Source organism: Phyllobates terribilis, unplaced genomic scaffold, assembly GCF_046119375.1.
Source record: "Phyllobates terribilis strain yellow unplaced genomic scaffold, ASM4611937v1 Scaffold_3__8_contigs__length_932513732, whole genome shotgun sequence".
Classification (NCBI taxonomy): Eukaryota; Metazoa; Chordata; class Amphibia; order Anura; family Dendrobatidae; genus Phyllobates; species Phyllobates terribilis.
In genome coordinates this window covers 472,250,677-472,322,765 of record NW_027362763.1, presented here as the reverse complement: position 1 = coordinate 472,322,765, position 72,089 = coordinate 472,250,677, and the positions used below count along the sequence as shown (strand labels likewise).

General features: G+C 43.1%; 1 protein-coding gene across 1 annotated transcript; it reads right to left on the bottom strand.

Annotated features, from left to right (window-relative positions):
• Nucleotides 1-31,579: 31,579 nt before the first annotated feature.
• Nucleotides 31,580-71,649, bottom strand: AMD1 (adenosylmethionine decarboxylase 1). The gene is made up of 9 exons (XM_073675860.1): nt 71,160-71,649; nt 47,806-47,892; nt 45,814-45,940; nt 45,039-45,141; nt 38,107-38,149; nt 37,655-37,799; nt 34,834-34,926; nt 34,597-34,752; nt 31,580-34,471 (listed from the first exon to the last, which is right to left on the bottom strand). The coding sequence occupies exons 1-9, from the start codon at nt 71,267-71,269 to the stop codon at nt 34,334-34,336; spliced, it is 1,002 nt and encodes a 333-aa protein (XP_073531961.1). The 5' UTR covers nt 71,270-71,649; the 3' UTR covers nt 31,580-34,333.
• Between the last annotated feature and the right edge of the window lie 440 nt (nt 71,650-72,089).

Here is a 72,089-nt window from a genome sequence, read left to right as displayed (position 1 = left end):
AAGTACAACATCTGCTGTTCTGCGGAGGAGTTCTGTAGCTGCCACCACTGCTTTGAGACATGTTGGAACTGTTTGCGCCACTGGATGCAATTTACTGGAATAATATCCGATGGGTCTCATGCGGCCTCCATGCTTTTTTTTGTTTTTTTTGTGCCAGAACTCCTGGGGCATGGCCACACGCTTCAGAGACAAATAGAAAGAATATAAATTCATGGGAATCCTCAATGCAGGGACTGAAATGATGACTTCTTTCAACTGGTCCATTGCATCTTCAGCTTCTTGGTCAAAATGCAGGTCAAGCTCAGAAGAGTTGACCCGATCATATAGAGGTTGCATGAGAGCTGACGCATTAGGGATCCACTGCCTGCAGTCTGAGACCATTCCCAGGAAAACTTGGAGTTGTTTGACAGTTCTCGGGTACGGGATGTCACGGATGGCAGTTTTCCGCTATTCAGTGAGATGCTTGGTACCTTGGGATATGCAATGACCCAAAAACACAACTTTGGTACAACACCATTGTAGCTTTCGCAGAGTAACTTTGCATCTGATGGTGGCCAGAAATTGGAGCAAAGAATTGCTGAATCTGTGGCAAGTTTGGTCGTCGGGACAACACAGGAGTAGATCATTGACATATTGTATCAATGTGACTTCAGGGTTCTCACTTTTCCAGGGTTGGAGACAGGTAGTTTAGGCCAGTGTGAAGTGATGAGGAGAGTTCTGAGCTCCTTGAGGCATAACGGTCCAGGTGTACTGTACTCCTCTGTGCGTAAAAGCAAAAAGAGACTGACAGTCTGGATGCAGAGGCACACTGAAGAAGGCATTTGCCAAGTCGATTACTGTTAAACGCGTTGCCTCAGGGGGAATGTCACTGAGCAATGTATGTGGATTTGGCACCACTGGGGTCTCCAGGATTGTAACTGCAAAAATAATTTTTTTTTTTTTTTTTCTGATACTGCTTGTTTAATAGTGATGTTGAGACACTGATTGCTAGGCTATGTAATGCCGTTTGTCGATTTTTGCACCTGATTCCATTTTTTGTGTTACTGGTTGCCTGGCTGCATATCTGATTTCATCCTGTGTGATACTGACTGCTGAATTGCGGCTTCCATTAGTTGCCATTATGTGAATTGTTAATGCAATTATATTTGTCCATTTAGAATATTATTGCCATGTTGGGTATGCTTTATGAATTATTTATTTTTCATTGCACTGCATTTATTATTTCATGCTCGTCACCTGTATTGTTTGCAACTTCCTCTGCAGCATTGATTTGAGCTCCACCTATTGTTTTTGCTCATTTATTGCAAGTTTGGTATAAAGTCTGGTCTGTTACATGTTGCCTCAGTCGTCCTAAGAATAAGGGTGTTGTATACACCAGAAACGCGTCAGGTTTCTGAGGTTTCATTTTAGCATGTTTTAGTTTTTTCTTCAATAAAGAACAATTTTTAATTATTTCCTGTTGGATGTGCCGGTGGATTTCCCTTTTCTTTTTTATTTGCTTGTGATCACCAATGGGTGCGGCACCCTCAGGATGGCTTTCGGCTGACATATGATTTTGAAATCGACAACGTAGTAAGCTTTCTACAATTCCTCTCCCCTCCTCCCTCCTACGCCATTCTCTGTGATCCAAGGAAGCTCCGTTGATATATATCATGTTATACTGCTTGACATTTATTTTGTGACATTTTCTGGAAGATATGCTGGTGTCCATTACCATATGCTGGTTTGAATCTATGTGCAGTTGTTGCATCTAAGTGTGGTGCTATCAGATATTTTGTGCGAGCTTACACATTATACCAGCATGGTGGTGGATTTACGTATGGCCAAACTGGCTGCAATGTTTGATGGCATGGACAGTTCTTGTGACCCACATTCAGAGAGTAAAGATCTCTTTAATAAATTGGAAAAATTATCTAAGCAAAAACTACGGACATGGTGGGATCATAATACCATCAGAAAATATATTGAAAAAAATATCCCCAGGGGATTACGTATCAAAAAATCACCCACATATATTTTTTCAGATCAATTCCTGACTGAATGGAATTTGATACTTTCTGAATGTTCTCTAAAATTGATGGGTCTCATCACCTCATATGAAGAAACTAGGTTGCAAACTCTAAAAATGGACATTGATTTAATTAATGTTGAGCTCAACAAAATTTCCGAAACCTCAGAATATCACCAATTAAAGAAAAAGATGTCTGATTATCTCAATGCCTTGGAGGACAATATCATCAAAATAAAACAATCCAAGTTCAATAGAGATATATCAGATTACAATAATGATAAGATCTATACATGGAACAGAGACCCCTCCAAAAGGCCATTCAGGTCTTTTTTGAAAAATCGCTCTGGTGACTATTCACACCAGGAGCCAAATAGAAGGTCCGTTTCTTATTCATCATCGGACTTTAACTCATGTGACAGTGGTTCTGATACCTCTGCATCCGGCACAAGTATCAGACAGGAACGTGGCCAACAGTTTCCAAAAAACGTCACAGGAGGAGGGGAGGCAGGAGAGCTAGGAACAGAAGATTGGAGACGCTACCCCATGAGCGTCAAAAAACACAGACATCATTGCTAGATAAAAATCTCCAGAGCGTTATTGTTTTGACTCAGTTTGTGTTGTCATCTGCACAAATTGATGTCCTAGCTAAAGGATTAAACTTTGTTCCGTCACAAAATTTCAATTACAAACCATCAGGGATGTTAATCGTTTTACACGTCTACTTATGGTCAAGAGACATTTTTTCAATGAGCAACATTATTTTTCACCTACTGATGAGACTGTTACTGTTCATGAACAAACTCTTGATGCATCTCTTACAGTTTCGGAACAAATTGCCCTATTAACCTTATCTTAATTACAGGACACTAACCGGCTTTTGGATAAACCAGCAGATGATGATATTTGCGTCACTTTGTCTAATCTATCGTATTATCCTTTACAATCGAGAGTTCCTTCCTTGGACCTTTTTCAATCTTTGGTTGAAAGAGATCTTAGGAAGTTATATGCTGATACTCATGAAATCCACTTTAATAGTAATTTTGATAAATCCCAGTCTGATTCTGTCAAAGATCTACAACACAATCCACACCTGACCATACGCCAGTCTGACAAGGGAGGATGTGTTATTGTGCTGGATACGGATCTATATTGTACAATGGTTTTATCTATTCTAAATGACACTGACACTTATTTGAGGTTAACGTCTGATCCCACAATTGCCTTTAAATCTGCATTGTCTGAGTGTTTAAATGAGGGCATCAGGCTTGGTATTCTTAATTCTAAGCTATTTAAATGGCTAATCCCTGAATTTCCTATTATTCATGGTTTGCCCAAGATTCATAAAGGGGTTTTTCCACCCCCTTTAAGACCCATAATAGTGGGCATAGGGTCACTAAATGAAAATCTTAGTGAATGGATTGATAGCTATCTCCAGCCCCTTATAGCCAGGACTCCGGGTTATTTGAAAGATACCTCCACAGTTTAAGATTTTTGACAATTTTGCTTGGCATTCAGTTTATTCCTTTGCAACATGTGATGTAATAAACTTGTATTCTTCTATTCCTCACACCACAGCCATGGTAGCCGTGAAATATCATTTGGACAATTATAGTGCTTATTCATTACCTCTCAAGCAGTTCATTTTATTGTCACTTGATTATTTACTTCAGCATAATTTTTTTATATTTCAGTCAAAATTTTTTCTTCAGAAGTTGGGAGCCCCAATGGGTTCGAAATTCTCACCTTCATTAGCTATTCTCTTCATGGCTTGGTGGGAGGAAATATATATTTTTTCTACTAACAATCCTTTCATTTCATCTTTGGTATGGTTTGGTAGATATGTGGATGACGTACTCCTGGTTTGGAAGGGGAGCGAGTCCACTTATTAGGATTTTGTTCTATATTTGAATTCTAACAACTGCAATGTTCGATTCACATGTAGTCATCTAACTACTAATACTCCTTTTTTGGATTTTATGTTACATGGTAACCTTACCACCAATAGAGTTGATTCATCTGTATATAGGAAAGACACTGCTGGAAATACCATTCTTTTAGCCTCCAGTTCACACCCTAGGCATGTCACGAATGCTATCCCTAAGGGGGAATTTATTAGAGCTGGAAGGATTTGTTCTAGAGAAGTTTTTGTTAAGGAAAGTAAAACTATCAAGAACAGGCTGAAAGATAGGGGATACAATAGGTCCAGAGTGAATCAAGCATTTGAAAAAGTGCACAATATTTCACGTGATAATTTTTTATATGGTACAGGGAAAACACCAAGATCGGCTTCTTCCCGCACCATTGTTTCTTCTACTGCCTTTAGCAATCAGTTTCATACTATTAAGGGCATTATCCAGAAATATTTACCAGTGGTAAATGAAGACAGCCGCCTTCGTACAATTCTAGATGGTGGTTGTCAGGTGGTAGCTAAAAGAGGCAGATCACTTGGTCACATGCTATCGCCCAGCCTGACACGTAATGTTAAATCCCCCTCATCTTGGCTTTCAGCTACAGGTTTTTACAAATGTGCATTGAGCTGATGCAATGTATGTCAGTATGCGGATAATAAGAAACACACTTTCAGTTCCTCTGAGGGTGTGTCATATTCTATTAAAACATTCATTAATTGTGAAACCAGTCATGTAATCTACTGCATACATTGCAAAATCTGCAATTTACGATATGTAGGTTACACCACACGTAAACTCAAAAAAAGAATAGCTGAGCACATTGGTAACATCAGCAGTGGTAACTCTGGTCATTCTGGGCAGCTAAACATTTTAGCACATTGCATAGAGGAGACCTTTCCTGTTTGTATTTTTTTGAGATTGAAAAAGTTGATCATTCCATTCGGGGGGCAGCTGGCAGAAACAATTAGCTATAAGAGAAGCCTACTGGATATTGACCATGGACACTAAATATCCTCGGGGCATGAATTACAAAAATGACTTATTTTTTATTTATTAGTGATTGTGATTATTATTAATTTTTTTTTCATTATTTTTATTTATTTATTTTTTTTTTCTCTGATACTGCTTGTTTAATAGTGATGTTGAGACACTGATTGCTAGGCTGTGTAATGCCGTTTGTCGATTTTTGCACCTGATTCCAATCTTTGTGTTACTGGTTGCTTGGCTGCATATCTGATTTCATCCTGTGTGATACTGACTAGTGTTGAGCGAGCACTAAAATGCTCGGGTGCTCGAAGCTTGGGCCGAGCTCGCCGTGATACTCGGGTGCTCGACCCGAGCAACGAGCCCAATGTTAGTCTATGGGAGACCCGAGCATTTTTGCGGCGTCACCCCCGGCAGTCTTTTAAAAGCCTAACAAGTGCCCAAAACGATAGTGACAGTGCTCAAATGACATGTGGACAGCATGGGGATCGCCCCAGGAAGCATTTCGGACCCCCAGGTCACTGCTTTCAACAACGTGGTCAGAGGTATTAAGCCACTTTTACAGGCTCACAATAAAACGTTCAAAAACGAAACTGAAACGGCTTTCCTGTGAAATATGTTAAGGAAGTTCCTTTCCAGGGTAAAGACTTGTGTATAAGGTAAAATAAATAACCCCCAAAAAAATTCTCCTCCACACCTTCGGCTATGTTCACAAGTAGCATTTTTTATGCGTTTTTGCACTTTTGTATTGCTTTCAACCGTGACAAATGCTTTCACTGGGAAATGTCATTTTAACATTTTACAACCTTATCTGGCCATGTCCTGTGTGACACATGCATACAGTGCTGAAAAGACATGGAAACAGCATGGGGAAGACACCTGGAAGCATCTCTGACACCCAGGTCACTGCCTAAAAGTGTGCCCATCAGAAGTCATCCTTGCCGCATCAGAAGATGCAGACTTGCAACTATCCCCATGCAAGTTCTTGTCCCAGGGCACTGTTCAATTGTACCTCCCCATTCCTTGCAATGCAAGCGCAAATATGCAGCCAACCACCCACCCACCCCCAGGCTGCAATACCATACTGCTTGCTTGCACTTGAAATTGGGCCTTTTAAGCATGTGGAGGCGGAATCTGGCCACCACGTCATGGCTGCGTTGGTGGCCTGGAATCCATACTCGGTCCCCAGCCACCCCGCGGCCGGGTGTCCACACACGTTCCCCAGCCGCCTGGGGGCAGCCGGGTGTCCATAAACGGTCCCCAGCCGCCCCTATTTCTCCCCCCACACTTTTCTTAGCCCGGCCTGCTTTAGGGCAGCATTGGACGAGCCCACCAGAGAACCAGACTCATTTGGTGGGCCCTGGTTTCTCCATCAGGGGAGTTGAGAGTGCCAAGGTGAGGAGCACGATGATGATGAAAGTTAGCATCTGCTTTGTTTTCTTGGAATGCAAGCGTAAGTGTGCAGCCTGCCACCCACCCACCCCTAGGCTGCAATGCCATACTGCTAGCTTGCACTTGAAATGGGGCCTTTTAGTTTGGAGGAGGCCGAAGCTGGCCACTACCTCATGTCTGCTTCGGCAGCGAGGTATCCATACGCAGTCCCCAGCCGCCCCTATTTGTCCCGGTGTGCCTTATACATAAGATTAACCACGCATACCAAAACATTACCTGTGCCCTCCCCAGTGCATTTAGTGGGAAGGACAGCCTATTCCGCTGTAGTGTGTGCATGCCAAACCCCTGTTCATGGTACATGCGAAGATGCCTCCCACCCTGCACCTGTCGTTGCAGACTTGCAACTATCCCCGTTCAAGTCCTTGTCCCAGGGCAGTGTTCAATTGTACCTCTCCCATTCCTTGCAATGCAAGCGCAAGTATGCAGCCTGTTATAGGGCATACAGTGAGTGCAATGCCTACCAAAAATTTTGAGGCACTCCAATGCCCCTTGGAAATGACATGGAGGTCAGAGGTCCTTAACTAAACCATTTTTTCCATTTATAGCAACTGGGTCTCCTGTACACTGTTGGCCTAAGCAGTGAATGGAAGGCTTTCCAAAAATTATGAGGAACTGCAATGCCCCTTGAAACAGACGTTGATTACAGCGTACTAAAAACCTTCTACCCATTATTGGGGAGTGGGTCTCCCTTAGTTTTCGCCTTTTCATTGAAAAGCAAAAGCTAACTAAAATTAGGAGGAAATGCAATGCCCGTTGGAAGAGTCGTGGAGGTTAGAGGTAGTTAAAAACAACATTTCAATGCCCCTTAGAAGAGCTGTGGAGTTCAGAGTGGCTTAAGAAGATGCTTTTAATGCCCCTTTCAAGAGACGTGGAGGTTCCAATAGCTTAACAAGACATTTTTAATGCGCCTCAGAAGGGACGTGGAGGTCCCAGTAGCTTAACAAGATGGTTTTAATGCCCCTCGGAAAAGTGGTGGAGGTCCCAGTTGCTTAACAAGACGCTTTTAATGCCCCTCAGAAGAGACGTGGAGGTCCCAGTAGCTTAACAAGAAGCTTTTAATGCCCCTCGGAAAAGTGGTGGAGGTCCCAGTAGCTTAACAAGGCGCTTTTAAATGCCCCTCAGAAGAGATGTGGAGGTCACAGTAACTTAACAAGACGCTTTTAATGCCCCTCAGAAGAGAAGTGGAGGTCCCAGTAGCTTAACAAGATGCTTTTAATGCCCCTCAGAAAAGACGTGGAGGTTCCAGTAGCTTAACAAGACGCTTTTAATGCCCCTCGGAAAAGTGGTGGAGGTCGCAGTAGCTTAACAAGACACTTTTAATGCCGCTTACAAGAGCCATACAGTACAGCATCTTAAAAACATTATTCCCATTATTGGGGAGTGTGTCTCCCATAGTATTTGCTTATGCCTTCCAAGCAAAAGCTGCCAAAAATTAGGACGGAGGAAAGTGCAATGCCCCTTACAAGAGCCATACAGTACAGCATCTTAAAAACATTATTCCCATTATTAGGGAGTGTGTCTCCCATAGTATTTGCTTATGCCTTCCAAGCAAAAGCTGACAAAAATAAGGACGCAGGAACTTTCAATAATGGCAACACGGACCACGGTCACCCTGGTGGTATAGTGGTGGTAGAGGCTGAGGATAAGGAGAAGAACATAAAACAGCCGAAATGTGTGGGTGTGAAGCGGTGCATGTGAATACACCTCCCGAAATAACACAGTGGATTTGACTTTATGTTACTCTGCTGTCATTTGGTGGTGATGAGAAGTCTGGCCCAATCCAGCCCTTGTTCATTTTGATAAGGGTCAGCTTGTCAGCATTGTCAGTTGACAGGCGAGTGCGCTTATCAGTTATAATTCCTCCAGCGGCACCAAAAACACGCTCTGATAACACGCTAGCGGCAGGGCAGGCCTGGACCTCCAAGGCATACAGAGCGAGTTCATTCCAAGTGTCCAGCTTGGATACCCAATAATTAAAAGGCACAGAGGAATCACGGAGGACGCTGGTACGGTCGGCAAGGTACTCCCTCACCATCTTTTGAAACTTTCCACTCCGTGTGAGAGTACCCCGCGCCTCAGGGCCTGTAAGCTGGGCGGGTCTCAGAAAACTGTCCCAGAACGTTGACAGTGTTCCCCTGCCTCTGCTGGATTGGAGTTGCCTCTCTCTCGCTTGTACGCCTTGGTTGGTCAACGAACTGTGACCTCTGCCGCTAGCGTGTTCAGATGGGAACTTTTTTAACAGTTCTGCAGCAAGGGCCTTCTGGTACTGCCCCATTTTTGTAGACCTCTCCACCTCAGGAATAAGAGAGTGAAAGTTCTCCTTGTAGCGGGGGTCTAAAAGTGTCACCAACCAGTAATGACTGTCACCCAACATTTTGACAATGCGAGGGTCACGGTTAAGGCAGCGTAGCAAAGTCAGCCATGCGAGCCAGACTGGTAACGGGCAAGACTTCCGTGTCCTCACCAAGATGACGACTGACCATGCTCTCCTCCTCCTCCCCCCTGTCCTCAGGCCACCCACGCTGAACCGACGGTATGACAGTTGTACAGGTACTACTGTCTACAGCGCATGATACAAGCTCCTGTTCTTCCTCCTCCTCCTCCTCCTCTCCCTCATTGTCCCCCAATGCACATTGGGATGAGATGAGGCTGGGCTGTGTGTAATCGACCGCTACATCTTCTTGATCCATCTCATCATACTCTGGCTACAATGCCTCCTCTTTAATTCTCTGCAGAGAGCGTTGCAAAAGACAGACAAGTGGAATGCTGACGCTAATGATGGCATCATCGCCACTCACCATCTGGGTGGACTCCTCAAAGTTTGTCAAGATGGTACAGATGTCAGACATCCAGGTCCACTCCTGAGGTCTTATGTGTGGAGTCTGACCTGAATATCGACGGCCTTGTTGCAGCTGGTACTCCACAACTGCTCTCTTCTGCTCACAAATCCTTTGCAACATGTGGAGGGTAGAGTTCCAACATGTGGGGACATCACACACCAGTCTGTGTGATGGAAGTGCAAACACTGATGCAACACAGCAAGGGCGGCGGAAGCTGTAGCCGACTTGCGAAAATGAGCTGACAGGCGGCGTACTTTCACGAGCAGATCTGGCAACTCTGGGTACGATTTAAGAAACCGCTGAAGCACATGAGCCAGGCATGGTACGTGTGTGATCTCGCCTCGCCTCAGAGCCGTCACCAGGTTATGGCCATTGTCACACACGACCATGCCTGGATGTAGGTTCAGCGGTCTCAGCCACAGATCTGCCTGCTCTTTCACAGCTGTCCACAACTCACAAGCAGTGTGAGGTTTCTCACCTAAGCTTAGGAGTTTCAGCACAGCCTGTTGCCGCTTGGTGGAGGCAGTACTGCAGTGCTTCCAGCTTGTAACTGATGTGGTGATACCTGAGATGGAGGCTGGACATGAGGAGGAGGAGGAGGATGATGATGCGCTGGAGCTGTACACTGTGGGGGCAACTCTGACTGACATATGGCCCGCAATCCTCGGTGTGGGGAGGATGTGTTCCGTCCCAAGGTCCGACTGGGTCCCGGTTTCCACTATGTTTACCCAGTGTGCCGTCAGGGAGATGTACCGTCCCTGGCCACAAGCACTTGTCCACGTGTCTGTTGTAAGGTGGACTCTCCCAGTAACTGCATTGTTGAGGGCACAGCAGATGTTTTTGGACACGTGCTTGTGTAGTGCGGGGATGGCACATCGGGCAAAATAGTGTCGGCTGGGGACCGAGTACTGAGGGATGGCCACCGCCATAAGGTTGCGGAAGGATTCCGTCTCCACCAGCCTAAAAGGCAGCATTTCCAACGCAAGCTGTCGTGAAATGTGCGAATTTAGGACTGTGGCCTGTGGGGCGTTAGCTACGAATTTCCGCTTTCGTTCAAAGGTCTGGGATATGGACAATTGAACGCTGCGGTGGGACGTGGACGTGGATGCTGTTTCTTGAGAAACTGCCATAACAAGTGAAGACTGAGAGGAGGGGGCATCTTTGCATGCAGTATGGACAGGGGATTGCCTTGCACACACAACAGGGGGTTCTATTGCATGCACAACAGTGGAAGAAGCAGTGGTGACACCCGCTGACACTGGTCGTGGACCCTGGGGTTCGCCCCACAAAGTCGGGTGCTTTGCTGCCATGTGCCTGATCATGCTGGTGGTGGTCAGGCTGGTAGTTTTGTCACCCCTGCTGATGCTGGCATGGCAGGTGGTACAAATGGCCTTTTTTGGGTTATCAGCAGAGTCTTTAAAAAAATTACAGACTCTGGAAGACCTACCAGGGCAACGTCCCTCGTGTTTGTGTTACGGGGAACGGTTGCCCGCCTTCTGTCTGCGGCCACCACACTGCTTTTCCTGCCTGTTGGGGTACTCTTCCTCCCATCCCCTGTGTGCTGCTGGCCTCACTCTGCATGTCCTCCTGCCACGTTGGGTCAGTTACTAGATCATCCACCACCTCCTCCTCCTCTTCCACTTGCGCACCACGATCCTCCTTCTCACTTCCTGGCAATTGTGTTTCGTCATCGTCCACCTCTTGTGACAAATTGCCAGCGTCGACTTCCTGTGGCAGTGGCTGTTCAAATATTTGGGCATCGCTGCATGGGATCTCCTCTTCCACCACTTCAAGCGGAGCAGGCGAGGGGCACAAATCTGGAAATGGACCAGTGAACAGCTCTTCAGAGTGTCCAAGTGTGGGATCAGTTGCTGTCCGACAACGCTCGGCATGGTGGGAGGAAGGAGCATCAGTGTGAGGAGGAGTATGCGGTCGAGACTCACGGCTACTAAGAGTCGACCGTGTGGAAGACAGGCCGGAGGTGGTGGTGCCCAGGTAACTGGAAGTATTATCTGCTATCCAATTAATAACCTGTTCACACTGATCAGTTCGCAATACTGGTGTTGTTCTGTGCTTCCCTAGTAATTCGGTCAAGAAGTGGGAGCGAGAAGATGTGGCTGTTGGTTGTGGCACATTTTCACCTTGGCCACGGCCCCGTCCTCTGCACGCACCATCACCAGAACGTCCACTTCCACGTCCCTTGCCACGCGCCTTGCCCATTGTAAAGTAAGTAAAATAGCACTATCAATGGAAAAAGGGTAATGAAAAGTAGATTAGAACCGTGGAAGAGGAAAACCACAGTTCTATTTCTCTGGCCTACACCCGACTCTTTTAAACAATCAGGGAGAAAATATTACTGTTTTTCTTTACGGAAAAAATACCAAAAGCTGAATAATAGAGATTTCTTACCGTGGAACAGCAAAACCACAGTTATAATTTACTGGTGTATGTATACCATACTTTTTTAAATATATATATTTGCGGCTGAACAGTGAGCGACACACTCAAACTGTTTTTTTTTTAGATACAAATGGCCCAAAAGTGGATAATACAGAGGTTTGAACTGTGGAACTGCAAAACCACACTTGTATTTCTCGGGCCTACACCAGACTATTTTCAACAGATATATTTGTGTCTGAAAAATCAGAGACACACTTTTTTTGGGGGGAGGGGACACCAAAAGGTTAGTAAGACGGGTATTTGTACAGTGTGAAGGAGGAAAAAAAAAAAAAGAGGATCTAGATGAAAAAAAAAGGATTTTTCCTGCCCCCCAAGACTTGGAGCCAAGTCCAGCAATTTCAGTAACAGGAGCACACAGGACTGTAATGCAGTATTTGCTGGTATAACCACTGCGTCTCCTATACAGCCTGCCTGCCTGCCTGATATCTGGGATGGATATTAGTCCTGAGAAGGACTGTTTGTTTGATCTGGCAGCCTTTACAGACCCTACACTAACTATTTCGCAGGATATATCTCTCCCTAAATCAGCAGCGCTGTCCCTACACTGTCTGATCCGGAGCAACTGTGTCCAAGATGGCGGCGCCCGGTTTTAAATACTCGAGGTGACGCTGTGCGGCCAGCCAATCACTGTAATGCCCACAAACAACATGGCTGCGGCATTACAGTGACTGGCTGGCAATCCCTGCATGTTCATTGGCTCTGTAAAGAGCGCCAAACATGCAGGGCGGAGACCCGAGCTCCCACCCGAGTAACCCGGAAATGCTCGGTGCTCGCTGAACATCCCGAGTAGCGTGATGCTCGGGCGAGTACCGAGCAGTGTCGAGCATGCTCGCTCAACACTAATACTGACTGCTGAATTGCGGCTTCCATTAGTTACCATTATGTGAATTGTTATTGCAATTATATTTGTCCATTTAGAATATTATTGCCATGTTGGGTATGCTTTATGAATTATTTATTTTTCATTGCACTGCATTTATTATTTCATGCTCGTCACCTGTATTGTTTGCAACTTCCTCTGCAGCATTGATTTGAGCTCCACCTATTGTTTTTGCTTGTTTATTGCAAGTTTGGTATGAAGTCTGGTCTGTTACATGTTGCCTCAGTCGTCCTGTGAATAAGGGTGTTGTAAACACCAGAAACGCGTCAGGTTTCTGAGGTTTCATTTTAGTATGTTTTAGTTTTTTCTTCAATAAAGAACAAATTTTAAATTATTTCCTGTTGGATGTGCCGGTGGATTTCACTTTTCTTTTTTACTGTAAAATGCGTTGCCTCAGGGGGAATGTCACTGAGTAATGTATGTGGATTTGGCACCACTGGGGTCTCCAGGATTGTAACTGCATTCACAGCTCTCAGATCTTGCACCATCCTAAATGTATCCGGTTCTCCTCTTGCAGTCTTCTTCACTGGAAACAATGGAGAATTAGCAGGAGACACACAGGGAATTAATGCTCCTTTCTTGAGTAATTCTTGGATCTGGGCATCTAATGACACTTCTTGGGCTGCTTTCAGTGGGTACTGTGGGAGTCTGGGAATCCGTGCACCTTCTTTCAGGAAAACTTGGACTGGCGGGACAGGCAGCCGGCCTATATCATCAGGACCTTGAGACCAGAGTTCAGGTGGTATGCCGTCAAGATAATGCTGTGGTATGGCGGTTGTCGCAAATTAGGTGACACACAATGGGAGGGCATGTACCTTTGTTTGTTCCTCTAATGATAACGGAGTAGAGACATCTAGATGCATTCCATTCTCATCATATATCTGAGCATTTAACTTCTGGAGTAGATCTGCTCCCAATAAATTAAGCGGGCAGGTGTCTGAAACGAGCAATCTGGCCAGCAGCTTCTGTTCTTTCCCAGTAGACAATGGAAATGTTAGTCGGGATGAGTGTGATTTTCCATCCACTCCCACACATGAAAGGAAATCATCAGATATAAGCGATTCAAAGAGAAAATCTCTTGACTGTATTACTGATCTGGCTGCACCCGTGTCTACTAGGAAAGGTAAAGTTCTGTCCTTTACATCAATTTTGACAGTAGAAATCAGTCCAGATTTAGTGGGCGTGTTTTCAACTGAGGTCAAGGTGAGCATGGGTTTGCTACTGTCCTATGCGGGGTAATTCTGATCTTCCCCCGCAAACCGGCGTGGTGGGTCCCTGTTATTTTGGTACATCTGTTGCGGTGGCTGGTCTCTGTAATTCTGCACAGGTTCTCTTGGCGTTGTCTCATACTCTCTCTCTCTGTGGTGGCTGCTGTGATGGATGACTATACTCTTGGCGGGAGTACCGTGGATTCCCTTGGTAGCGTGGAGAATCTCTTCTTTCAAATTGCAGGTTGTAGGAGAGTGGCATTGAGCCATAGAAAGGATCCCCTCTATTCTCTGAACATCATCTTCTGAAATGCCCTGGTTGATTACAGCGGTGACAGATTGGTTCCCTTAGTCTTAAATTCGGTCCTCTGTACATTTGTGGAGTGCGTGGTATAGTTGTTGTGGGTATCCTGGGGGATATGGCATCTGTTCTTGTTGATTATCTGCAGGTTGATAGACTGCTAGAGCAGCTGGAGCAGGAACAGGAGTCGGTGCAGGTGCTGGAGTAGGCTCTGGAGCAGGCCTTGGTACAGCATCCAATTGTTTCTCTATAGCTTTAGCAATGAGGAGTACCTTTTGCGGGGACATGTCCACGTATTCTGGCCTGGAGTCTGTAAGCTTCGCTGAGATTTCCTCTCTGAGTCCCCTAACAAATGAACTGACTAGCAGATTCTGTTGGATCCTCTGACCTTCATCGAACCCTTGATCCTTGAACAGAGTATAGATTCTGGTGTAAAAACTTTTTTGACTTTCTTCCCTGATTCTTGAGTACAGTCCGATACACTGGTAGATGAGCCTGTGAGCTGCTCCTTGGCCCATTGCTGAAGTTGTTGACAAAAAGCTCCTCCTGATTGGCAAGTCTCCTTGTCTGTCACTTGGCTGTCATTCAGAGCTACTTGAATTATTGGCCAGAAGGCATCTCCCGCTTTAATGCTAGTGATGTCATGAAGATCTTTCCAAGTGGCTGAATAAGTTTGTTGAATTTGTCTGATTCTTCTGTAGAACACCATAGGGTGTCTGTCTAAGTCAGGTAGTTGTCTAATCACTGGATAAACTTGCGAAGGTGTGAATGCCACATATCTATTATGGTAATCTGGCACTGGAGATTCTGACTGAGAAGATGTTGAGGGAGATACTGGCAACACAGCAACAGGAGGTGGGCTTGTTTGTCTAGGAAATAGATCATTTGGGTTATCTTCTGAGGTCATCTGGCGGCTAAGTGGGTCTGATCTAGCTGTGACACTTTCCACAGCTCGGGTGAGAATTTGAGATTTATGATAGTCATTGCTGATTAGTCTTATCTCCTCCAACTTAGTTAGTCCTCTATACTCCTGTATAGCTTGGACTATTGCTTGGGCACAGGCTTGCATAGGAAATCCATACATTCCCAAACGTATAGCAGGAAGAGTAATAGAAGTAAGGTTCCTTGTTCCAACATAGTTCAGAATATTGTTGAATGTAGCTCGAAGTTGTGACACACACTGATCATGATGATCTTCATCATACACATTCTGGATGTAGTGTGTATTGCGGCCTGCATTCCGGGTGCGCCAAGATGGCCGCCACCGGAAGGAAGCACACTACATGAAGGGTGCGCCAAGATGGCCGCCACCGAAAGGGACATCTGATCAGAGGCCGGAGGTGATGCAATGGGTGTAGTAACATGGCCGCTGCAGGATGAGGATGGGGCACTAGGAGTGGCTTGGGTAGTAGCGAGGGGTGGGCCTCTTGGACGGGGCGCGTGACATGCAACACAATAATCTGACAATGGATTCTGCTGGCCACAATTAGAACACACCCAACAACAATTCATTGCGCCGCCATTATAGGGCGGTGGCGGAGGCATGGTGGGGAAGGGAGGAATAGTGTGAGGTCTGGGACGTGGTGCCCCGCATGCAAGAGAAGTATCTCTATTATCAGGATTCTGCTGACTGCCATTTGTATAGGTCCATCCCCCCAGTCTGCCATTATCGGGCGGTGGCTGGAGAGCAGTATCTTTGTAATACACATAACATGGCGTCTTTCCCTTATTGTCTGTATTTTCTTCCTTCACCCACCCTTCTTTTGACAAATTCTCTGCTGTTCTATACAAAGCTAAGGCTGTTTGTAACAATCCTTTATCTTCTAGCTTGCCCTTTTTCTTTTGCCATTCTAGCGTCTGTAACCGGCCCTTATCTGGTAGCTCGCATATTTTAGTTAACTGTTTAAGTTTCTGCACATACTTTTTCCCTTCTTTCGATAAACTCAGCGCAGCCTTTTTTCCACATGTATGCACTTTGCAACGACCAATTATCTTCCAGTTTTTTCCTGTTTTCACAAATTGCAGCATTCCACATCTCGCACTGTAATCTACCCCCCCGGGTACAACCCACACAATGACATTACTTTTTTGGTCTTATCTACATATTTCTTTCCTTCTCTTCTAGCAACTATATCTTTGGGGTCCTGTAGTTCCTGATCGAGCGACCCCTGTGACACAAACAATGTCTTTAGTTTTTTCATGATTTTGGCTCCAGGCGTACCATCCCCTTAGACTTATGATCAGACCAGGCAGCTGATACTCAAGTAGAATTGTAACAAGTCCCTACACTCCCTACCAAGCACTGAATTGATTCTTTTACGACTTAATGAAGCACTGAACACCCCACGGACCCGCGTCCTAGTGACGTCTTAATATACGACTTAACGATGCAGTTGGCTCCCCGCGTATTCCACGTCTTAATAGAGGATTGGTTAATGCTGCGTGCCCGCGTCCTAATGACGTCTTAAAACACGACTTACCAGTAACTTCACTACCCGCGTGTCCCACGACTTAATAGAGGATTGGTCTGCCCCGCGCGCCCGCGTCCTAATGACGACTTAATACACGACTTATCAGCAACGACGACACTCCCCGCGTTATAAACAAAGAAATTTTCCTAAATTCTCAAGTGTATATGTGTACGCCCCTGCGTACAAAGATCGTTCTAATGGGAGGGGAGGGGAGGGGACCCCTGATATACCACAGAGCAACAGTTAGCCAGGAGCGACTACACACCAGAGTTCTTGGAATCACACAGCGGGGACCCGCGCAGTTGCACGGGCTGTCCCTAAGGGCCAATCTAGACACCACAAACTCACCAGAGACCACTCAAAAGACGAGTAAGCACTAAGGATTAATTAAATCTGCAGACTGTATTCAGTGATGAGAGTTGATCAGACTCTCGCTTTGAGCAGTGCCGGCTCGTCCGTAGGTGGTCCGGTGATGGGCAGCCCGAGACCTAGAGTTCCCCTCCAGTGTGATCCGAGTCACGGCACCATTCGTGAAGGTTTCACCAATTTAAGATACACTAGGTAACTGCTCTCCTCCAAATTAAAGATCTCCGAGTGCATGCAAAGAAGCTAATTAACCAAATCTGCTAATCTGGTTGAAAAACTTCACTCACAGACTCAACCACGCAAATGGCATACTTTATTACGTAGACATGGGGTTATATAGTATTCTCATAGAATGGTAGAGTTGGAGCCACCTCTTACATTCCAAATCATAAAAGGGTCAAATTCTGCAGCAGGATGGTGCTCCATCTCATGCATCCATCTCTACAACAAAGTTCCTCCAGGCAAAAAAGATCAAGGTGCTCAAGGACTGGCCAGCCCAGTCACCAGACATGAACATCATTAAACATGTTTGGGGTAGGATGAAAGAGGAAGCTTGGAAGAGAAACCAAAGAATCTAGATGAACTCTGGGAGGCATGTAAGACTGCATTCTTTGCTATTCCTGATGACTTCATTAATAAATAGTTTGAATCATTGTTGAACCGCATGGATGCAGTCCTTCAAGCTCATGGAAGTCACACAAAATATTAAAATATGACTCTAATCGCACCACAACTTCATTCACCAATGTTATGCAACATATATTTGTATTTTAAGATAATTATTTGTTTGAATATCACATTACTTCCTGTGGGCGACAAAACTTTTGTCTTGCCAAAATCTGACCATTCTGAGTTCATTAAATGATCAATATTTCAGCATTGATGCCAATTTATTTTCTTAACCGAAACCAAATTTGGGAGGGTTTCAGCTTTCAAAAGAGTAATTTATAAAACCAACGGATGAATTTAACGTCAGGTTATAAGCTTTTATTTACATAATATGGATAAGCGACAGAACTTCTGTCAGGGAGTGTATATTCTAGATTCTTCAAAGTAGCCACCTTTTGCTTTGATGACTGCTTTGCACACTCTTGGCATTCTCTTGATGAGCTTCAAGAGGTAGTCACCGGAAATGGTCTTCCGACAATCTTGAAGGAGTTCCCAGAGATGCTTAGCACTTGTTGGCCCTTTTGCCTTCACTCTGCGGCCCAGCTCACCCCAAACCATCTCGATTGGGTTCAGGTCTGGTGACTGTGGAGGCCAGGTCATCTGGCATAGCACCCCATCACTCTCCTTCTTGGTCAAATAGCCCTTACACAGTCTGGAGGTGTGTTTGGGGTCATTGTCCTGTTGAAAAATAAATGATGGTCCAACTAAAACGCAAACCGGATGGAATAGCATGCCGCTGCAAGATGCTGTGGTAGGTATGCTGGTTCAGTATGCCTTCAATTTTGAATAAATCCCCAAGTGTCACCAGCAAAGCACCCCCACACCATCACACCTCCTCCTTCATGCTTCATGGTGGGAACCAGGCATGTAGAGTCCATGTGTTCACCTTTTCTGTGTCGCACAAAGACACGGTGGTTGGAACCAAAGATCTCAAATTTGGACTCATTAGACCAAAGCACAGATTTCCACTGGTCTAATGTCCATTCCTTGTGTTCTTTAGCCCAAACAAGTCTCTTCTGCTTGTTGACTGTCCTTAGCAGTGGTTTCCTAGCCGCTATTTTACCATGAAGGCCTGCTGCACAAAGTCTCCTCTTAACAGTTGTTTAAGAGATGTGTCTGCTGCTAGAACTCTGTGTGGCATTGACCTGGTCTCTAATCTGAGCTGCTGTTAACCTGCGATTTTTGAGGCTGATGACTCAGATAAACTTATCCTCAGAAGCAGAGGTGACTCTTGGTCTTCCTTTCCTGGGGCGGTCCTCATTTGAGCCAGTTTCTTTGTAGCGCTAGATGGTTTTTGCAACTGCACTTGGGGACACTTTCAAAGTTTGCCCAATTTTTCGCACTAACTAACCTTCATTTCTTAAAGTAATGATGGCCACTCGTTTTTCTTCACTTAGAATTTGTATTATGGCAAGAAAAAAGCAGCTAACAGTCTATTCAGTACGACTATCAGCTGTGTATCCACCAGACTTCTGCACAACACAACTGATGGTCCCAACCCCATTTATAAGGCAAGAAATCCCACTTATTAAACCTGACAGGGCACACCTGTGAAGTGAAAACCATTTCCGGTGGCTACCTCTTGAAGCTCATCAAGAGAATGCCAAGAGTGTGCAAAGCAGTCATCAAAGCAAAAGGTGGCTACTTTGAAGAACCTAGAATATAAGACATATTTTCAGTTCTTTCACACTTTTTTGTTAAGTATATAATTCCACATGTGTTAATTCATAGTTTTGATGCCTTCAGTGTGAATGTACAGTTTTCATAGTCAGGAAAATACAGAAAAATCTTTAAATAAGAAGGTGTGTCCAAACTTTTGGTGTCTACTGATATATATATACATACATATACATATATATACACACACACACACACACACTAGATGGTGGCCCGATTCTAACGCATCGGGTATTTTAGAATATGTATGCGGCCGAAAGGGCGCAATTAGCAGAACGTTGTTTAAATTTGGCGGCAAAATTGCTGATTGGTCACGGCCACTTGCGAATCGTATTAGTGAGGACCAGGGAGCGGCGCTGCCTGTGCGGGTACTTCCGCTGCGAGCAGGCGGGAGATGAGCTGCTGCTCGCAGCAGAAGTATCCCGACCGGCGGCGCCGCTCCCCCCTTCACACTTGCCGTCGGGAGATTAGAGGGCCTATCCGCTGATCTCCCGACAGTAGCCGCATGGAGGTCAGCGGCGCCGCCGGTCAGGGTAGTTCTGCTGCGAGCAGCCGGGAGACGACCGGCGCTAGCCGGTCGTCTCCCGGCTGCATCGCCGCTGGCCTCCGTGCGGCAGATGAGCGGCTAACGGCCGCCATCTTTTTCTGAAATCCCGCGTCACTGATTGGTCCGGCCGCGGCCAATCAGCGACGCAGGATTTCCTGGACAGAAGGACAGACAGACTGGATAAGACGATTATATATATTAGATGTACACACACATATACAGTTCGGTCCATATATATTTGGACAGAGACAACATTTTTCTAATTTTGGTTCTAGACATTACCACAATGAATTTTAAACAAAACAATTCCGATGCAGTTGAAGTTCAGACTTTCAGCTTTCATTTGAGGGTATCCACATTAAAATTGGATGAAGGGTTTAGGAGTTTCCGCTCCTTAACATGTGCCACCCTGTTTTTAAAGGGACCAAAAGTAATTGGACAATTGACTCCAAGGCTATTTCATGGACAGGTGTGGGCAATCCCTTCATTATGTCATTCTCAATTAAGCAGATAAAAGGCCTAAAGTTGATTTGAGGTGTGGTGCTTGCATTTGGAAGGTTTTGCTGTGAAGTAAACATGCGGTCAAAGGAGCTCTCCATGCAGGTGAAACAAGCCATCCTTAAGCTGCAAAAACAGAAAAAAAACATCTGAGAAATTGCTACAATATTAGGAGTGGCAAAATCTACAGTTTGGTACATCCTGAGAAAGAAAGAAAGCACTGGTGAACTCATCAATGCAAAAAGACCTGGGCGCCCACGGAAGACAACAGTGGTGGATGATCACAGAATGATCTTCATGGTGAAGAGAAACCCCTTCACAACAGCCAACCAAGAGAACAACACTCTCCAGGAGGTAGCCATATCAATATCCAAATCTACCATAAAGAGAAGACTGCATGAAAGTAAATACAGAGGGTTCACTGCACGGTGCAAGCCACTCATAAGCATCAAGAATAAAAAGGCTAGACTGGACTTTGCTAAAAAACATCTAAAAAAAGCCAGCACAGTTCTGGAAGAACATTCTTTGGACAGATGAAACCAAGATCAACCTCTACCAGAATGATGGAAAGAGAAAAGTATGGTGAAGGCGTGGTACAGCTCATGATCCAAAGCATACCACATCATCTGTAAAACACGGCGGAGTCAGTGTGATGGCTTCGGCATGCATGGCTGCCAGTGGCACTGGGTCACTAGTGTTTATTGATGATGTGACACAGGACAGAAGCAGCCGAATGAATTCGGATGTATTCAGAGCCATACTGTGTGCTCAGATCCAGCCAAACTGATTGGTTGTCGTTTCATACTACAGATGGACAGTGACCCAAAACATAAAGCCAAAGCAACCCAGGAGTTTATTAAAGCTAAGAAGTGGAATATTCTTGAATGGCCAAGTCAGTGACCTGATCTCAACCCAATTGAGCATGCATTTCACTTGTTAAAGACTAAACTTCAGACAGAAAGGCCCACAAACAAACAGCAACTGAAAACCACCACAGTGAAGGCCTGGCAGAGCATCAAAAAGGAGGAAACACAGCGTCTGGTGATGTCCATGAGTTCAAGACATCAGGCAGTCATTGCCAACAAAGGGTTTTCAACCAAGTACTAGAAATGAACATTTTATTTACAATTATTTAATCTGTCCAATTACTTTTGGTCCCTTTAAAAACAGGGTGGCACATGTGAAGGAGCTGAAACTCCTAAACCCTTCATCCAATTTTAATGTGAATACCCTCAAATGAAAGCTGAAAGTCTGAACTTCAACTGCATCTGAATTGTTTTGTTTAAAATTCATTGTGGTAATGTCTAGAACCAAAATTAGAAAAATGTTGTCTCTGTCCAAATATATATGGACCTAACTGTATACAGTACAGACCAAAAGTCTCCTCTTAACAGTTGTTGAAGAGATGTGTCTGCTGATAGAACTCTACGGTTTGACAGCTTTAATACATGTGAGAAATGTGTAAGAAGCAGACATTCCTCACATGTATTAAAGCTGTCAAAAAGTCGCAAATCATGCACACGGGAGTGATTCAAACATATCACCGAGCACACTGTAAATACTCGGTGCTCGCCTGAGTATACTCGGCGAAAGGGTTAACAAAACATTCTGGCTCATCACTAACGACTAGTGTTGAGTGAAAGTGCTCGCTACTCGAGTTTGAATCAGGTTCTTGGGTATGCACAGCGTATTGCGGGTGCTTGAGTGACATGCTCGAGGCTCCGCCCCATGTGTTTCACAGCTGTTATATAGCCAAAAAAAACCGCGAGGATTGCCTGCCATAAACGAGCAATCCCTGCATTTTTTTTTTTTTGGAGGGGGGGGGGGGGGGGGGTGTCTAACCACCATGAAACACGCAGGGCAGGGACTCGAGCACCTGCAATACATGGTGCATACCCGAGTACCTGATGCAAACTCAAGTAGCAAGCACTTGCGCTCAAGACTAATGACAACATTCAATATGATGACCTAATGTTATCAAATTTTGCGTCATCCCTCTTGCGTCAAAATGTTCACAATACTCCTTGAGGTGTCTAGTTTCCAAAATAGGGTCACTTGTGGGGGGGTTCCAGTTTAGGTACATCAGGGGCTCTCCAAATGCGACATGGTGTCCACTCTCGATTCCAGTCAGTTTTGCGTTCAACACGTCACACAGTGCTCCTTCCCTTCCAAACCCTGCCGTGCGCCCAAACAGTGGGTTTTCCCCACATATGGGGCATCTATTTACTCAGAAGAAATTGCACAACAAATGGTATGGTGCAATTTCTCCTGTTACCCTTATGAAAATGCAAAATTGGGGGATGAAACATTTTTGTGGGAAAAGTGAAGATTTTATTTTTACGACTCAAATGTTATAAACTTCTGTGAAGCATCTAGATAAGTTCCCTGAGGGGTCTAGTTTCCAAAAAGGTGTCATTTGTGGGGGGTTTCCACTGTTTAGGCACATCAGGGGCTCTCCAAAGGCAACATGGCGTCTAATTATTCAAGCAAATTTTACATTCAAAATGTCAAATGGTGCTCCTTCCCTATAGTGTGCCCAAACAGTGGTTTTCCCCATCATATGGGGTATCGGCATGCTCAGGAGAAATTGCACAACAAATTTTGTGGTCCACGTTTTCCTGTTACCATTGCGAAAATAAAAAAAATTGGGTCTAAAGTAACATTTTTGTGAACAAAGGTTAAATGTTCATTGTTTTCTTCCACATTCCAAAAATTCCTGTGAAGCACCTGAAGGGTTAATAAACTTTTTATGTGGTTTTGAGCAGCTTGAGGAGTGCAATTTTTAGAATGGTGTCACTTTTGCTTGCTGTCATAAAGGCCCCTCAAATGTGATGTGGTCCCTAAAAAAATGGTTTTGTAAATTTTGTTTGAAAATGTAGAAATCGCTGGTCAACTTTTAACCCTTAGGCTGTGTGCCCACTATGCGTTTAAGCTTTTCCGCAGCGTCAATTCCACTGCAGAAACGCTTAAAAAACACTTGGTAGGTGGTCTGCCATGTTCCCCAATGATAATCCGCATGTGCTGTGCACATGCTGCAGAAATTTCCGCTGTGGATCATTGCGCAAAAATCCACAGCACTACCATTTTGCGGAATCGCGGCTTTTCGCCACCATTGACTTGCATTGAATCGCATAATATCCGCATCACTACATGTGCACATGCGGATATCATGCGGTTCAATGTGCGGATGGTACCCGGGTTTGGAGAAGAGGACTCTCCTCCAGACCCCGGGAACTATAGTACCTATAAAAAAAAATAAATAAAATAATATACATTATACTTACCTTCCGATGGCCCCCGGTGTTCTTAACCGATCCATCCAGTGTCTAGTGGTGGTCTAAAAGGACCTGCCATGACGTCATTTAGTCATGAGACGGGTCACGCGACCGTCAGTGGTCGCGTGACCCGTCACATGACTAAATGACGTCATGGCAGGTCCTTTTAGACCACCACTAGACACTGGACGGATCGGTTAAGAACACCGGGGGCCATCAGAAGGTAACTATATTTATTTTTTACCATTCTTTTAAGGTAATACTATATAAATCCATGCCAGTTGCATGGATTTATATAGTGTGACCAAGTTGTCAAGCACTTTCCAAGTGATGCTAAAAATCGCTTGGAAAGCGCTTCACAACCCGCATGCGGAAATGCATGCAAAAAAACGCTTCACTTACGCTTGTCCCTAGCAAGAAAAATGCATGTAAAATCCGCATGCGTTTTTTCTGCCAGGGAGATGCAGAAACGCTCAGGAAAAATCCAGAGCATTTCTGCATTGTGGGCACTTAGCCTTATAACTTCTTAACAAAAAAAAAAAATAAATTGGTTCCAAAATTGTGCTGATGTAAAGTAGACATGTGGGAAGTGTTAACTATTTTATGTGACATATCTCAATGATTTAAGGGCATAAAAATTTAAAGTTTGGAAATTTCTAAATTTTCACCAAATTTCCGATTTTTTTTTCACAAAGTAACGCAAGTCATATCAAAGAAATTTTACCACCATCATGAAGTAAAATAGATTACAAAAAAAAAAATCTCTGAATCAGTGGGATCCATTGAAGCGTTCCAGAGTTATTACCTCATAAAGTGACAGTGGTCAGAATTGGAAAAATTGGCCTGGTCATTAACGTGCATACCACCTTTGGGGGTAAAGGGAATCTGTTAGGTCCCCCCAGCAGTTGTGCCTGCATATGTAAATACCCTGCCTAACAATCCCTGTATTACATTACACACAATCAGATCATTAAAAAAAAAAGTATTTCTAATGTCCATTTATATGTAGATGAGGCCTGTGACTAGCCGATGGGGTGTTCGTGTCCCCAGACTAGTCGGTTCACTTGGCATGTTATCACGCCTGATGCGTGATAACGTAAAAGCACTGGGGTCGTCGCTAGCGCTATACTTGCCACACGCATGTGCATGGCTTCTTCCCCGCTCATCATTGATCCTGTGAAGCCAGGTGTACGCGAGCCAGCTTCAGAGAGTGGAGACTTCCGATCATGCCCAGCGCGTCTCTGAAGCTGGCACACATATACCCGGCTTCACAGGATCAATGATGAGAGGGGGGGGGGGGGGGGAGAAGCTACAGGCATGCCTGTGGCAAGTATAGCGCTCGCAATGATGCTTGTTAATTATGTTATGCCCACAGGGGCGAGATAACATGCCAAGAGGACCGACTAGTCTGGGGACACTAACCCCACATGGACTAGTCAAAACCCACATTTACATATAGGGGGGGGGGGTAAGATTGGCGTGCACTCTGTCACAGGTTGAGGTGCAGATGTAATGGGCCAGTAAGCCCAAGTTGAGTATAGTAGAGTTAATACATCGCACTCTCGTATAGATGCAAAGTGTGGTTTATTAAAACAGCATAAGTAGAAATACTTAAACCAGACCAGTGGTAGAAGGCGACAATACAAAGAATATAGCGAACAGTGAAGATGTTTCGGCCCACTCAGCCTTATTCAATTCAGTCGCTACTAAAAGACAAAAAAAGGGTGTATCAATACAGGTTGGTATATACAAGTATATTCATGGAATGGTGCATACAGAATATATACGAAAATTATATACAAAGAGAAAATTTCATATTAGAAGGGGGGGGAGCAATGAATACCAGGAAGAAGGAAAGAAGGGTAGGGGATGGTATGGGGGAGAAGGGAAGAGGAGAGGTTAAAGGAAGGTGGGAGACATAGGTTGGTAATCATCAATTCACAATATAGACTTGGTATAAGTCACATGTCTGGTAGAGATAAGGAAACAAAAAAAGGGGAGAGACTTACTTTCTACTGGTTAGTATATGTATAGAAATGATAGCTGTGTATTCAGGTAGGTAGGGTTCTTTAGAAGCTAGACTGTAGAGTAGAGATATTGTAATAATCAGTAGTCTGTTACTCAATATATGCAGGGGAAAGAGAGAGAGGGAAGGTCCAGGTACCTCTTAGTCCAGGTAAGCATGTAGGGACTGGTAAAACATCCGGTTATAGGCTGTCAGGTAATGCTGGCTAGCAGTGCTGCCAGCACCTTGCTCTGTGGATCAGCTGTGATCTCCTAATGAAAAGGGCGCCTTTTTAAGCATCTGAGTAGGGGCTGAACTGGAAGGGGGCGTGCCTAAAATTAAGGTCCTGAAGTCATCTTAGTGAATGTGTTGGTGTGTGTATAGTATTTTGAGGACCTTGGGAGCGGTCATGTGATCGGAAGGGGCGGGCCAATGGGTCCAACCGTTGCTTAGGGGATTAGAATAACAGTCTAGCGTTCACATTATAGGATCGTATGGGGTTATAAAAAATCTAGGCATAATATTAGGTACAAAAGATAATCTAGGGACATACATTAGTTTGGAAGGGGCGGGCCACCTAGTGTGTATAGTGTTACTTTGAGGACCTTAAGAGCGGTCATGTTATCGGAAGGGGCGGGGCAACGGGTCCGATCGTTGCTATGGGGATAGGAGTAACAGTGGTAATTGCATTAAGACTAGCGTACACATTTAAGTTATAGCATTGTGTGGGGTTATAGGAGATCTAGGTATATATGATAATCAGGGGATGTACATTAATTTGGAAGGGGCGAGCCGCCAGGTCTGGCTGTTGCTATGGGGACTGGATCAACAATGGCTTTGTATTAATACAGCATCATGTGGAGTAGGGCTAGTGGGGGTATGTCAGAATGACTAGGTATGTGGCAGTATGTGGGTTGGTATTTAAATGGATAGGCTACTTACCCCTATGGAGGGGTTGGATCATTGTGTCTGAAAGGGAGAAAACGTATACTGTTATTTATTAGTCATATACTGGATCATTATGTAGGTAGGATAGGCACAAGTTAATTGATCCAATTTAATTCCCTATTAAGACCTTTTGGGGAAAGTGTTTGTAGGGTATAGATCCAGAAAGTTTCCCGATCCTTAAGCAACTTAATGTGGTTGCCTCCCCTTCTTGGTCTTGGGACTTGTTCTATGACCTGGAATCGTAATTGAGCTACATTGTGTTTGTGTTTGGTGAAATGATCCGGTAGGGGGAGCCAGTTTTTTCCACAGCGAATGGTAGATTTGTGGCTGGCGATGCGGTCCCTCACGTGTTGGGTTGTTTCTCCTAGAGTAGGCCACATGGACATTTAATGACATATATCACAAAATTAGAGTCACAGGTGAAGAACCCCTTAATTGGGTAGCTTTTACCCGTCCTAGGGTGCGTGACAGTATCAGACTTGGTTACATTTGAGCAGGCCGCACAGTTGAGACAGGGAAAGGTACCGTGTCTCCTTGTGCTGAGGAGGCGCTGTGTGGCAGTGATGCAGGGACTACCCAAGTCAGCCTTAATTATTCTATCCTTGATATTGGGGGCTCTTCTAGTGCACATAAGAGCAGGGTTGTAAAATGCTGGGATTTCCGGGTAGGCCCTGGATAGTAATGGCCAATGCTTCCTGATAGTGGTATGAATTTTAGACATTAGAGGATGGTAAGTATGTACAAATGGGACCCGTTCCCTTTTGGGGGAGGGGGATCGTTGTTGTTTAGGTTGTAGTGCCCTTGATTTCTCTTCATTGAGGAGTTTGATAGGATAATGTCGGTCTTGGAATTTTTGGGACATAGTTTGCAGTCGTTCCGGTAGAAGGTCTGGGTTGCTGACAAGTGTGACTCGATGAAATTGGGAACGGGGTAGGCTATTTTTGGTGGTCCTGGGATGACTACTGGAAAAGTTTGAGACTGTTACAGTCTGTGGGTTTAGAGTATAGGTCTGTGGAAAGGTGACCATCAGAGTCCTTTAGGACTACCGTGTCCAGAAAGCAAATGTGTGTAGGATCGTGACTCAATGTAAACGAGTTCCGATCGGACAGAGTTGAGTGAGGAAAAGAATGTAGTCAACGTGTTTACAGGTCCTTGCCAGATGAGGAAGATGTCATCTATGTAGCGATGATATGTGATGAAGTATTGTTTGAACAGTTCATTGGGATAGACAAAGTCCACCTCAAATTTGTGCATATATGCGTTTGCATAAGCCGGTGCCACATTAGAGCGCATCGCGGTGCCACGCTTCTATAGATAGAAGTCATCTCTGAACATGAAGTAGTTTTCATGTAATACCAGGGAGAGTAATTCTAGACATAGCTGGATTGAGTTAGGTGATAGATTAGATTGAGATAATAGGTAGGAGGTAGCTTCTAGCCCTTTGTTGTGGGAAATAGAGGTGTATAAGCTGTTGACATCCAATGTGACCAATACGCTGTCAGGGGGAACACTATGGGTATTCCTGATGATGTCTAGAAATTGGTTGGTGTCGAGTAGAAAGGCCTTTGTTTTATGGACCATGGGTGTGAGAATCTTCTCCAGATATTTGGCCAAAGGTGATAGGATAGAATCAGTGGAGGCCACAATGGGGCGGCCAGATGGGTTGGTAGGTGACTTGTGAATTTTGGGTAATATGTAAAAAACCGGAATAACGGGGTGTAGATTGGTCAAAAAAGTGACAGTTTTGGAGTCAATAGTGTTGAGAGTGTGGTATCTTTTGAGTACATCTTGTATTTTGGAGTGAATTGCAGAAGTGGGGTCGTTTTGGATTCTGACATACGTGTTTGTATCTGATAGTTGCCGATTGATTTCACCCACATAATATGATTGGTCCATGATGACCGTTGCCCCTCCCTTATCTGCCGGTTTAATTACTATTTGTTTATTGTTTTGAAGGGTTTTTAAGGCCTGTTTTTCATCATTAGAGAGATTCTGGTGTGTACCATAGAAACCTAGGCGTTGTTCATGTAATAGGCCTTTGATGTCTTTATCAATGAGAGAAATAGTGGTCTCAGCTGCGTGGTTGGTGTGTGGTGGGATAAATGAGCTTACATTCCGTAGCCCTAAAGATGTGATCGAGAGTTCCGGTACAGTTGTACCCCCTGTTGGAGGTACTCTGTGGACGGATGTCTCAACAGCAAGTCCAAAATGAGTCTTAAGGCGTATAGAGCGGTAAAACCGCTGTAGGTCATTCTCCAGCTGGAAAGCATCCCAGTTGGGTGTGGGGCTAAAGGAAAGGCCTTTCTGTAGAACTTGTAACTCTGTGGGAGTAAGGGTGTGACTCGAAATGTTCCTCACCAGGTTGGTTGTCTTACCTGGGACCGGGTGGTCATCCTTTGTCCTCAGAGATCTTCTGGTGGGTCTATGCGTTGCCGGCCCCCTCGTCTGCCTTTCCATAAAAAACGTTGTCCTTTGTGGCCAGTGGATGAGTCGCTTCCGGAACTGAAGGAGCCAAGGTTGCACTGTGTATGTTGCCGATGGGAGTAGTTGGCGGACGAGGTGTTCCAGCGGTAGACTCGGTCGTGGGCGTAGTCGTCGTTATCGCGCTGAAACTTTTGACGTTTTCGTTCCTGTAATGCTTTCTGGTGTTCCAGAATAACTTTGTCAGTTTTAGATTTGAGGTTATTCCTGTCCAATAGAGACAGGTTCGCTGCAAGTTGTGTTTCCGTTGCCGCAATACTTTTTTCTGTATCCTTAATAGCTCGCTGTAGGTGCTCAATGGTTAAGATGATTATGTCAAGTGAACATTTATTCAAAATTCTTTTAAATGTGTCACAGTATTCGGTATTATCTGAGAACAGAGTGGGGCGGAGGTGACTCCGTAAGCCCCTGGGGATTTTTCCTTGTCTGTGATATTCTGCAAGGGTGGTAAGGTGTAGGTCATAGGAGACCAACCTTCATCTTTCCTTTTCGTAATCTCTAGTACGGATTTCTTCAGAAGGGATTCTGAGGAAATCATTAGATGTAGTAACAAGTGATAGTATACTGTTACTGGTGGCGTTATCATATGCGAAGGTATTAGATGTCATTGGTGGACTGGCGCAAGCGCCCAATAAATCATCAATGGGGGAATAACATTGGCGTGCACTCTGTCACAGGTTGAGCTGCAGATGTAATGGGCCAGTAAGCCCAAGTTGAGTATAGTAGAGTTAATACATCGCACTCTCGTATAGATGCAAAGTGTGGTTTATTAAAACAGCATAAGTAGAAATACTTAAACCAGACCAGTGGTAGAAGGCGACAATACAAAGAATATAGCGAAAGAGTGAAGACGTTTCGGCCCACTCGGCCTTATTCAATTCAGTCGCTACTAAAAGACAAAAAAAGGGTGTATCAATACAGGTTGGTATATACAAGTATATTCATGGAATTCTTTCCCCTGCATATATTGAGTAACAGACTACTGATTATTACAATATCTCTACTCTACAGTCTAGCTTCTAAAGAACCCTACCTACCTGAATACACAGCTATCATTTCTATACATATACTAACCAGTAGAAAGTAAGTCTCTCCCCTTTTTTTGTTTCCTTATCTCTACCAGACATGTGACTTATACCAAGTCTATATTGTGAATTGATGATTACCAACCTATGTCTCCCACCTTCCTTTAACCTCTCCTCTTCCCTTCTGCCCCATACCATCCCCTACCCTTCTTTCCTTCTTCCTGGTATTCATTGCTCCCCCCCCCCCCCCTTCTAATATGGAATTTTCTCTTTGTATATTTGTATATAATTTTCGTATATATTCCGTATGCACCATTCCATGAATATACTTGTATATACCAACCTGTATTGATACACCCTTTTTTTGTCTTTTAGTAGCGACTGAATTGAATAAGGCCGAGTGGGCCGAAACATCTTCACTGTTCGCTATATTCTTTGTATTGTCGCCTTCTACCACTGGTCTGGTTTAAGTATTTCTACTTATGCTGTTTTAATAAACCACACTTTGCATCTATACGAGAGTGCGATGTATTAACTCTACTACACATTTACATATAATCGGACATTAGAAATACTTTTTCTAAAGATCAGTTTGTGTGTAATGTAATACAGGGGCTGTTAGGAAGGATATTTACATATTTTACATATACAAACAACTGCTGTGGGGCATGGGGGACCTGACAGGTTCCCTTTAATTCCTGTGAAGCACCTAAGGGTCAATAAGCATCTTGAATGTGCTTTTGAACACTGAGGTGTGCAGTTTTTAAAATGGTGTCACTTTTGGATATTTTCTGTCAGATAGGCCCCTCAAAGTTACTATTTGTTTTGCAAGTTTTGTTGGAAAATTGAAAAATTGCTGATTAACTTTTAAATCTTCTAACTTCCTAAGAAAAATTATGTTTAAAAAATGATGCTGATGTAGAAATGTAACATGCGGTAAATATTTAGTAACAATTTTGTGTAGTCTATCCATCTGGTTTAAGGGCATAAAAATTCAAAGTTCAAAAATTGTGAAACTGATATTTTCATAAACGCAAATCCTATCAACCGAAATTTATCACTAACATGTAGTAAGTACAATGTGTCACCAAAAAAATCTCAATCACTGGGATATGTTGAAACATTCCAGAGTTATTACCACAAAGTGACACTGGTCAGAATAAAAAAAAAATGCCCTCATCATGAAGGTGAAAATAGGCTTGGGAGTGAAGGGGTTAGACATTGAAATCGATGGTAAATAGATAATAATGGATACTCATGTTCTCTTATACGAGAATGATTTTATTAGCACTTCACATGTCCAGGACACTATGTAAGCAGAGACTTTGTTAAAACAGATGCAAAATGGAAATCTAAGTGAACATTGTTTTTTGCGCCATTTGTAATGGATCCAGTTTCTTTTAATACCGAATCTACTACATACAAATGTCAACCGTAGATGTAAACAGAGCCTTATGCCACATCTCAAGTTGGCAGTGGAGATATGGGTTATGTATCAGACTTACAAGATAGAGGACTGTTGTAAAGGAAATATTGTGTGATCTATTGACACTGGTAAATGACAAGACAAGTCATGATTTATGCATATTTATTGAAGCATTTAGGTCTGAGGTACAGATATTTTCAGTACAGTTCAATTAAGCAAAATCTAACAACGTAGAGAAAAATAGGAAACTATTTTTTTCCTCATCACATTGAACTAGAGAACCTAAAAATGCAATTAACTCTCCCAACGTTTTTAAACAGGTCATCCATATATATTACTATGTACTTATTGTAAGGTATTTTCTAGGTATAATTTAGACATAATTAGCCTACAATTGACCAACATAACCTGTTTCTCCCAATCACATTCAAATAAGATGGCCCCTTAAAATGTCAAATACCCCCCCATCCCCATCCAGCCAAGCTTAATATAAAAACTGAAGCCTGGACAGAGACTTTCACAGGTCAGGTTATATTAAAAACAAGAGTGGACAGCCATTGTTTCATGGATTGGTCCTCACAAGATGAGCACCAATTGTAGATCAGGCGCTCAAACACTATTCACTGTTGACTCCTTGAGCGAAGCTTCACATTTACAGATGTATAAAGCGGAGATTTGCTGCCTGACCTATAATCTTCTGAATGTTGCTCCTCAGCGACATATTTTCTCAGTTTCTGTAATTTAACAAAATACCATTTAATTTGCTGCTTTGCCATTTCCTTTCAGAAACACCCCCGTCCTTCTGGCATGTTCTGATGCCTCCTCACCAGCTGATTGTGTAGTGACCATGCAGCCTAAATTTTTTCATACTAAGGGGAAAATTTAGTGATGTATTTATGGTAGTTTTTAATGTATTTAAAAATATGACATTTGGGCCAAACATTATCCACCATATCTAACGTGTACAAATGTAATGGGGAAAAAAATGAGTTTCTACCAAGATATGGGCTGGAACACCCTTATATAACCCAATAACTGCTCATCTGTGTATTATGACCAGCACAGGCTTCCCCTGTAGACTAGTAGCTGTAGACCTCACGAGATCTGTAGAACAGAGCAGGTCGCAGAGGCCAAATTTCATGGAAAAGCTCCAATAATTCTGGCCAAAAATTGAGGCTGCAATTTGTCATCAGATGCCGAGGATCAACTGACATTTTGCCAATTCTGCACAACAGTAATTAAGCTCTAAAGAACATGAATGTCCCAATGCATGGATTTCAAACCAAGCATAGTTTAACACTATAAAAGTAATGTATATAAATCTGTAAGGTACAATGATGCAACATATTCAAAAAGGATGGTACATAGACAGCTAAATGGAAACAATTGGTATTTTAGAGCTCCACATTTCTGAATGTCTGCTCTGTACATCATGACTGACCATTAGTAATTCCCATATTCTCACCAACTCTCCATGTTGTAACTGATATATAGTAAAGAACCAGCACTACACATGTACTCAAGGAAGAGCAGAGGAGGTCACTGCACTGTTATATACAGAAGAGTAGTCACATGCAGAGTGTCACAGGGATACACCATGAACAGATAAGGATTATGCCTGATGGGAGATCTGGCAAGTTTTGTAGCATGTTAACGCACAATGCAAATTGGCAGTTACTGTGACATTTACAGAGAAAGATGAAGGTCAGTACTGGTAAAGAAATGGCAGTATGCTCTGACTACATGGCTTCAAGTCACCTGCAACCAATGCAAATATACAGTACAAATCAAATCAGCACGTGAATAGGAAAATTTAAAGGGAGCCTGTCAGTAACATTTGCCCTAGACGAGCAGAGGAAGTAGATAACATGTCATCACTCTCTCGCCTCTATGTGGTGTACTGCAATACGCATATTAATGTGCAAATTAACTTGGCAAGTGCACTGGTGGGCGTATTGGCTGACTGGCATACCTCAGGTCTGCTTCACTTTTCTTTATCAGTGCCGCCCTCCTCTTGATTGACAAAGAGCAGAGGTGACATTTTGCAGTAGAGCCTTTGTCTTCGCTGTCAATCAAGAGGAAACCAGCGCTGCCAGAGAAGAGTGAAGACGACTTGAGAATTGCAAGTTAACAGATACCCCCATCAGTGCACTTGCAAACCTAATTTTTGCATGGATAAAATACAAATTTTGATGCAAGTGAGCACCAGTTAGTGGTGAAATAGATATTCATGGACATGTTTTACACCACCGTATCCTGTACTACCTTGGCTTGCCTAAGAGAAATGTATTGATATATTCCCTTTATCAGAACGTGTTTTAAAAAGGTCCCAAATTAGAGAATTAAAAAAAAATTCAGAGTAAATGTCAATCATCGACATAACTGGAAACTAAACTATGCACAATATAAATTTTATTTGTGAAAAACAACTTCCATAGAGCCAGAAAATATGGTCCAGTGATGAATCGGCACACGTGATCCTGTAATTCACAAAACATGGTATTGATCCTACAAACATGAGCTAGTGTGGACGAAAACCTTGTCTGTGTGGAATTTTTGGTGACACCTGTAGAAAAACTATGCTGTGGGTTGACCTAGGTGCATTTTTACAATTATAGAATCTAGCACAGTATGTGTTTAACTTTTCTACATGCACTTCAATTTCACAGCAAGAGTGGCATTGAATATCTACACACAGGAGAGAGCATTCATGCAAGTTATCTAACTCCTTGATATAATAATGGATACAATTCAAACTCATACTAGGATTATATTCAGGGCTTCCTGTAACTAGAAGGTGATGGTATTGGAAACCATTGGCCCTGGCGACATTAGCTAGCAAGCACCCACCACCTTTTTCATTCGATTTCTTTTTGCGTTTTTTTCTCATTTTTGTTAATCAACTCTGCTGCGGTTGGATCTTTGCAAAACTGGTGAAAACAAAATTGTAATCGTTGAACTGAGCGAACTGGCGATCAAGTTGCTTGAAGCCTTCAATCTTCTGAGCACAAGTAAATGTTGTGCGACATTTGGAACTCTAAAGACAAAGCATAGACCGTTTGTTAGAAACGCTCACAGCTGTATATACTATTTGTTACTAGGAGAATGCAATGTGACAAGCTCAAATATGCCCCCCACCTTTACCCAGGGAAGAATCTTTACCTGATTAACAAAAAGGGTGGTCACAAATTTCCTTGGCTTAAAAACATCTACAACTTTACTAATGAGGTCATCATAAGTAGTTTGCGATACATTAGTTTCAAAGCTAACATAGGAAAATTCTGGCTCTGGAGTGATGTGAATGGTCCAGTAAGTTCCCTAAGATCAAAAAATAAAATTAGACACTGCACCTTTCAAGTTGGAAATAAAACAAACTGCTGGTAAATGACAGACACTTACATCTGATTTCATCCCATTCATTGAGTAACCACAAGGACTGAACATTGTAGCATCAATGACAGAACCTGGTATCAGGTCACGAATTCCACTCATCTAAAAGAAAGAAAAAAAAAGTACAGTAAAAGATGAAAAGGAATCTATATGTATTGTAGTCAGAATATTGCAATATCATCATGCACACTCACTACAGGTATCAGTAAGGATGTATTCACACGTCTGGCTCAAATTGCATTTTCTGCTGCTATATTTACAAAGTCAAAATGAGTCTTTGTAAAAGTTATGACAATTCAATTGCACAGTGTGAATGCACAACAGACAACTGTTCTCACCTGTCCACCACTTAAGTGATAGCATATTGATCAGTGGGGTTTAACTGCTAGAGAGCCCCACTGATCGGCAGAATGGAGAGTCCAATAGAATGGAGTGTCAGTACATGAACCTTAGCACTGCTCCATTCATTAGCCTTTTTCTGGCAGCCCTAAAGGGAATGAATGGAATAGCAGTCCAGCTCGTGCACTGCTGTGCCATTTTAAAGAAGATAAAAGTGCCCCTTTTCTGCTGATCAGTGGGGGTCCACAGATTTGAAAGTTATCACCAGATAAGGATTGTTTACATGTGCCGACGAGCGGCATAATGACTGCTAATCAGTAATTTTTTCGCGATGGCAAGTTGTTTAAATGCCTGTTTAGGCTAAAGCCCCCGTCTCACATAGCGAGATCGCTGCTGTGTCACGGTTTTGGTGACGCAACAGCGACCTCACCAGCGACGTCGCTATGTGTGACACTTTGCAGCGATCAGGCCCCTGCTGTGAGGTCGTTGATCGCTGCAGTGTCCTGGACCATTTTTTGGTCGTTGCCCTACCGCTTGTCAGCACACATCGCTGTGTGTGACCAGCGGGAGCAGCGATCAGGCTGGTAACCATGATAAACATTGGGTTACTAGGGGCACACGCGCACCTAGTAACCCGTTGTTTATCAAGGTTACGAGCCTGCTACGGTGAGCGGTAACCTCCCGCTCACTGTAGCAGAGTGGTAACCATGATAAACAACGGGTTACTAGGTGCATGTGTGCCCCTAGTAACCCGATGTTTACCATGGTTACCAGCCTGCTCCTGCTTCAGCAGCAGGCTGGTAACCAGGAGCAGGACATCGTGGAAAGATTCTTTCCACGATGTCGCTGCTCCCCTGATCGTTGGTGAGCCTGCCTGTTTGACAGCTCACCAGCGACCACATAGCGACGCAGCAACGATCCCTGACAGGTCGTATCGTTGTTGGGATCGTTGCAGCGTCGCTAAGTGTGACGGGGCCTTTAGTGCCCATGTAGCGTTTTTCAAGCGTAGATGCTGCGGAATTGCTTGTTAATCGCTAGGTAATCCGCCCCCCATGGTCCCCAAGGGGATTCTGCAAGTTCTATGCACATGCTGCGGATTTTTCCGCAGCGTTTATGCTGCGCTCAAAAATCTGCAGCATGTCCATTAATTTTGCGGAAGCGCGGCGTAATCGCCGCCATAGACTTGCATTGAGACGCATATAATCCGTGTCAGTACATTTGTACTCATGGATTATATGCGTTTCAATGTGTGGATGGTACCCAGTTCTGGAGGAGAGGAGACTCTCATCCAGACCTGGGTACCATTGTACCTGTAAAAAAAAAGAATAAAATAAAAAATAAAGTTTATATTCACCTTCCGCCGGCCCCCGGTCTCCTTCCCTTTGCTTGCGGGCAGGACTGTAGGACCTGCGGTGACGTCACAGTCATGTGATCGCAGGCCCTTCAGTGCAGTGTCCCGCGATCAGCTGGCAGACAGGAGCGAGCGCAACAACGCATGCCGAGCCATCGGAGGGTAAGTATAGGTTTTTTTATTTTTAAACATTCTTACGGTCACACTATATAAATCCATGCTGTTTGCATGGATTTATATAGTGTGACCTAGTTGCCTAACACTTTCCAAGTGATGCTAAAATCGACTGGAAAGCGCTTGTCAATCCGCATGCAGAAACGCATGTGAAAACGCTTCAAATCCGCATGTATTTGGCAGGAAAAATGCATGCACAATCTGCATGCGTTTTTTCTGCCAGGGAGATGCAGAAATGATGCAGAAATTTTCTGCTTCATTTCTGCATCGTGGGCACATAGCCTTACACAGCAAAACTAAAATAGCCTGCCATAATTCTCAAAAGTTCTGTACAGACAGGACGATGCACCACCGAGAACGATTAATTTTAAGCCTGCTTAAAGGGAACCTGTTTTTACTTTACTGAGTCAATTAAAAATTGACACAAAGTTGTCAATACAAGCAAGTATAAATACCAGTGGAATGTGTACCAGGTCCCGCACGCACATTTTGGCGCTTGCCTTCTTTGCACTCCCACCCCGAATTGTATTTGTACTTACCTTACTTGATTTCCCTGTTAATACTGTCTTCGATTAGGAAATGTGTATGTATATATGTTCTTATCGTGAGTAATTTTACCCAATTATTATATTCTAAACACAAAAAGACTATTTTCCTCATGATCTGGATCTTTATGTAACCCCTTAGCACATTTTTCTCTAGAGCTACATAACTAATTTCTATTTAATCGTTTGCTGGGGTTGTTGCCTTTTTAACTTTTGATCCAACTATGTCAATTTTTAATGTGACTCAAAGTAATATATTTTTACCATTTTGTGCTTTTTCCTTTTTTTCGATCCCTCTTCTTATATGTTGCCCTTATCAATTTATTGGCAGCCATAAGGACGTTTGACACCAGTTCACAATGAGCTGATAGGGGTCAGGTTTAATATACAATTATATTACATTGTAAATAATGTAACTTACACGAGTGACATCATTTGCAGTAACACCATCTTTCATGTAGAACTGGTCCATGATCTCAGGGTTAAGCTCACTCATTAAAATTTCCAGTGTCTGATCTGGCTGGTTGATGACAAACCCATCTGGAACATCCAGAGTATACAAGTACCTACAAACACACAAAATAATGTAAAATAATTGTAATATGGGGCAAAATGATAATGTTCCTTGTTCACTTAGAAAGGGTTATCTATTGAATAAGTAACAATTTAATAATTGGTGGCCCTGACTGCTCAGTGATAGTCTAGTACAGCGTTGAGCTTTCTCCAGCAGTCTCATTGACCATGAATGGAGCGTTAACACACATGCATGGCCACTCCATTCTGACAGGGCATTTTAGAGCTCTGCTCTTTGCCAGTGGCGGTCACAGCAGTAGGATTGGTGATCACTGTCAATGTTGGGAATTACATACTTACCAGCAATCAGAATTCATGCGCCCCATGCAATAAGCTGCACCATCTGAAAAGAGAAAAACAATTTCACATACTGCGCTTTGTTAACAAGCAACAAATTAATGATGTTGAAGGCAACCCATGATGAGGATAAAGGTATGCATCCTACCTAAAAATAAATAATTTACTAAATATCATGAATTAAAAAACATGCATTGTAGTTAGGTAAACAGGTGCCCGATCCGAACTTCCTGTCTAGCAGTTCGTTATACCCACCTGTGCTGCAGTACTTCCATCCAAGTGGCATACATCGTGCAAAGCCATGAGAGCTCCCGGCTCACAGCAGTTATGCAGACGCTATCAATTTAGACAGTTTATGATGCATATTCATTTTTGTGGAGATTAACATATCACACGGAGAAGGGCAAGTTTTTTTGAAGTAGGAATCTGAAAATCATTTTTATATAACACTGTGGTAGATTTATCAAGCTAAATGTGTCAAAAAAGTAAATAACCCTTTCATGGACTGCACCATATTGATCCGTTTTAGAAACCTCGTGCCTTGCTTGGCAAGGTGTGACATGGAAAAAAGGAGCATGGAATAACATACCACACTATGGCCAAAGGGTGCACCAGATTGTCAACCAACTAACAGGTGGTGTAGACAGTCTAAATACACCATGAAACACAAATAGCCTTAAAATGCATTACAGTTATCTAGTTTGTACTGTTTAAGAATTAGTATTGATATATCTGCCCCAGCGCTTCACAGAAATCGGAGAAAGAAAATGCACTTCATCTAAAAGGTCAGCAAGGCACAGGCCATTTCCAAATTTGATGGCAAGTATCTAAAACGGACAATTGGTGACAGGAAGACCCAGATTGGGAACTTTTTTAGATAAATCAATAGTATACATGAAAATAAGATATATTACAACGTTTCTTATCAGAGAAATCTACTTTATTCTCCTCCTGGACTGATCATTCTCAATACACAGGTAAAATCTGTCTTTAGGGAACACGGGTTTTCACATTTCTCAGGTAGGAGATGGCAAAGTTCTAAGGAGAGGAGGAAGGAGACAGACATGCTGCTGCAAGTTCACATGCATTGACGCTTACACAAGAAATCAGTATGCCACTTAAAAAGGAATCTGTCACCCCCTGGCACTTATCTGACCTCTAATATGGACATACAGGTCATAGAAATGTAAATCTATACCTACCTGTATGCCTCATATTAGAGGTCTTGTTGCTGTGAAATGTGTTTTTATTCAATCAAGTTTCTGATGCTTGCGGGCCTGGGGCCCTGAAGAAATCCCAGCCTACTGTGTGAATTATAATGATTCCCCCCTCTCCTGCATGTCACAGTGCCCGGATTTGGCTTCTCCAACTGCACGTCACAGGGGAATCATTATAATTCATACAGGAGGCAGGATTTCTTCAGGGCCCCGGGCCTGCAAACATCAGAAACTTGACTGAATAAAAAGACATTTCACAGCAGTAAGACCTCTAATGAGGCATACAGGTAGGTATGGATTTACATTTCTATCACCTGTATTCCCATATTAGAGGTCAGATACAGTACAGACCAAAAGTTTGGACACACCTTCTCATTTAAAGATTTTTCTGTATTTTCATGACTTTGAAAATTGTACATTCACACTGAAGGCATCGAAACTATGAATTAACACATGTGGAATTATATACTTAACAAAAAAGTGTGAAACAACTGAAAATATGTCTTATATTCTAGGTTCTTCAAAGTAGCCACCTTTTGCTTTGATGACTGCTTTGCAGACTCTTGGCATTCTCTTGATGAGCTTCAAGAGGTAGTCACCGGAAATGGTTTTCACTTCACAGGTGTGCCCTGTCAGGTTTAATAAGTGGGATTTCTTGCCTTATAAATGGGGTTGGGACCATCAGTTGTGTTGCGCAGAAGTCAGGTGGATACACAGCTGATAGTCCTACTGAATAGACTGTTAGAATTTGTATTATGGCAAGAAAAAAGCAGCTAAGTAAAGAAAAACGAGTGGCCACCATTACTTTAAGAAATGAAGGTCAGTCAGTCCGAAAAATTGGGCAAACTTTGAAAGTGTCCCCAAGTGCAGTTGCAAAAACCATCAAGCGCTACAAAGAAACTGGCTCACATGAGGACCGCCCCAGGAAAGGAAGACCAAGAGTCACCTCTACTTCTGAGGATAAGTTTATCCGAGTCACCAGCCTCAGAAATCACAGGTTAACAGCAGCTCAGATTAGAGACCAGGTCAATGCCACACAGAGTTCTCGCAGCAGACACATCTCTACAACTGTTAAAAGGAGACTTTGTGCAGCAGGCCTTCATGGTAAAATAGCTGCTAGGAAACCACTGCTAAGGACAGGCAACAAGCAGAAGAGACTTGTTTGGGCTATTCCATACGGTTTGCGTTTAGTTGGACCATCATTTATTTTTCAACAGGACAATGACCCCAAACACACCTCCAGGCTGTGTAAGGGCTATTTGACCAAGAAGGAGAGTGATGGGGTGCGATGCCAGATGACCTGGCCTTCACAGTCACCAGACCTGAACCCAATCGAGATGGTTTGGGGTGAGCTGGACCGCAGAGTGAAGGCAAAAGGGCCAACAAATGCTAAGCATCTCTGGGAACTCCTTCAAGATTGTTGGAAGACCATTTCCAGTGACTACCTCTTGAAGGGATCCAATGGCTGGATGTCCTTAAGGACAAAAATGTCCAGGAAGGATGGGAAATTTTTAAAAATGAGATTCTCAAAGCACAATCGTTAACAATCCCGAAAAGTAGGAAGAATGGGAAGCATTTAAGGAAACCAGGATGGATGAACACAGAACTTAAACACATGCTAAAAAGAAAAAGAAATGTTTATTAAATGGAAAGAGGGAGGCATATCTAAAGAAGATTATAATGCAGTCTGCAGATCCTGCAGGGCACGTATCAGGTTAGCTAAAGCTGACAATGAATTAAGGCTTGCAAGAGATGTCAAAAGCAATAAAAAAGGATTTTGGGGGTATGTCAAAAGTAAAAGAAAAGTCAAAGATGCTATAGGATTTTTACAGGATGAAAATGGAGAAATGGTAAGAGAGGATGTTGCGAAGGCCGAACTTTTTAATTCCTATTTTGCATCTGTTTTCTCTCAGAAAGAAAATGTAACATCAACTGATCTTCACTGTCCTTTTAAAGGAATAGAGGAATCCAAGTTATCTGTAAACAGAAAGATTGTGAGGGAATATTTAGCTAACATAAATGAGTTCAAGTCTCCAGGTCCAGATGAATTACACCCCAGAGTACTGAAGGAGATCGTAGAAGAAATTTTAGAACCAATCTCCATAATCTTTGAAAATTCTTGGAGAACAGGAGAAGTCCCAGAAGACTGGAGAAGAGCAAATGTTGTTCCTATCTTCAAAAAGGGGAAGAAGGTGGACCCAGGGAACTATAGGCCGGTGAGTCTGACTTCTATACCAGGAAAGATCTTTGAACAAATTATTAAACAACATGTATGTAAGTACATGGATAAGAATGAAGTGATTAACCAGAGTCAGCATGGGTTTGTAACTAACAAGTCATGTCAGACTAACTTAATTTCCTTCTATGACAGAATCACTGACTGGGTGGATCAGGGAAATGCTGTAGATATAGTATATCTTGACTTCAGCAAAGCATTTGACAAAGTATCTCACACCATCCTTATTGAAAAAATGACCAAGTATGCAATGGACCAGGCAACTGTTAGGTGGATTCATAACTGGCTTAGTGATCGGACTCAAAGGGTGGTTGTAAATGGCTTCACATCCAGCTGGATGAATGTCTCAAGTGGGGTACCACAGGGCTCCGTCCTGGGACCTGTATTGTTCAACATCTTTATCAATGATTTAGATGAAGGAATTGAGGGTAAACTGATTAAATTTGCTGATGACACAAAGCTAGGAGGGATAGCTAATACTAGAGAAGAGAGAGAGAGGATTCAAAAAGACCTAAATAAACTGGAGCAGTGGGCAGCAACCAACAGAATGGTTTTTAACAGGGAAAAATGCAAAGTACTACATCTGGGCAATAAAAATGAAAAAAGCATATACAGAATGGGAGGAATAGAGCTAAGCAACAGTACATGTGAAAAAGACTTAGGTATACTAATAGATCATAGACTGAACAGGAGTCAACAGTGTGATGCAGCAGCAAAAAAGGCAAATACAATTCTGGGATGTATTAACAGAAGCATACAGTCTAGATCACGTGAAGTCATTATCGGTCTTTACTCCTCTTTGGTCAGACCTCATCTGGAATACTGTGTACAGTTTTGGGCACCACATTTTAAAAAAGACAGACAAACTGGAGCAAGTTCAGAGAAGAGCGACCAGAATGGTGACTGGTCTGCAAACCATGTCCTATGAGGAACGGTTGCAGGATTTGGGAATGTTTAGCTTGCAAAAAAGAAGACTGAGAGGAGACTTAATAGCTGTCTACAAATATGTCAAGGGCTGTCACATTGTAGAAGGATCATCTTTATTCTCATTTGCACAAGGAAAGACTAGAAGCAATGGGATGAAACTAAATGGGAGGAGACACAGATTAGATATTAGAAAAAACTTTTTGACAGTTAGGGTGATTAATGAGTGGAACAGGCTGCCACGAGAGGTGGTGAGTTCCCCTTCAATGGACGTCTTCAAACAGAGGCTGGACAGACATCTGTCTGAGATGATCTAGTGAATCCTGCTTTGAGCAGGGGGTTGGACCAGATGACCCAGGAGGTCCCTTCCAACTCTACCATTCTATGATTCTATGATTCTATGAAGCTCATCAAGATAATGCCAATAGTGTGCAAGGCAGTCATCAAAGCAAAAGGTGGCTACTTTGAAGAACCTAGAATATCAGACATATTTTCAGTTGTTTCACACTTTTTTGTTAAGTATATAATTCCACATGTGTTAATTCATAGATTTGATGCCTTCAGTGTGAATGTACAATTTTCATAGTCATGAAAATACAGAAAAATCTTTAAATGAGAAGGTGTGTCCAAACTTTTGGTCTGTACTGTACATGCCAAGGGGACAGATTATCTTTAACTGCATCTCCAAGGAATGACTTGAGGGATTTTTTTTTTTTTTTTTTTTTAACTCCTGAAGAGTATCTTCACAGACAAATGGAGTTTTTTGTGGTGTTTTTTAAATTTTTTATGGTGTGTTTTCCACTACTATTGATTCAATGGCCAAATTTTTTCAAGACAAAATGCTTTAAGAATTGTTAAATACATTTTCCATTATGGAGGGAAAAAAAATATAGAAAAAAAAAACAAATGAAAACCATTTTTTTTTTTTTTTTTTAGCAGAATCTACTCAAATCCACATCAAAATTGATTGAATGCATCAAAGAGATACTCAACATATTGGATACATGGAATTCATAATCTGGCAAAAAGCCCTCACCAGATTAACAAGGAAAACAATACTCAAATCAATCAGGTTTCAATATAGCTAATGCGGTGATTAATAAAAAGGAAAAAATGGTAACCTGATAGGTGTATATCAAGTGCCCTGGAGGTCAATAAGCATAAAAGTGACCCTTCTATAGTAGAGATCACATCTGAGTCAGCCTTATATATAGGTTATGCAAACCTGCAAGGGATAGTAAATGCAGAGTCCTGACAGGTATGAGTCCGTGATACAACTCACTGTTCGGCTGGTACAGTGTTCAGCAGAGTGTTCTGGATGATACAGGCTTGGACGCGGTGAGTCTACAGGGAGTCCCGGCCAGTGACTCACTTGCAGGACCACGTGTGGGACCAGACGGTGTGTGACGTCACACTGGTGCAAATGTACGGAAGCCTCAAGGTTTGCGTAACCTATATATAAGGCTGACTCAGCTGTGAACTATACTATATAGGGGTCACTTTTATGCTTATTGACCTCCAGGGCACTTGATGTACATCAATCAGATTACCATTTTTTCCTTTTTATTAATCATCCCATTGGCTATATTGAAACCTGATTGATTTGAGTATTGTTTTCCTTGTTAGCCCGGTGGAGGCTTTTTGCCAATTTTGTGTGCTTGTACTCTTTTGCACTTGTTGGAAGTACTACTTGTACGAGCATTCACTTTTCTGTAATTTTTGTACCTTTATTTTCAATTGCTGTTCCTACAGGTTTTTCCTCCACAGTCTTTATCACTGGTTCTTATCAGTGGTGTGTATTCATCTACCTTTCAGTGGTTATTGCTATTTTTACGCTCTTGTATTAAGTAGTCACATAAACAGGGGTGTGACTTCCACTTGCTGCTCTGTTTTGTCTATAGGAGTGTTAGTAAGTGCGGATGTTTTTGTATTTGTTTTTGTGCTTGAATTCATAATCTGTTTTAGCACAGTCCCTATTTTTATTTGGGAATCTACAAGATTCTCTAGCAACACTACTTCACCAGAACCCCAAAAAAAAAAACCCTTCTACTTTCCCCACAAGTTGGTGACCGGGTGGTCGTCATGAAGTGCATGTGTGCAAAACACAGCTATCCTCCCTCACTGTGGTATATGACAACCGTGAGAGGTAATCATGCTGGGGAATCCAATACCTAATGTTCTACATATAGACCTGGTATACATTTAGTAATGTCAGCTTTTGCTCCTGTAGCATTTCTGTTCATACCTCATATCAAAAGTTACAATGAATGAATTGCCAGGGGTCAGCAAATTTAGGCACAGTTGTGAAACTACAGCTCCAAACATGTCTTCAGCTGTCAGGACATGCTGGGAGTTGTACTTTCGCAACAGCTGAAGTGTCAAAGTTTGCTGACCCCTATGCTAAGCAATGTCACATTTATTAATGGGGGGAAATTGTGTGACGTTTTATAAATAGCCATTTAAACAAGTGGTGCATATTCTGGGGAGAGAAAAGAAAAGAAAAAAAAAGGATCAAACATGTATATGAAAGATGCATTTTTGTTGAATAATCCACATACTTGGAAAAATTTCATTTAGGAATTCAACTTCTTCCTGGAAATTTCTATGTGGGTATTCCTGATGGTCTGGTTTCATAAAATTTTTTCGTGAATAAAAGAAGTTCTGTAACAAGCAGGGACAAAAAAAAAAAAAAAAGTCTCGGATAAGAACAGACATTTTTTCAGTTACACAATTTGGATAAATGAGGCCCATTAGATCTACATGGGCACATAATATCGCTGTTCTAATAAACAATCTGGGAAGAGGAGGGTCAGTAACATGAATTTATTTGCGCAACCCTTTTGCTCTCTGGAAAGATAGGCTGTCTCCACTCCATTCAGCCAAGCCGAACATTAGCTTGTAGAGAAGTTGAGACATGGTTAGACAAGCTTAATTCTTGAATGACTTCACTGGGTAGAAATGTGTCTGTAGTTTCTGCTTTTAAGTAGTTTTACAATCTCATTAGTGGAAGTGACCTTTGGAATATTTATTTAAAAAAAAATGTTTAAAGTCTAAGTAACTCGTTGCAGTGGTCGAGCATGTCAAGTACAGTGTTTAGATATTGCTGTCAGGCGCAAAGACTTTGAGCATGTGTCCTGCCACAGTTTCATTTAAATGGGGTATTCGGGACTACCATTGTCATGATCTGCAAGGATCCCATAGGTGGGAGCCCCACCATCAAAAACATATCTCCTATCCTGTGGTTATAGGATATAGGTGGTGCTCCACAATCACAACGTTAATAAATGGTATGAGATTTACCTGAGGCTTTGTTCTGATGGCTGTCATGCTTACCTGGATGTCATCAAACCCACAGTACTCCCTAGCGAGCTCCAACAGGGGAACCAGTGCTTGCAGTAAGAGGGTGGTACCACATGTCTTCAAAATGAAACGTCTCTTGGAGACAAACATGCTACTCTCACTGTGAAAATAAAACACCAAGACATTTAGGACAGAATGGTTACATTAGCTGAAATTCCTAGTCTGAGATATTAGACTACTTCCACAAAAAACATGTAAGCTTTAGGCTATAGAAACACGAAGTGCACCATTGTCTGCTGTTTTCCACCTCCCACCCTCCTATAGCCTGCACAGAGTTACATCTAAACTATGACTGGATGAAATGGGAATTACCTAAAACCATGGAATGTTTAGGCTGGGGCTAAACAGCAACAAGCTGTATGACCAAGAACATGTCTGAAATTTTCTGACTATTTTAGAGCTCTGATTTTTCTGTAAATAAAACAGCCAAGTTGTTTGCAAATCGCATGTGACAAGCATGCCGTGTGTGACTTGCAACAGGCAATTCAACATATTTAGAAACACCCCACCATTGGAAATTATTACATGCAATGTTACAATGTGTCCCTGTGATTTCAGTGTCTTGCAACAAGTTGTTGTGTTGCTCTAGCCTAATACTTAAAGAAGTTGTGCACTACTTTAGATTATCCCCCTGGGGCCCCCAAGCCTTCTTGTAAATACCTTCTGTTGCTGATGATGCCTGTGAGTGGCGCTATCGGTGGCCGCTCACAGGCAGCACGTGACCCTACGCTGACGTCATGTCAAGTGAGGCGTGACTCAGCGCTGGGGTCCCCGCGGTGGCTGCTGTGTTACCCCCGCGTCACACCCAGCATCCCCATCTTCCCCGCGCGCTCTGCCTCTCCCCATTCATTGGGACAGCGCGCAGTAAATGCCGGGTGTGATGCCGGGGTAACCCCGCCCACAGCCTGTCATCCACCATGGAACCAGGAAGATTGTGACCCCCGACTGCTGCCAGCACTTGCAGTGACATCAGCGGATGTCAGCGCTGGCTGCAGCCAGGGGTCACGTGATGCCTGTGAGCGGCCACCGATAGCGCCACTCACAGGCATCATCAGCAACAGAAGGTATTTACAAGAAGTCTTAGGGGCCCCGGGGGGATACATGAGGGGGGTATAAAGTAGTGGACAACCCCTTTAACTTTTGCATTATGGTGTATCAACACCACTTGCTTTTGTTTAAAGGGCAAGATCACACAGAATATTAGGTCTTATACTGGGCAGTCATTCTATGCCCACATTATATATATATATATATATATATATATATATATATATATATATATATATATATATATATATATATATATATATATATATATATATGAATTATACATACGAATATATGACTATATGAATTGAAAAGCTCACAAAAGTGACTACTTTGGGACACTAGTTTCCTACAGTAGGTTCTTCAACTGTTGCAAAAGTACAAGCTGCAGCATGCTGGGAATCGCATCCTTGCAAAAATAATAAGTGAGCCAAAGGCTATTGGACACTGACATAGTCAAGAATGGTCATTACCATGTGGCACATGCTACTTCTGGAGACCATTCAGCACAGATAGGGCCCTAACAAATTAAAGAGATTAAAGAGCAGATTCACACAGTGGATCTGTAGGTTTACATTCACAGCTTATCAACTCCTTTTTGTTTGTTTTTTTTGCACTAAATGGGGTTTGTAATATGAACAACTTTAGAGTATGGTGTCTCTTAGATTTGTATTAGGGCATATGACTGAAAAAGAACTGCCACTGATAGCAATGGCACCAGATATCCAAGTGATTTCAGTGGGTGATGTGGTTGAGCTTTTAGTGCTCTGAAAGAGTAATGATGCCTTAGACTTGCAGTGTGCCACATCTGGCAATAACAGCTGACCTCAGGGAGAACCAGGCAGCAATAAACCAGCTATATGAAAAGTGTACAGTGAAGTGTAACAGATTGAAGTGTTCAGAAAAAAGTTACAATACCTGAGTACATAAGCTTCCTGCTTGTCAGTTTTTGTCACACTTATGATCAAACAATGAACATTCTCCAAAAGTTTGTCCCACTCAAACCTGAAACAAGAAAAGCGTAAAAATAATACAAAATGTTAACAGCTGCAAGAGAAAAATCAGAAAATGCAATGGTAGACAAAAAATAGCTCACAAGATAAGAATCCTGAGCCCTATATGATATAGACATTTATTAGCATTTGTCATCACCATGGGAACTAAAATGTATTTATGGCAATGTGAATACCGGGACTGCAGCTGGTATGGGAACCAGAGTTTTGTATGCCTCTAACAAAAAATAAAAAAGTGGCTTGTATGGAAGTATCCTACTAAAAGCAATGCTCCATACATTCTATATGGCAGCACTTAAAGATTACGCAACACCACGTTGAAGAGGATAGGTTCTCCAGGGATGAAGTAGGTGGTTCCACTGCTGTAATTTTGTAGATAATGTGAAAGTTCTATAAATTATCTCCAGGTCAGAGCACCTGCCCAGCAAACAGATAACACATGGTATGGTGGGCAGCCTCTTAACCTCACCACCCCTGGTATGTACTATATTAAATCAGACTATCCACTTGGGGCACATCTTCAAACACATGGAGGATTCTCATCCTAGGACAGGTGCCAGTGTAACAAGGCGGAGGTTATGTTAATTCTACAGAGATTGCTTCCCTAAACAAAATGAGTGATTTGCTAATTAAAAGGTATTTAGGAATTTATTTTGAAAGACATTTTTCTATTCCAGCAGTACGCCTCATAAGGGATTCATCAATATACATTTAAATATAAGTTATTCATTCACCCCATTTCCATTCAACTCATGCGCTTAGGAGCGATATGAACGCTGATTAGTCCATAAAACAGTATCCATAGATCATGTGACCACATGGTTCATGAAGAAACACACATTCACATGATCTCTTATATCAGCACTACCTCCACCTGTCCTGCACATGCTCTTTTCTCACAGCACAGGCTCAGCAGAAGTCTGGGTTGACAAGAAAATCATGTGACTGCCAGTGACTGTATTCATGTTCATTACACAAAGATTTACCCTCCTACAACAGCTGTTCAGTTATGTGTTCAATAAAATATAGTCACTGTATGATCTTAGCAAGGTATGCGACTCTGAAACGCTGTGGGTTGGACAGATGGCACACGTCTTATCCCTACCCGCCACCCTGGATTGAAAGGTCTCTGCTTAAATGAGCATATAGCCTGAGAATTGTCAATCCAGGGTAGAAGGAGAAAAGCCGCCAGGGACTTCCCTTTCCTACTAGTCACTAGCGCAGCTCGGTCCCCAGTGGCTTTTAGGCTATGTTCACACATCTGCAGCAAAACCTAATCTCTGGCAGGAAATCAGCTGCGACGAAAACGCATGTTTGCGTTTTTTAATGTGCTTTTGTGCGTTTTTCCACTGTCCTTCTGCCTCTATTTATGCATGTACATAAAGTTCTGTGAAAAAAAAAAGAACCCAGTTCTATTTTGCCATCAAAAACGCTGAAAAAAACGCTGATGCAAATTTTGGTGCGTTTTTTTCAGCATTTTTTTCACCACCCATTGCTTCCTATGGGTGAAAAAGGGCTGAAAGTGACATGCTTAATTTTCCAAAAACCCAACCAAGGCACAAAATACGCAAAAAAAACAAAAAATGTGTGAACAGGGAATTCTGGTTTCTCAGACTTTGCTGGTACTGCAAAACGCAGCTGAAAATCTACAGCAAAGAACACTGAAAACCCCAACATGTGTGAACATAGCCTAAAAGTATGTTTTTCTCAGAAACTCTGCAGTATTTCAGAGTCACACATACCTGGCTGATATTATACAGCTGTCAGGTTCACTTTAAATACTGTATATTGAGGAAATGCTTGCATTATGTACTACTATTTCAAGAATAGATAAATGGCCAACACCTTTAAGGGGCACACACCACACATTACTTACAAGCCCCTACATTTTGCCATGCAGGCTGTTTAGGAGCATAAAGCAATATGATAATTTGCCTCTTCTTTAGGGCTCATTTAGACCAAACTTAAAAGGGAAACTTTCCCATTATCGGCCAGTCTAAACAGGTTGGCAATCACCCAAAATGCTCATTTGTTGGGAGAGATTTAGCTTAAACATTGGCTTTCCCGGTAACACATAGTCCTGTGTAAACATGAGATGCTCTGCCAATAACATGATACACAAAAGTCATACACAATCATGTTGCGTATATAGAAGTGTGGGCAGTCTATCTAAACCTCCGCTGATTGGCAAATGTAGGAAATAGACGGTCATTTAATATTCATGATTGGCCAGTTTAAGTAGGCCATTACCCATACACCAGGCTTTCTGGTAAACCTCACAAATCAAAAAACTTATAAACTGCATTTTGTACATGTGGGTGTTAGAGAACTACAGGATCGCTATTTACACAATCTCAGCCAAGTCAGGTCTGACAGTGTGGTAGGAAATACTGGCATAACCACTGCAGGGTCATGTTACACAGAGCCGCAGACACTAAACAGAAGGCCCAAGTAATGAGGCTACGCAGTATTGAGCTTGTCAATTGGACAATGCTATTCTCTTACCTTATGCTACATTTATTTATTATTTTTACAAAACATGCTAAGGCTGTGTGCCCACGATACGTTTTTTAAGCATTTCCGCAGCGGCAAAAACGGTTAAAAAACGCATGGTAGAAGACCTGCCATGTTCCCCAATGATAATCCGCATGTGCTGTGCACATGCTGCGGAAATTTCTGCTGCGGATTATTATTGCGGAAAAAAACGCAGCACTGCCAATTATTTTGCGGAAGTGCTGTGTTTTCGCCGCCATGGACTTGCATTGCAACGCATGGATTCCGCATCACTGTATATGTAGATGCGTATTCCATGCGTTCCAATGTGCGGATGGTACCCGGGTGTGGAGGACAGGAGACTCTCCTCCGGACCCGGGTACCATAGAACCTGTGAAAAAAAGAATAAAATAAAAAATAAATGTTATATTTACCTTCTGGCGGCCCCCAGTCTCCTTGTCTTCACTTGCCGGCAGCTCGCGATGGACTGAAGGACCTGCGCTGACGTCATAGTCATGTGACGGGTCACATGATGCTGACGTTGGCAGGTACTTCAGTGTACCGCGATCTGCTGGCAGTCAGCATCGAGCGAAGCAAGACACCGGGGGCCATCGGAAGGCAAGTATAGATTTATTTTTTTATTTTTTACCATTCTTTAAGGTCACACTATATAAACCAATGCCTTTTGCATGGATTTATATAGTATGACCAAGTTGTCAAGCACTTTCCAAGTGATGCTAAAATCGCTTGGAAAGCGCTTGTCAACCCGCATGCGGAAATGCATGTGAAGAACGCTTCACATCCGCTTGTCCCTGGCAGGAAAAACGCATGTACAATCCGCATGTACAATCCGCATGCGTTTTTTCTGCCAGGGGAGATGCAGAAACGCTCAGGAAAAATCCGGAGCATTTCTGCATCGTGGGCACATAGCCTAAAACTAATTTAAGGTCCCCATTTACATGGACTGATTGGCAGCAGAAAACAACCACTCATCAGTAAATCTTTACTGATCGGAGGTTGATATGTCCGTGAAAGCAGAGGCACACCAAAGTAAACAATGCGCAGTGATCTGTAATTAATTGCTCAGTTCACAAAGGCTGTTATTGTTCTGAACAGCACAGGTCCTTATTTCACAGGATGATGCACTGATGAGAAAGATTATCTTTTGCACTTCACAAAAGATCATTTCGTCAATGAACGAGTGCTTTTCTCACTCATCGGGTTATTGGGAGCCTATTTACACTGCAAGTTCATTCTGAAACAAATCTGTTCTTGAAGAAGTTTTCTACTACACATCCGCCTCCAATTGAATGGACGGCTAGACTGCCAAGCACTGCAAGTAAGCCCTTCCGGCCAGCAGTCACTGCGGTCAGCACCGATAACAGCTGATCGGCAGGGGTGCCAGGTGTGGGACCCCAGCCGATCAGACATTGATGCCCTTTCCTACGGATGGGGCATCAATGTAAAAGTAGTGGAATACTTATTTAATAATGCTTGTTCATCATCTTGCAGTGTAAATGCAGCATAATAAAACCCAATATTTCTTGAAATCAGGAGTGCACAATCTGTGGCATGTGATTTCATTCTTATCTACCTCCAACCATCTGGTCATAGACCTGCATGTCTGATAGTGAACCTACATGGGAGCAGCAGCACACAGGGAGAAGAATGGAACACTACTTAGGAGCAGGGACAGTGAAAGTAATAGTGCACTGTGCAGACATCACTGGATCCCCCATACGACAGGAGACTAAAGCCACTTAGCACTCCAAAAAGGAGTATATGAATAATCAAAGGCAGCCATCTATGCATGCAGCTCTCACCACTGTGGTTTATGGGAATTGTGAAATGCTAGGCCCTTAGCACAACACTCAAATGCATCCCTGCCATCCTCCACTTTACAGCAAGCTGGAGATCACAACCTCCATTCTCTGGAAAATGAAACCAGCACCGATTAGACATTTATGGCATTACACGTTTAATAGGCCATAATGGTCTCAGATAGTAATATCCCCATTTGCATTCCTTGGACCAGAAAGGGTTGTGCACCCCTGCTCTAAAAAGGAACTGTTACCAGGTGATTGCTGCCTTATGTGAGCAGCATAAGCCAAAGAACCCATCCACCCACTTTATTAATTTTTAAACGCAACATTGATTCCATGGTGCTATACTTGCGTGAAAGGGTTTACATGCAAAATACATAAAATTACAAGGAACAAACTAACAGTAAGACTGATACAGAGGGGAGAGGACCCAGCCCTACTGGGTAACGAGGAAGGAGATAATAGGTTGGTGGGTTGCTGCAGCTCCAATGGTAGTGAGATAACAGCGGGGTTATTGTAGGCTTTCCTGTAGAGATGAATTTTCAGGTTACATCTAAAGATTCCAAATGTGGGAGACAAATCAGACACGCTAAGGTCTCAAATTCCAGAGAATAAGGGGGATGCTTGGGAGAAGTCTTGGAGGCAATTGGGTGTGGAACTTACAACAATGGAAGAAAGAAGATCTTGTGAGGACTGGACAGTACATGTGGGGGCAGTATCGAAAGATTGGCTTGGAGTTATGTGGAGGAGATAGATTATGGAGGGCCTAGTAAATTCCAGCACTAGGTCACCTACAGAGCTAATTGCTGTAATTTTGATAAAAGTACATCTCCTGCAGATCTACCAGTTCTCTAAAAGCCACACTATTATCCCACCCCCACCACTGATAGTCACCTGTGTACATTGCATAGGCAGAAAGCTACCAATTGGTAAGAGGCGGGATAGCCAGTGCTCATGAATATCCAGGACTATGTTGTTGCAGGTTTACTAGTCCTCAGGGAATCTCCTGCTGATAAAACGTTTATCAAAACTACAGAAAGGAGCCCAACAAGTCATCCAGTGCTGGAATCGCAATCTCTGCTTCTACATTATGCTGCAATCAGGTAGCAAAATCCTACTGACAGTCTCTTTAAATGGTTTTCGGATATACAATCTTCATGAGGATAGACAATTTCATATATACATGAACTTCATGAACTGCAGAATCCTCAACAGCAGTCTTTCTGGTTATAAATACAATGGCGTTCATTTCATACAATGCTTGCATTATGAGGAAGTAGTGACAATCACTGCAGTCACAACTGCACCTCAGCACGGATTGGAAGAGTGCCTGCCAAAACCTCAGGTAAATTCTGCTTTCAGTGGTATCTGCATTCTCACATACAGTTGAAACAGTGGCTGAGCGCCTCAGGTTTTTTTTTATTGAAGCAAACAGCATTCAAACATTATATAGAAGCAAAAGTGCGGACATCCCACCCCATCTCTAGGCACAAATGGAGCATCACTGTACAGTATATCTAAGCACAATACTATTGCATTTCTGTATCAAATACAGATCCAACAGCAAAATCACTAGCTCATGCAGTTAAATGGTAGTGTGAAGAAAAGCTGTTAGTATCAAAATTCCAATCTTTATTTCATCCTCACTAATAAGTGCATGATACAGAGACTAGTAAGGATCATGTTTATGTGTTTCGACCATGTACCAAGACTGGTACATGGTTGAAACACGTAAACATGAAATTTACGAAACATGAAAACATTTGCACTGTTTCGGGTCATGGTGAAAAAAAAAATGGGTTTTGCACAGTTGGCTAGCTGCTCTGTGAAGCAATCCATGCTCAAAATGGTTCCATTCTTTAAGAGATTGTTCAATTTCCTTACCCACAATATCCCTTGTGTCCAGAATCAACAAATCTTCACTTGAATCTGAAAATAGGTTTCCCATTTCTCTCACTGTCGCTGCAAAGTTATAAACTCTTTCTAAGATCTGCCTTTGTTTTGCAGAAGCTTCATCATGATGGTGTTCAAGGTTCTCTAAAGCATTTCTTTGATTTACAAACTCTTCAACAGTCCATGCCACTTCTGGTCCACAAACCATCCATTGAAGTAAAGCATCTCTGTTTGGAGTCAAACCTATAGCGCATCCAGAGCCTTTGATTAGCATTATTCTGCTCATGTACTTCATCAATGGGCATATTGGAAAATTATCAACTTGCCTTGTTAATAAATTTGGTTGCATCTCCCCCAGAAGCATCATATTCCGGATGTGCACTGCAACATACATTGTATTGTTGTGGTGACATTGTATGAAACAGCCACTGCAGTTTATTCAAATCTGTTATATACAGTGGTGTGAAGAAGTGTTTACCACTTTCCTGATTTCTTGCATGCTTTTCACACTTAAATGTTTCATATCACAAAACAAATTTAAATATATTAAACAAAGATAACACAAGTAAATAAAAAAATGCAGTTTTTAAATGGAAATCTTTATTAAGGGAAAAAAGAAATCCAAATCTACTGGGCCCTGTGTGAAAAAGTGATCCCCCTTAAAACATAAATTAACTTTGCTTTATCACATCTTTGGAAAGCGGAGCTCAATTTCCCTAGCCACACACAGGCCTGATTACTGCCACACCTGTTCTCAATCAAGAGATCACTTAAATAGGACCTGCCTGACAAAATCCCAAAAGATCTTCAAAAGCTAGACATCATGCTGCGATCCAAAGAAAATCAGGAACAAATGAGAAACAAAGTAATTGAGATTATCAGTCTGGAAAAGGTTATAAGGCCATTTCTAAACCTTTGGGACTCCAGCAAACCAGTGAGACATTATCCACAAATTACAAAAATACTAAACAGTGGTGAACCTTCCCAGGACTGGCCGGTCGACCAAAAGTACCCCAAGAGCGCAGCGAACACTAATCCAATCGGTCAAAAAAAACAAAACACAACATCCAAAGAACTGCAGGCCTCACTTGCCTCAGTTAAGGTCAGTGTTCATGACTCCACCATAAAAAGACTAGGCAAAAATGGCATGCATGGCAGAGTTCCAAGACAAAAAACACTGCTGTGCAAAAACAACAAAGGCTTGTCTCAGTTTTGCCAGAAAACATCTTGACAATTGCCAAGACTTTTGGGAGAATTTTCTGAGAACAAGACAAAAGTTGAACTTTTTGGAAGGTGTATGTCCATTACATCTGGCGTAGAAGTAACAGCATTTAAAAAAAAAAAAAGAGCATCATACCAACAGTAAAATATGGTGGTGGTAGTGTGATGGTCTGGGGTCGTTTTGCTGCTGCAGGAACTGTAAGATTTGCTGTGGTAAATGGAACCATGAATTCTGTTGTCTACCAAAAAATCCCGAAGGAGAATGTCTGGCCATCTGTTCTTGACCTCAAGCTGAAGCGCACTTTGGTTATGCAGCAGGACAATGATCCAAAACACCAGCAAGTTCACCTCTGAATGGCTTAAGAAAAACAAAAATTAAGACTTTGGAGTGGCCTAGTCAAAGTCCTGACCTTAATCCAATTGCGATGCTGTGGCATAACCTTAAAAAGGCTGTTCATGCTCTGAAACCCTCCAATGTGGCCGAATTACAACAATTTTGCAAAGATGAGTGGGCCTAAGTTCCTCCAGAGCGTTGTAACAGACTCATTGCCAGTTATCGCAAACGCTTGATTGCAGTTGTTGCTGCTAAGGGTGGCCCAACCAGTTATTAGTTTAGGGGGCAATCACTTTCACACAGGGCACTGTAGGCAGGGCTGTGGAGTCTGTCTATTTTGGTGGAGTCGTAATAAAATGGAACGACTCCAACTCCTAAAATATATAATAAAATTGGGTGCAGCAGTTCAATGCAGTTTGTGGGGAATATTTTTTCATAAGAATTTGGGAAAGTTATGAAATGTCCTATAAATGCCTGTCCTATTCCTATTCTAAGGGTCTAGACTTTTTTGCTGAGATGAATCTGTGCTACAGTAAATTTATCACTTAAACATGAGCCATGTATGAGGGAGTTGGAGTCGTAGTCAATGTCATGGAAATTGTGGAGTTTCCCTTACCGACTCCACAGCCCTGACTGTAGGTTTAGATTTCTTTTTCCCTTAATAAAGTTCTTCATTTTAAAAATGAATTTTGTGTTGACTTATGTTATCTTTGTCTAATATTTGCAATTTGTGATCTGAAACATTTAAGTGTGACAAACATGCAAAAGAATAAGAAATCCAGAATGGGCAAACACACAACTGTAGGCCAACATAGCCAGCTGTGTTTGGAGAATGAGGTTCAAAAAATTAAATTGAGGATGGTTTTCTTGATACAAAACACCAATCTCGTTCAGTAACATCAGTCTCATGGTTTTCTTCACAAAATTCTTTGTATGCTTTCTGCCTAAGCTTGAACAGAGCACATGCTATTATATGGTGAGCTTGCAAGGTCTTCTTTACAAGGATAGCACTCACAAATGAAACTGCAGTCCCTATGGTTGCCACTTTGGCTTCTTCAAAGCCTGCAGTCCAGCCACTGTTCTCTAAAACTTCCTAAGCATTTTAGGAGAGACCTCTTCATGTGCAATCCTCCAAGGAGGATGACAAATTTGTCTTCACCATATCTATCAGGCCAGGTCCACTGTATTTGTTTCATTATTTTAAATAGTGGCTGGTCACATGTTATAACAGATGTCTGTCCTGTATTGGTAATGGTGGTTGCTTCCTTAAAGAGGTTCATGGTGTGCTGTAACAAAGAAACAGACCTGGAGTCATCTTTGAAGAGGGGGAAAAGCAGTTGCTGCTGGTGATTTATTTCCATTGTCCTTTTGGCTGTGAAATGCAGCCCAGGTTGCATTATTGCTCCTTTCTTCTTCAGTTCCCTTGATATGCAAGTCTGGCTACATGATCACACCAAGAGTATTCAGTGTCACTATTTGTAGACACAGTCAGTTGAGATGCCTTCAAGGCAAGTTGTTTTTTTGCAGGGAGCTTTTAGTTTTGATGGGAGGAATTGTGTAGCTTGTTGGCAATTGTGTGATAGTTTTACCAGATCTGTTGACAAATTTTGTGGTTTAGGTTGAACCGACATCGTGCCCATCTTGATGCTGGAAAAGGGAGAACCCAGTTCCATAAAATAAACCTTTTGTGCACTCGTTGCACTGGGATTATGATTAGTGAGGAGCAAGTATGTTCTGTTAACCCTGTCAGAGAGCATGCTCGGGTACGTGCAGAGTATCTTCAGCGTGCTCGGGTGTTATGTTTTAGTCACTCTGATTTGCGACTGTTTGATAGCTTTAATACATGTGAGGAATTCCTAAGAAACAGGCATTCCTCACATGTATTAAAGCTGCCAAACAGTCGCGAATCATGTGCACAGAGTGACTCAAACATAACACCCAAGCATGCTGAAGATACTCGGAAACACCCAAGCATGCTCATAAATCTTGAGTAATGAGCATACTCGCTCATCACTAATTATGATCAATGTAATCAACTGCCGCAGTTGTGAAGACACAAAGCTTCAAGCTTGGAGGTACTACAGCATTGATGTTATTAAAATGATTAATGGCAGATATCCCTAAATCAACAAAAAAGGTCAGCACTATCATATGACACTGATAAACACAAAGTTGAACAAGAGGTCAACTGCATCTTTTGAACATATCTTTGAGTGAATGTAACTCCCTAGAAACAAAAAGAGTCGGGTCACTTGATTTCAGGATCGTACTTTTCCTGAACATTGCTGGTCCTTGAAGGTGTGATAACTTGTAAGCTGTGCTAAAGTTAGATTTGCTTGCAGTACTTTACTCTCATCAGGACTTTGGAATCTTGGCTCATTAATCACTTAAAAGAAAGTGGTGACTGTAGATGGAACTGAATTTTGTAAAAAAAAAATCCATTAAAAGGTAACTGTGTTGAAGGATCTCTGTTTGCAGTATGCTTGCAGCACGAGTCAGTATAACTGCTTCAGATTCATTATCCAAAATACATGTTTTACATAAATGGTGCCCAACATCTTTAGAACCATTAAAGCGGTTGTCCACAACTTTTACATTGATGGCCTATCCTTAGGATAGTTCATCAATATCTGATCGGCTGGGGTCCAACACCCGACACCCCCTGACAATCATCTGTTATCGGTGTCAGCGGCCGCAAGTACTTATTTGCGGAGCTGGCCGTCTACTTGTAGTGTCCGAGACAGGGTACTACACATCTGTCTCTTATTGATTTGAATAGGAGGTGCATGTGTAGTACCCTGCAGCAGCCACTCCAGGTAGACGAGATCCGCGAGTGCAATGACTTGTTGAAGGCCGACTAGCAATATCCACTTACAACTGGTGTGAACTGTCTCCTGATGAACAAACCAAGTTCCTTATCTTCTCCCAACATTGGGGTTACATGATCAACCTACTTTTCATTGTAATGTAGGTTACATTTTCTGTGAAACTTTGCTTTTTTCTTCAAAAGTGTCTCTTTTAAGCCACTACCATCATCCAATCTTTACAGTGATCCAATTGCTGCAGGAAGACTCTACAACTTGAAGAGCCAAAAGATTCTTCTCAAAAGATTAATACCCAGCTGCCGCATTCATGGTTTCCCACTCAGCAGGACAAGAGTTTCTTATTATTATTATTTATTATTATTATTTATTATTATAGCGCCATTTATTCCATGGCGCTTTACATGTGATAGGGATATACATAACAAAAGCATTTACATAATCTTAACAAAACGAGTCAGCGACTGGTACAGGAGGAGCGAGGACCCTGCCCGCGAGGGCTCACAGTCTACGAGGGATGGGTGAGGATACAGTAGGTGAGGGTAGAGCTGATTGTGCAGTGGTGTTTACTGCAGGTTGTAGGCTTGTCGGAAGAGGTGGGTCTTCAAGTTCCTTTTGAAGGTTTCCACGGTCGGCGAGAGTCTGATATGTTGGGGTAGAGAGTTCCAGAGTAGGGGGGAAGCACGGGAGAAATCTTGTATACGATTGTGGGAGGAGGAGATAAGAGGGGAGTAGAGCAGGAGATCTTGTGAGGATCGGAGGTTGCGTGCAGGTAAGTACCGGGAGACTAGGTCACAGATGTATGGGGGAGACAGGTTGTGGATGGCTTTGTATGCCATGGTTAGAGTTTTGAACTGAATTCTCTGGGCAATAGGGAGCCAGTGAAGGGATTGACAGAGAGGAGAGGCCGGGGAATAGCGGGGGGACAAGTGGATTAGTCGAGCAGCAGAGTTTAGGATAGATTGGAGAGGTGCAAGAGTGTTGGAAGGGATGCCACGGAGCAGGAGGTTGCAGTAGTCGAGGCGGGATATGATGAGGGCATGCACTAGTGTTTTTGCAGAGTCTTTGCTGAGGAATGCACGGATCCGGGAGATGTTTTTGAGTTGGAGTCGGCAGGAGGTGGAAAGGGCTTGAATATGTGGCTTGAAGGAGAGATCAGAGTCCAGGGTTACCCCAAGGCAGCGAGCTTGTGGGACTGGGGAGAGTGAACAGCCATTGACGTTGATGGATAGGTCAGATGGGGGATGTGAATGAGAGGGTGGAAAGATGATGAACTCTGTTTTATCCATGTTGAGTTTTAGAAACCTGTCGGAGAAGAAGGATGAGATGGCGGTCAGACATTGTGGGATTCTGGTTAGTAGGGAGGAGATATCGGGTCCAGAGAGGTAGATCTGTGTGTCATCAGCATAGAGGTGATACTGAAAGCCGTGAGACTCTATGAGCTGTCCCAGGCCAAAGGTGTAGATGGAGAAGAGCAGGGGTCCTAGAACTGAACCTTGGGGGACACAGACAGATAGGGGGCGAGATGAGGAGGTGGTGCGTGAGTGGGAGACGCTGAATGTCCTGTCTGTTAAGTATGAGGAGATCCAAGATAGAGCCAAGTCCGTGATGCCAAGAGATGAGAGAATCTGGAGTAAGAGGGAATGGTCCACTGTGTCAAAGGCAGATGACAGGTCCAGAAGGAGGAGGATGGAGTAGTGTCGCTTGGATTTGGCATTTAGTAGGTCGTTGGTGACTTTGGTCAGGGCAGTTTCAGTCGAGTGATGCGGTCGGAAGCCAGATTGTAGACGGTCGAAGAGGGAGCAGGAGGAGAGGTGGGAGGACAGTTCAAGGTGGACATGTTGTTCTAGAAGTTTTGAGGCAAAGGGGAGAAGTGATATGGGGCGGTAGCTGGTCAGAGAGGAAGGGTCAAGGGAGGGCTTTTTGAGGATGGGTGTGATTGCGGCATGTTTGAAACATGAGGGGAAGACTCCGGTTGTTAGTGATAGATTGAAGAGGTGGGTTAGGGTTGGGATGAAGACTGAGGTGAGGTTAGTGATGAGGTGGGATGGGATTGGGTCAAGTTCGCAGGTGGTGAGGTGTGATTTGGAGAGTAAAGAGGAGACTTGACCTTCTGTAATGGTGGAGAAGTGGGGTTTGGAGGAGGAGGGTTGAGTAGATATGAGGAGGGGTTGTGTGGACTTTAGGCCAAAGTTTTGTCTGATGGTGTCAATCTTCTGTTTGAAGAATGAGGCAAAGTCGTCGGCTGAGATGAGAGAAGAGGGAGGAGGTGCTGGGGGACGAAGGAGAGAGTTGAAAGTGTTAAATAGCTGTTTAGGGTTGTGAGATAGGGAGGATATGAGAGATGAGAAGTAGGTTTGTTTTGCTGTAGTGAGTGCGGACTTGAAATTAGTGAGGGATTGCTTGAATGCGATGAAGTGCTCGATGGAGTGAGACCTTTTCCATCTCCGCTCCGCAACCCTGGAGGCCCGGCGCAGTTCTTTGGTAAGTTTAGTGTGCCAGGGTTGCCTGTTGAATGTGCGAGGTGTGGTGTGTGTGAGAGGGGCGATCGAGTCTAGAGCTGCAGCTATTGTGGTGTTATATGAAGCAGCAGCAACGTCTGCATCGTGCAAGGAATTTATGTCTGTGAGAGGAAGGAGGGATTCAGAGAGAGAGTGTAGGTCAAGGTGTTTGAGATTTCTGCGAGGGTGTGTGAGTTTGTGGAGTGGGGATTGTGCACCCGGAGAGGAGAGGGTAGAGAATGTGAGGAGGTTATGGTCAGAGAGAGGGAGTGGTGAGTTAGAGAGGTTAGATAGGGAACAGAGGCGGGTGAAGATTAGGTCCAGTGTGTGGCCATCTTTGTGGGTGGGTGTGGAAGACCATTGAGTGAGTCCAAAGGAGGAAGTGAGGGATAGGAGCTTAGAGACAGACGAGTGGGGAGTGTCAATGGGGATGTTGAAGTCACCCATTATGATAGTGGGGATGTCAGTGGAAAGGAAGTGAAGCAGCCAGGTAGTGAAATGGTCTAAGAAGGTGGTGGCTTGCCCTGGGGGTCGCCAACAATTGTTCATTGTCTGGCAAAAGATGCTCTGCTCCCAGTTTGTTTCTGAGTCACGGGATGAGCACTTCGTTGGGCTCCCTTCAACCAACTTTAAAAAATTTTTCATCTTGAAAGCTTGGTGAATTCTTAAGTACTCGATATACCAAAGTTTAGGAACATCTCAACTTGGAAAAGATTAATTTCAGTATGAACTTTTAAATAAATCAGAACACAAAAGTTCAAAGGTCATTCAAAAACAGCATAAAAATATTATATGGAAATTTGTGAGAAAACAATTGAGTTTAGGGGAAGAATAAAAAAGTATAAAAAAAATTGTTTGAAAAGATCTTTACAATAAAAAAATAAAAATAAAATCAGATTCTGTTCAAAAGTTAAGGGTAAAAAATGCATTTGGTCACCTTTCTCCAATATGGCTGCTCAGCGTGGGTTTCTGCGATCCCTACAATGCTCAAAATCATCAGTCTCAGAACATTCATGCAAAGTTTCATACTTTTACCCCAAAAATGTACAATTCCTTACAGCTTACTAGAAGAATTAATGCGATTATGAAGACAACACCAAATATTGTTTTGATCTCTCTTTTGTTCACTCACTGTTTTTTGGCAATTGATCAAAAACTATTAACACATGCATTTTTGAAATATTTCTTACTTCGTGCAAAAGTTTTATACAAATGTGCAAAAAAGCAGTAAACAAAAAACTGAAATTTACTGTAGCACAGATTCATCTCAGCTAAAAGTCTAGACCCTTAGATCAGGAATAGGACAGACATTTATAGGACATTTCATAACTTTCCCAAATTCTTATGAAAAAATATTCCCCACAAACTGCATTGAACTACTGTACCCAATTTATTATATATTTTAGGAGTTGGAGTCGGTCCATTTTATACTGACTCCATGACTCCACAGCCCTGATGGGCACGTAGCCCAAGCGCTAATAAGTTTGCAAACATTGAATATATGAAATTTGAACTATTACTGCCATAAAGAATATTTTTGCCTGTTACAATACTATTGGAATTAGTGGCTGCCTGTATTTGGCTGAGCACTACTCCCATCAGCCAAATGTTTTAATTAACACTTTAAATTTGTAGGTTTTATTCTGAGTGATGCATGTGTGATAAATATTAGGTTTATGGTCCCATCAAAAAAAGGGTATGCCCTTGCACAGCTGGTGGGCTTACATGAATTGCCAAATTTGTGCGTGAAGTAATGAATTTGGGACCTCTTCTAAGTGGAGTGTACTGTGTTAGAAATGGTACTTCAGTCAGGGACTGGAGTAGCATTTCCGGTGTACAAATTGCAAGCATTTTTTGACTAATTTGATGGCCAGATGTGGCCACGCCCCCTCTGCCCATTTAGGATGAGAAGCTAAACTGGTAAAAGGACGCCAAAAGTCGCAATTTTTTTTAAAGTCTTAGGCTATGTGCCCACGATGCAGAAATGCTCCGGATTTTTCCTGAGCATTTCTGCATCTCCTTGGCAGAAAAACCACATGCGGATTGTACATGCGTTTCTCCTGCCAGGGACAAGCGGATGTGAAGGGTTCTTCACATCCATTTCCGCATGCGGGTTGTCAAGCGCTTTCCAAGCGATTTTAGCATCACTTGGAAAGTGCTTGTCAACTTGGTCACACTATATAAATCCATGCAAACGGCATGGCTTTATTTAGTGTGACCTTAAAGAATGGTTAAAAATAAAAAAATAAACTATATACTTACCTTCTGATGGCCCCCGGAGTCTTTACTCGATCCGTCCTGGCTTGCCGGCAGCTCGCAGTACACTGAAGGACCTGCCGTCACATGACTAAATGACGTCAGCGCAGGTCTTTCAGTGCACCACGATCTGCCAGCAAGCGAAGACAAGCGCACCGCAGGTCATCAGAAGGTAAGTATAATATTTTTTTATTCTTTTTTTTTTACAGGTTCTATGGTACCCAGGTCCGGAGGAGAGTCTCCTCTCCTCCAGACCCGGGTACCATCCACACATTGAAACGCATGGAATGCGCATCTACAGATGCAGTGATGCGTAATCCATGCGTTCCAATGCAAGTCAATGGCGGCGAAAACGCAGCGCTTCCGCAAAATAATTGGTAGTGCTGCGTTTTTTTCCGCAATGATAATCCGCAGCGGAAATTTCCATAGCATGTGCACAGCACATGCGGATTATCATCGATGAACATGGCAGGCCTACCAAGCGTTTAAGAGTTTCTGCATCGTGGGCACAGCCTTAAACCAGATTTCTGGAGGAAAAGCTTTGATGAATCGGTCCCAATGTTTGCAAACAACTTAGTGTATAGAAAGTGCTGCTGTATGCTTTTGTGTTTAAAACTGTTGCAGTATATGTCTTATTTATTTTTGGGGTGGGTGATATGTCTTTATGGGCTCAACTGTTACCACACATCTAAGAAACAATCTCTTGGGAGCAGGAGTCCAAAATTGTCTTTAGTTACGTCTCCGTAGGAAGGATCTCTAGGTTACATAAAAGGTTAATGAAAGAAAAGGTTTGACCTTGCATCTTATTTGAATGAATGTGTGATATGCTCTAACTAATGGTAATGACCTCAGTAGACAATTGAGGACTGACCATGAAACATTCTTTAGCTGCCTGGTAAAATTACCAGTTTCCAGCAATCATCCATATGATAACCAGTTTTTCAATCACAGTATCTGCAATGCTTTTATATAATTTGGCTATCCCTGTCCATTTTCCTTTACAACTCCCGAGCTCTTTATTATGAAGTATTCACTTTAACAAAGAAGCGTTCCACAAGGACATAAGCTGCTAATGCATAACTACTTAGCAGTTGGATCATGTGCATGCGTGTACACGGAAAAGTGATTTTACTTGCAAGGTAGTAGTCTCCAGAGACATGAAGCCATTTCCTAAACAGTTCCTAAAATTGTCTAAAAGTATAAACCATCTTGCCCATTGCTACCAGAGAGCAGCTTACAATTTTTAGAGTGCACCTGTCAGCAGGATTGTGGTCAGTAAACTACATACACTGTCAGGTGAGCAACATTACACGGATTAAAATGATACCTTAGTTGATGAAATCCATCCTATGGTTCTTGTGTAATCTTTCAGTTTGGAGATAATGATATGCTCGTGCTCCAGGGCGGCCTGCTCTACCTTGTGCTCTATCTATATTCATCTGTATACTCTTATGACAACTCACTGTGCCTTCACTGACCCTTCTAGAGATAGCTGCTAGAAGGGAATTGATAGGTGGTCATCCTGTATTGTAACAGGAAGCCAGACTGTCCTGCTGCATACACAAGTGAGCTGTACTGGAATGACAGACTGGAGATCACGTGACAAGTGCCCATTATGAAAGCGTTACATATTTGAATGCAATGGCTAGAATTAAATTATACAACTACAATATTGATGGCAAATTACCATTAAATGTGCAAAACATTTATATATATATATTACGCCTCATTCAGAAGTCCATGTAGCAAGTATGTGTTGTATCAGTTTTTTTTTCACAACCAGAACACGTACCCACTATAGTCTATGGGGCTACTCACATGCCCATGTTTTTTCATGGACCAGAAGATATGCCCATTTTTCTCCAGTATTAGGGATAAAAAGTGTCAATACAAGTCTATGGGTCTGTGAAAAACCATACAGCAACAGGATGGCATATTTAATATTGCAAAAGATAGAAGCTTTGTAATTTATTCATCCATCTGAAAAACACTAATGGTAAAACTAGACCATACACTGATGACGCAGGTACTTTTTCACTTGTGTTTAAACACGGATGTGTGAATAAGGCTTTAGAGTGCTACTTTAAAGTGGTAGAAGCTAACAGACAATCGACAACAGCCGTGTACAAAAAAGTCATGACAATTAAAGGTGTTCCTATCAGAGTGATGATATATCACTAGGAAATGTCAACACTTTTTGACTGGTGAGGTCGAACAAAAAAAACAAAGCAAGAGGTCAGACACTGATTTAGTGTTGCAATCTCATTTAATTGATTGGCGATGTGCTGTAGGTGTCTTGGATAGCAAATGGTTGCAGCAGTCGTCCAGGGAAGACACTGGGGGATAATTACTTTTCAGAGTGCTTTTGTATGCTCAAATTAGCTCTTCTATGTAATAGTCTTTTTTCATATTAAAGGGATATTCCCAAAATATCAATTATATTTCAGAGGTTTAAAATTCAGAAAAATGTCAAATGCAAACAATTTTCATAAGGGCTCGCTGCTCCAGATCTCACCCCCTGAAAATCTGCATGTCAGAGGCTTTTTGCCAACCTGGTTGCCCAGAGATACATCCTGTAGTCCTTTCATGCCAAGTCACACATGCTCAGTAGATACCTACTATTCCTCCACAGTGTGTGTCATTTTACCGGGGTTCTGGCAGCAATAGCCAATTTCCTGACTTTGCTAATCAGAGTTGCAGCATGTCCCTCTTGCAGACTATCTCTTATTGCCAGCTGCAGCGTGTGCACAACACAGCGCATGTGATGAATAGGAGACAGGTGTGAAGCAGCTTCAACAAGATCATCTAATTGTAAAGAATCATTTTGCTGTTCTTCTGTAGTAATATATTTGTTCCTCCATTATGGGAACAGGACTGTGGCCTTCCATCTCCAACATACTGAATCTGAAACGCTCTTCTAGCTGCTGTTCACCTTCATTCTCATTCATCAGTTTAATTGTACTTCCCATGTTTGAAGCATTATGTTATAATAGCAAGAACCTGTTCTTTTTTGTTCTTAATCCTGCTTTCCTGTTCGCTCCAGAAGTTCTGAGATGAGTGCAGGCATTCCTTCCCTGTGTTTTTTCCCCCTTATCTGTAGAGGAGGAGCTTCTCTACTTATGTACATAAACTGCAGCACAGATTCATCTCCGCTAGATGTCTAGACCCTTAGACATTTATAGGACATTTCATAACTTTCCCAAATTCTTATGAAAAAATATTCCCCACAAACTGCATTGAACTACTGTACTCAATTTATTATATATTTTAGGAGTCTGTTCATTTTATACCGACTCCACCAAAATGGACACAAACGCCGACTCCACAGCCCTGCTCATTGTACAGGGTGTTCATGGCACTCCTGTAAAGGAGATGCATCGATCCTCCTGCTCTGTTGTGTGATAGATAAAGCATAGCAAGAGCCAAAGTGACGGTCACTAAACAATCAATGTTTTTTATTAACTGCATGAATATTTGTCCATATTTGTTATACTAGATGCTTTCTAAATATAAATGCTATGTACTATACAGTTTAATAGCAAAACGGTCTTCTCTGCCACCAGTAATCAAAGCTCTAGTAAAATGAAAGCTGCCTATTGGATGCTATGGGCAACAAAGTTTTTGGAGCGAGAGGACGCATAAGGGGAATGTACCTGCAACACATACAGAATTGGAGGATTAGATACCTTTACACAGAGCTGTAACAGCCAATAAGAATTCATTCTATTAGAAACTATGCTCAGCACCATGTCTCCCCACATCAACTATGCTCCATGGGCAACTAGCAGAGGACAAAGCATATAGAGAAGCTAACACTATCTGTGCATGGAAAAAGCAGGAAGCATGAAGAAAGGCGATTTTGGGAAATGTAGTTTACATTGGGCAGCTCTAAAATACCATCCACTTCACACTGAACAGAGGGCACTAGAGCCAGAAAATTATGTAAGAAACTAGCCAGTGAGGAAGTGAAGGCACGGCTTATTTAGTCGTTAGTATGCTACAGGGAGCTTGAAAAAGCTGGATAAACCCTTATGTAACAACCAATAAGGCTAGGGCATCATGCACTCACTGCAGGCTAACAAGAAGAATTTAACAAGATCTGCATCACAAATGTACATGTCAGCCCGTTACCCTACAGTCCCCCCCCCCAGGGAAAGCTTGAGATCATCCACCTCGTGTCAGAGCGGTGGTGGTGACACATGTCTGGTCATATATCCTGGATTCTGTAGCACTGATGCTAGTGCGCAGGCCTGCTCAAGGCAGCTTATTAGCACATTACGTAGGTGTCCTGATAGGATATCAAACAAAACTTATGTCTAGATAGTGTTTTTTTCATTATTCCAATGGAATACTAATCTAACAGTAAAGATCTAATCAGACAATTTCTTTTGTGGTGGGACTGTGGTGTGATGGAAGTGTTCGGTGGGGGTGGAGGGTGCTAGTTTGTGGTAAAAGCTGCAGTATCTGCTACAGCACATTCCATAGATTATCAAGCCGCCCACCTCATTCATTGGCTGCAAGAGGCTTCACCATGGTAAAGGGGTGAGCCAGCAAGAAACTCACGTGTATCAGCAGCAGACTTGCTGCTCCAATGACCTGCCCCACACAGGCTTTATCGCAAGCTGCACATTATGTAGGTCTATTACTAAACCAAGCATGTTTAGTAAGTCATAAGTCCTTGTGCAAGCAGCTATGGGGGTACTGTGGTTTGTTACTTTGTACATATATGTTCTGAACTATACAGTGCTATGGAGACTGTTGCACTATATTCTCATGCCAGACACGACACCAGTAACACCAAGGTTCCCATTACTATCACAGCACGATACTGAAGAGCAGTCAGGTTTTAGGCATGTTAATAACTGCTGAGCCAATTTGTCCAATGGGTTGTCAGAACATCGAGTCTATGGTGACATTTATTATTGCTTACTTGTATAGCACTATCCACAGCAATTTACATACATTACAATCACTGTCCCCATTGGGGCTAACAATTTAAATGACCTATCAGTACGTCTTTGGAATTTTGGAGAAACACGGGAAGAACATGCAAACTCCTTGCAGATGTTGTCCTTGGTGGGATTTCAACCTCGAACCCCAGCGCTGCAAAGCAGCAATGCTAACCACTGAGCCACAGATGGTTTGGCCAGCAGATATGTCTCCCACTCCAAAACAGAAATTGAAATGCGGCAGCTCCTAAAGCTGCACCACTGGTGAGTTTATGCGGCTGCAAATAGAAGCATAGTGGGCATGGGATTTCTATGAATCCCATCCACTGTGCTTGTACTGTACAACATAATATAAAACCTATTGTCAGCTAGACAAGAAAATTATGTGCCAACATACAAATAGTGGGCACCAAGTAACAAGCAATAAATCGGCTATTTTGTGGGGAAACAGAAATGAACCAAATTTGAAGATTAACCAATAGCCAAAAATATAAATGCGACACACAGGAGGAGGAGACAAGAATATAGTCACAGATTAAGGTATATCTTGAAGGCACATGCTAATAGCTATATGAAATGCAATCAATATAAAGCTCTATAGGCAAATAAATTGCAAGACCATGTACCTGTATTAATCTCCTGTTGGTATGGCGCCAGGTCCCGTCCCTACACATGTTTTGGCTTGCAGCCTTCCTCAGGAGATGAATACAGGTACATGGTCTTGCAATTTACTTGCCCATAGGGCTTCATATTATTGATTGTATTTCATATAGCCATTTATTAGCATGTGCCTTCAAGATATACCTTAATCTGTGACTATATTCTTGTCTCCTCCTGCTGTGTGTCGCCTATAGTGTTAACTCACTGTGCCTTTTTTAAATATCTAATAAAGTTTGATTTATTCATATTTTTGGCTATTGGTTAATCTTCAAATCTGGTTTATATTTGTACTGTACAACGCAGCGGTTTGGACGCAGCTCAGGTGATCACTCCGGATCATGGGCACGTAGCCTTACCTCTACCTATCATCTGTTAGGGACCCTCACACAACTTTGCACAACCCACTGATGGTCTAATGTGTACCGAGGCCTTAACAGCAGGGCTGTGGAGTCGGTAAGCCAAACCTCCGACTCCTCAATTTCCATGACACCAACTCCGACTCCCTCATACATGACTCATGTTTAAGTGATAAATTTACTGTAGCACAGATTCATCTCAGCTAAAAGTCTAGACCCTTAGACCAGGAATAGGACATTTCATAACTTTCCCAAATTCTTATGAAAAAAGATTCCCCACAAACTGCACTGAATTACTGTACCCAATTTATTATATATTTTAGAAGTTGGAGTCGGTCCATTTTATACCAACAAAATGGACACCGACTCCACAGCCCTGCTTAACAGCTGAATATTTCTCAGTGTTCATTACTGGATTGCCTTAGCATAATCATTTCAGTACTCCAATTAAAATAAAATCAGTGGCTACTCCTCTCCTGTTGTGGTGACTTTCCAGGAATGTCAGTGCCGCTGTTCCCAGAGTGACGCAAATGGTATCATGTGCTGGCTATAGCTAATGAGTGGCCATACTTTGGCTGCAGCTCATCAATATTTCATTGGAGTGGAAAAGGCTGCCGATTGTGAGCGGACCCCTTTCATACCAGAACATTTATGTAATCATGGCCACTATACGTGGTGGGCAACACAAGTAATCACACACAAATAGCACTGCAGAGGTAATCCATCTCCATGTATGCTGCCAGCAGCACAGGCTGCTCAAATGAATGACTCCAGCTCTGCTCAGCGGACAGGGATTACATTCCTGTCCTGGGCACACAGGGGACCACCTTTCTCTGCCTGACCCTTATAAGGGCAATGTGGAGAGGGAAGGCATTAGGCGACGTGTGCAAATGGAAGCACATGGCCTGGAAAGGTGTGGTGAACAGAGGGGCCACAGCCACACCCTCCCCACAGTGAGGCAGCACATCCAGGGGTGGGCAGCCTGCGCGCGCGCACACACACACACACCTCATGGGCAAGACGACTGGGAGGGCGCACCCCCCCCCCCCCTCAGGGGCAACACAACTGGGGGAGGGTAGCACACACTCATCACCTCAGGGGCAGTACGACTGGCAGGGGATGGGTGCGTGCACACACCACCTCAGGGGCAACACGACCAGGAAGGGATGGGTGCGCACACACACCACCTCAGGGGCAACACAACCGGGAGGGGATGGGCAGGTGCACGTGCACACACGCCTCACCTCAGGGGCAGTACGACCGGGAGGGGATGGGTGCGCGCACACACCACCTCAGGGGCAACACGACCAGGGGAGGGTAGCGCGCACTCCTCACCTCAGGGGCAGCACGACCGGGAGGGGATGGGCAGGCGCGTGCGCACACACACACCTCACGGGCAACACGACAGGGAGGGTATGGGCACGCGTGCACACAAAACACACCTCATGGGCAGCATGGCCGGGGGATGGTAGCACGAACACCTCACGGGCAGCACGGCCGGGGGTGGGCAGTACGCACACACACACCTCACCTCAGGGGCAGTACAACGGGGTAGTGCAGAACACACCCCTCACCCGGCCGTGGGGGGGAAATAGGCACACACCTCAGGATCAGTATAATGGAGGACAGCACACCTGGGGAGGGATCAGACACTAACGCATTGTGGTGCCCGCATGAAGCCATGCGTTTCTGCCACTTTATACATGGCATGAGAGGAGCTGCAGCCTCAGATGAATGAAAGTGACTGAATAAGGACGCGTAATCCACAGCGACCGCCTGTTACTTCATCTACAGAAACAAAATGGCAGGTCGGCTCGCCTCCCGCATACTCCCCGCCAGCAGCAGAGATGTCAGCATCCCCTCCCCCATTACGCAGAGCACATGGGCGGCCTCCAGCACTGGTGAGGAGCAGCGGTAGGCGATAGCAGCCGTGCCAGGGCCATCTGCTCACCTTGGGATGTCCCGAAGGTCTCCGGATCCTTTGCTCTCATCCTGCTGGCTGAACCAGACCTCCAGCAGCTTCTCCGTACCTTCAAAGAAGTGGGCGCTGCTCTCCTCCATCTCCCCGGCAGCCGGAGACCCACCAACAACGCAGAAAATAACGAGAAACGGAAAACAGATATCTGCTTAGATCACTTTCCTCCCACGGCAGACTGGGCGTTCGTTCGTTCTTTTTGGTAAAAACGGTTAAGAATGAAATGATTCTAGAATATTCTTAGTGTTTCGCTTATTCCTTGGCGTGCGGAAGGTTCTATGAGGTGTTAGGCTTTGTAGTAGATGTTGGGTGTTTCTTTATGTGATGGATATAGTGAGTTTCTCCGGTACAGTCTCTTATTTCCCGTTATATCGATTCCCCTGTTACAGAGAACGCGATTGAGCGAGCGCTAGCTAATATCGCCGGCCATACTGTGTAAAGCGGCAAGAAGGGGGCGAACGAATGCTTATATACCCGGGGAGCGGCGACACTGATGACGTAACCGCTGGGCCGAGAGAGCAGCCTATCAGCTGAAGAAAGGCTAGAGGGGAGCACGTCAGCCGTGTAGGCCCCGCCCAGAAACTCCCTCTAAAGCTGAAAGCCTAGACTAACGGCTGGGGTGGGCGGGGCGCAGGCATGCTGGTGCTGGAGGCCGTCATTGCAGAGAGCATGTCGCAGGTCTGAGGGGAGGACGCGCAGACTAGCCAGGGACACGTGTGGCATACTGTACAATAGTCTGTGGGCCATTCTGTGTGTCACCTATGGAGGCAACGCCAGTTGTTCTACTCATGAATGGAGCAGAAAGAAAATGGTGGCATGTGTCATCTCCTGCCAGCTTACCAGGTCTTTGTCATGTGGTGGGACGATGGCTACTGAAGACCTACTATGGAGCCATGTGTGAAGCCT

Excerpts from the sequence above, each read along its gene's own strand:
- AMD1 (XM_073675860.1), bottom strand. The coding sequence starts at position 71,269 with ATGGAGGAGAGCAGCGCCCACTTCTTTGAAGGTACGGAGAAGCTGCTG. Across the intron at positions 38,150-45,038 it reads CCTAAATGAAATTTTTCCAA|ATGGTGCAGCTTATTGCATG; the intron begins GTATGTGGATTA and ends TTCTCTTTTCAG. Across the intron at positions 34,753-34,833 it reads TGAATGGGATGAAATCAGAT|GGAACTTACTGGACCATTCA; the intron begins GTAAGTGTCTGT and ends TTTTGATCTTAG.